General features: G+C 40.2%; 2 protein-coding genes and 2 pseudogenes across 2 annotated transcripts; all 4 read left to right on the top strand.

Moving 5' to 3' along the window:
• The first annotated feature begins 8,732 nt into the window (after nucleotides 1-8,732).
• On the top strand, nucleotides 8,733-17,760 carry LOC129558833 (olfactory receptor 7E178-like; annotated as a pseudogene).
• A 3,739-nt stretch (nucleotides 17,761-21,499) lies between these two features.
• LOC129559053 (olfactory receptor 7E178-like) lies at nucleotides 21,500-22,456 on the top strand. The gene has a single exon (XM_055430496.2). It carries the CDS (start codon nucleotides 21,626-21,628, stop codon nucleotides 22,454-22,456), a length of 831 nt encoding a protein of 276 aa, XP_055286471.1. The 5' UTR covers nucleotides 21,500-21,625.
• An 11,487-nt stretch (nucleotides 22,457-33,943) lies between these two features.
• Nucleotides 33,944-37,087, top strand: LOC129558832 (olfactory receptor 7E178-like; annotated as a pseudogene).
• A 6,371-nt stretch (nucleotides 37,088-43,458) lies between these two features.
• On the top strand, nucleotides 43,459-52,449 carry LOC129558644 (olfactory receptor 7E178-like). The gene is made up of 2 exons (XM_055429976.2): nucleotides 43,459-43,548; nucleotides 51,508-52,449. The coding sequence occupies exons 1-2, from the start codon at nucleotides 43,459-43,461 to the stop codon at nucleotides 52,447-52,449; spliced, it is 1,032 nt and encodes a 343-aa protein (XP_055285951.2).
• Nucleotides 52,450-72,089: the final 19,640 nt, after the last annotated feature.

The following is a 72,089-nucleotide window of genomic DNA, read 5'->3' on the forward strand; positions in this document are numbered from 1 at the left end:
AAGAACTAAACAGACATTTCTCCAGAGAAGACATACAGATGGCTAACAAACACATGAAAAGATGTTCAACATCACTCATAATCAGAGAAATGCAAATCAAAGCCACAATGTGGTACAATTTCAAGCCAGTCAGAATGGCTGCTATCCAAAAGTCTACAAGAAATAAATGCTGGAGAGGGTGTGGGGAAAAGGGCCCCCTCTTACACTGTTGGTGGGAATGGAAACCAGTACAGCCACTATGGAGAACAGTGTGAAGATTCCTTAAAAAACTGGAAATAGAACTGCCATACGACCCAGAAATCCCACTGCTGGGCATCCACACCAAGGAAACCGGATTTGAAAAAGACATATGTACTCTTATGTTCATCACAACATTGTTTATAATAGCCAGGACATGGAAGCAACCTAGATGTCTATCTGCAGACGAATGGATAAGAAAGCTGTGGGACATATACACAATGGAGTATTACTCAGCAATTAAAAAGAATACATTTGAATCAGTTCTAATGAGGTGGTTGAAACTGGAGCCTATTATACAGAGTGAAGTAAGCCAGAAAGAAAAACACCAATACAGTATACTAATGCATTTATATGGAATTTAGAAAGATGATAACGATAACCCTGTATACGAGACAGCAAAAGAGACACAGATGTATAGAACAGCCTTTTTTTGGACTCTGTGGGAGAGGATGAGGGTGGGATGATTTGGGAGAATGGCATTGAAACATGTATATTATCATATGTGAAACAAATCGCCAGTCCAGGTTCGATGCATGATACAGGATGCTCGGGGTTGGTGCACTGGGATGACCCAGAGGGATGATATGGGGAGGGAGGTGGGAGGGGTGTTCAAGATGGGGAACATATGCACACCCGAGGCAGATTCATGTCAATGTATGGCAAAACCAATACAATAATGTAATTAGCCTCCAATTAAAATAAAAATAAAAGGATCACTCTAGAAGAAGGTAATTTAGGACATTAGTCCACCATCTTCTCGGATCCCTGGCTTGCTGAATAAAGTTTCTATTCCTTGCCAAAAAAATAAAAGAAACAACCAGATCTCACATACAAAATCTTTCAAAGTATGTACAATTTTCAGTCCAGCATTTCCACTTGTAGAAGCACATCTTAATGACCTAATTGTATGACTGGACAGTGTAAAAATGTTACAAGAATGGTGACTACGTTGCTATTTTTAACAGAAAAACAGAGAACTGTCTAAATGCCCATTAAAGGGGGAAATGGTTGAATAAAATGTGGGACATCCATACAGTGGGACATTCAACAGCTGTTACAATAATGAATCGATATTTATTGACAAGGAATGGTCTTCTGGTTGTATTATAAAGCAAATAAATGGTAATGAAACTTAAAAAAAAAATCTCAACATTCAGAAAACTAAGATCATGGCATCTGATTCCATCACTTCATGGCAAAAAGATGGGGAAACTATGGAAACAGTGAGAGATTTATTTTCTTGGGCTCCAAAATCACTGTGGATGGTGCCTGCAGTTATGAAATTAAAAGAGGCTTGCTCCTTGGACGAAAAGCTGTAACCAACCTAGACAGTATTTATTTTTTTAATTTTTTATTAGAAAACTGAAATTTACAATGTGTTTATATCACTCATTGAGTAAATGGCATTTAAAAACAACATCATCGCCCTCCCCATCCCATCCCTCTGGTTCATCCCAGTACACCAGCCCCGAGCATCTCGTATCATGCATTGAACCTGGACTGGAGATTCATTTCACATATGATAATATACATGTTTCAATGCCATTCTCCCAAATCATCCCACCCTCGTCCTCCCCCACAGAGTCCAAAAGACTGTTCTGTACATCTGTGTCTCTTTTGCTGTCTCATATACCGGGTTATCGTTATCATCTTTATAAATTCCATATATATGCTTTAGTATACTGTATTGGTGTTTTTCTTTCTGGCTTAAACCAATACAATAATGTAAAGTAATTAGCCTCCAATTAAAATAAATAAATTTTAAAAAGAAAAAAATACAAAAAATAAATAAAAACATCATTACAGAAAGATAACAAAAATACAAAGTCTTAAAACCTATGGGATATGGAAAACATTATCCACTGAGGCCTTAAATGTAGTAGACTTTACATGTAAAGGAAAAGCAATGAGTCTACAAGTATACAGCCAGTTTAATAAGTTAGCAAGATAAACAGAAGCAGAAACATTACTTTGCCAACAAAAGTCCATCTAGTCAAATCTATGGTTTTTCCAGTAGTCATGTGTGGATGTAAGAGTTGGACTATAAAGAAAGCTGAGCACTGAAGAATAGATGCTTCTGAACTGTAGTGTTGGAGAAGACTCTTGAGAATCCCTTGGATTGCAAGGAGATCCAATCAGTCCATCCTAAAGGAGATTAGTCCTGAGTGTTCATTGGAAAGACTGATGCTGAGCTGAAACTCCATTACTTTGGCCACCTGATGTGAAGAACTGACTCATTGGAAAAGACTCTGATGCTGGGAAAGATTGAGGGCAGGAGGAAAAGGGGACGACAGAGGATGAGATGGTTGGATGGCATCACTGACTCAATGGACATGTGTTTGAGTAAGCTCTGGGAGTTGGTGCTGGGTAGGGAGGCTTGGAGTGCTCTAGTCCACAGGGTCACAAACAGTTGGATAAGACTGAGTGACTGAACTGAACTGAATATATATATATATATGTATACACACACACATAATGGAATATTACTTAGCCATAAAATGGAACAAAATTAGGTCATTTGTAGAGATGTGGATGGACCTAGAGATTGTTATATCAGTGAAATAAATGAAAGAGATAAAAACTATCCTATATAATGAATATAGGTGGAATATAGAAAAATGATATAAATGATTTTATTTGCAAAGCAGAAATAGACACAGATGTAGAGAACAAATGAACGAATACCAGTGGGAAAGGGAAAGGGTGGGAGGAACTGGGAGATTGAGATTGGCACATATAAACTATGTTTTAAACAACTTTATTGAGGCATAATTAAAATAACATGAAATTCACTTATTATAAGTGTACAATTCAGTATTTTTGATGAATTTACTGAGTTAATGCAAAGAAATAGAGGAAAACAACAGAATAGGAAAAACAAGAGACCTCTTCAAGAAAATTAGAGATTCCAAGGGAACTTTTCATGCAAAGATGGGCTCGATAAAGGACAGAAATGGTATGGACCTAACAGAAGCAGAAGATATTAAGAAGAGGTGGCAGGAATACACAGAAGAACTGTACAAAAAAGATCTTCACGACCAAGATAGTCACGATAATGTGATCACTGACCTAGAGCCAGACATCTTGGAATGTGAAGTCAAGTGGGCCTTAGAAAGCATCACTACGAACAAAGCTAGTGGAGGTGATGGAATTCCAGTTGAGCTATTTCAAGTCTTGAAAGATGATGCTGTGAAAGTGCTGCACTCAATATGCCAGCAGATTTGGAAAACTCAGCAGTGGCCACAGGACTGGAAGAGGTCAGTCTTCATTCCAATCCCAAAGAAAGGCAATGCCAAAGAATGCTCAAACTACCGCACAATTGCACTCATCTCACACGCTAGTAAAGTCATGCTCAAAATTCTCCAAGCCAGGCTTCAGCAGTATGTAAACCGTGAACTCCCAGATGTTCAAGCAGGTTTTAGAAAAGGCAGAGGCACCAGAGATCAAATTGCCAACATCCGCTGGATCATGGAGAAAGCAAGAGAGTTTCAGAAAAACATCTATTTCTGCTTCATTGACTATGCCAAAGCCTTTGACTGTGTGGATCACAATAAACTGTGGAACATTCTGAAAGAGATGGGAATCCCAGACCACCTGACCTGCCTCTTGAGAAACCTGTATGCAGGTCAGGAAGCAACAGTTAGAACCGGTCATGGAACAACAGACTGGTTCCAAATAGGAAAAGGTGTACGTCAAGGTTGTATATTGTCACCTTGCTTATTTAACTTATATGCAGAGTACATCATGAGGAACGCTGGGCTGGAAGAAGCACAAGCTGGAATCAAGATTGCTGGGAGAAATATCAATAACCTCAGATATGCAGATGACACCACCCTTATGGCAGAAAGTGAAGAGGAACTCAAAAGCCTCTTGATGAAAGTGAAAGAGGAGAGTGAAAAGGTTGGCTTGAAGCTCAACATTCAGAAAACAAAGATCATGGCATCTGGTCCCATCACTTCATGGGAAATAGACGGAAAAACAGTGGAAACAGTGTCAGACTTTGTTTTTTTGGGCTCCAAAATCACTGCAGATGCTGATTGCAGCCATGAAATTAAAAGACGCTTGCTCCTTGGAAGGAAAGTTATGACCAACCTTGATAGTATATTAAAAAGCAGAGACATTACTTTGCCAACCAAGGTCCGTCTAGTCAAGGCAATGGTTTTTCCCGTGGTCATGTATGGATGTGAGAGTTGGACTGTGAAGAAAGCTGATCGCCGAAGAATCGATGCTTTTGAACTGTGGTGTTGGAGAAGACTCTTGAGAGTCCCTTATACTGCAAGGAGATCCAACCAGTCCATTCTAAATGAGATCAATCCTGGATGTTCATTGGAGGGACTGATGCTGAAGCTGAAACTCCAATACTTTGGCCACCTCATGAGACGAGTTGACTCACTGGAAAAGACTCTGATGCTGGGAAAGGTTGGGGGCGGGAGGAGAAGGGGACGACGGAGAATGAGATGGCTGGATGGCATCACTGACTCTGTGGACATGAGTTTGAGTGTGCTCCGGGAGTTGGTGATGGACAGGGAGGCCTGGCGTGCTGTGATTCATGGGGTCGCGGAGAGTCGGACGCGACTGAGCGACTGAACTGAACTGAACTGAACAAACATCATCATAATCTAGTTTTAGAATGTTATTCATCACCCCAATAAGATCCCTTGTGTCTATCCACAATAAATCCTTACCCCAACCTCAATCACTAATCTACTTTTTTTCTCTGTATGTTTGTCTTTTGGAACATTTCCTATAATCAGAATCCTACAGTTAGACACATATACACTATGATACTATGTATAAGATAGATAAATGTATAAAATTGTTAATGAGACCATACTGTATAGCACAGGGAACTCTACTCCATGCTCTGTGGGGACCTAAATGGGAAGTAAATTTAAAAAAAAGGGGGGGCCAGGTTCGATGCATGAGACAGGATGCTCGGGGCTGGTGCACTGGGATGACCCAGAGGGATGGGATGGGGAGGGAGGTGGGAAGGGGGTTCAAGATGGGGAACACATGTACACCCAGGGCGGATTCATGTCAATGTGTGGCAAAACCAACCAATATAATATTGTAAAGTAACTAGCCTTCAATTAAAAAAAAAAGAGAGGGAAAAAAAGAGGGGATATATGTTTCTGTATAGCTGATTCACTTTGCTGTGCAGTAGAAACTAACACAACATTGTAAAACAACTATACTCCAATAAAAATTACAAAAAAAAAGAATGCATGAGAGTTCCCACTCAAACACTCAACCATCACCTCTGTCTTTGAACAGCATGGCTTGTAGGATTTTGGTTACCAGACCAGTGATCTAAACCATGTGCTCTGCATTGGAAATGTGGAGACTTAATTTCTGGAACATCTTTTTAAAAAAATTCTGTTTTTTTTTATTTTAAAATTTTGTTCACAAAGCTAATAACTTCAAGGAGCTAATGCTTAGTATAAAATTTACTACTTGGAAAGCACATTAGTTGAAACACTACGCTGACCTATTAACATGGTGTGTATGATCAGTTCAGTTCAGTTCAGTCGCTCAGTCATGTCTGAGTCTTTGTGGCCCCATGAACTGTAGCACACCAGGCCTCCCTGTCCACCACCAACTCCCAGAGTCCACCCAAACCCATGTCCCTTGAGTCGGTGATGCCATCCAACCATCTTATCCTCTGTCATCCCCTTCTCCTCCTGCCCTCAATCTTTCCCAGCATCAGGGTCTTTTCAAATGAGTCAACTCTTCGCATCAGGTGATCAAAGTATTGGAGTTTCAGCTTCAACATCAGTCCTTCCAATGAACACCCAGGACTGATCTCCTTTAGGATGGACTGGTTGGATCTCCTTGCAGTCCAAGGGACTCTCAAGAGTCTTCTCCAACACCACAGTTCAAAAGCATCAATTCTTTGGTGCTCAGCTTTCTTTATAGTTTAACTCTCACATCCATACATGACCACTGGAAAAACTATAGCCTTGACTAGACAAACTTTTGTTGACAAAGTAATGTCTCTGCTTTTTAATATGCTGTCTAGGTTGGTCATAACTTTCCTTCCAAGGAGTAAGCATCTTTTAATTTCATGGCTGCAATCACCATCTGCAGTGATTTTGGAGCAAAATAAAATTAGCCACTGTTTCCACTCTTACGACATCCATTTGCCATGAAGTGATGGGAACGGATGCCATGATCTTAGTTTACTGAATGTTGAGTTTTAAGCCAACTTTTTCACTCTCCTCTCTCACTTTCATCAAGAGGCTCTTTAGCTTTTCTTCACTTTCTGCCATAAGGGTGGTGTCATCTGCATATCTGAGGTTATTGATATTTCTCCTGGCAGTCTTGATTCCAGCTTGTGCTTCATCCAGCCCAGCGTTTCTCATGATGTACTCTGCATAGAAGTTAAATATGCAGGGTGATAATATACAGCCTTGACATACTCCTTTTCCTATTTGGAAGCAGTCTGTTGTTCCATGTCCGGTTCTAACTGTTACTTCCTGACCTGCATACTCAAGAGGCAGGTCAGGTGGTTTGGTATTCCCATCTCTTTCAGAATTTTCCACAGTTTATTGTGATGGGAAGGCTAAATACAAGTTTGCAGGCAATATACAAGTCTGCAACAAAGGGAGCTGGCAGTCTGAATATCAAAGATCATACAGCAAATTAAGGAAGTTAGCATTCTGTGTATGGAAATATGCAAGCCTCCAAGATCAGCAAATTCATTCCTTTCATACGCACCTCAGATCTCTGGGACCAAATCTTGTTTCTTTGTTCACCTCAAGGAGTGGCAATGTGAAAGAAGGCTGCTTCTTGCATTCCCCTGCCCTCCCACTCCAGTATTCCTGCCTGTGAAATCCCATGGACAGAGAAGCCTGGCAGGTTACAGTCCTTGGGGTTGCAAAAAGTTGGACAAGACTGAGCGACTAAACACAGCACAGAACCCCTCCCAGCTCCTCAGCAATCACTGTGGGGTGTTGGTGGTGGTGTATTGCAGTTTTGGGAGCCCTCATCCACATTTGGGGGCCAGAAATCACTGATGTCTGTGCCATTTATGGTTTATTGATATGTCAAGAGATATTTTCATTTCAGAGGGAGAAGTCTATTTCTTATTCAATATATTTCATTAAGAATGCTTGTGCTTAGTCACTTAGTTGCATCTGACTCTGTGACTCCATGAACTGTTAGGGGAAGCACACTGACTGAAACTGTCTACCCTGGTCAGACACCATAGTAACCATTTGCATGAGTTGTTTTACAACAGGAGGTCCTGGTAAGAAACATGGAACTAATAAGCCACCACCAACTGGAAGAGTTTGGGAAAGGTCAAAAGGTGACACCACGTGTCCAATCACCTCCCAGAATACTTCTCACTGGCATCCATCTTGGCTGAGCAATGTGTGTGCCACCAGGAAGGGTTCAGAATGAATGACCAAAGACAACCTGGAAACTTATCCATTCACCAGAAAACCTGAGACTTCAAGCCATGTGGCACAGAAGTTCTCCTGGGTTCCCTTACCCTACTGCTCTCTGCCCGGGTGCCCCTTCCCAATAAAATCTCTTGCTTTGTCAGTAAATGTGTCTCCTCAGATAATTCATTTCTGAGTGTTAGACAAGAGCCCGCTTTCGGGCCCTGGAAGGGGTCCCCCTTCCTGCAACGGACTGCAGCCCATCAGGTTCATCTGTTTCTGAGGATTCTCCAGGCAAGAATACTGGAGTAGGTTGTCATGTTCTTCTCCAGGGGGTCTTCCTGATCCAGGAATTGAACCTGGGTCTCCTACATTGCAGGTGGATTTTTTACCATCTGAGCCACCAGAGAAGTTTATTTCTGTGATCATAGATTGTTATCAAAACGTTCCTTGCTTTCCTAACATTTTTCAGGCTAGTGTAATGAAAAAAGTGCCAATGTATGGCAAAACCACTACAATACACCCGTGGCGGATTCATGTCAATGTATGGCAAAACCAACCAATATAATATTGTAAAATAATTAGCCTCCAATAAAAAAAGGAAATAAATAAATTTATATTTGAAAAATAGAAATAAAAAATGAAGTAAGAATTAAAAAAAGAAAAAAGTGACTAACATAGAAACCAGTGAAAAAACAGTTCCAAGGGAAAAACAAAAACAAAACTGGATTTGAGACACTTAGAAATATTGCTGAAGTACCATTACCTCAATACTCAGTTATAAAATGAAACATATTTGGGTCAGTTCTATTGACATTGATGAGCCCAGAGCCTATTATACAGAGTGAAAGAAAGAGAAAGACAAATACTGTATATTAATGAATATATATGGAATTTAGAAAGATGGTACTGATGCTTCTACGTGAAGGGCAACAAAGGAGACACAGACATAAAGAACAGACTTTTAAACCAAGTGTGAATATTTTGTGTGTGAATATTTTGTTTGTTAATTGCTTGAATCCAAAATGTGGACATAGTGCTGCATGCCCATTTACTTGTTTCCTTTCTTTAAATTTTCTCTTCTTTTTCAAAAGGTGTCAACACTATATGGAACCACAGAATCTAACAAACAACTCAGAATTCATTTTTATGGAACTCTCAGATGATCCAGATCTGCAGCCTTTGCTCTTTATCCTGTTCCTGTCCACATACCTGGTCACCATGCTGGGGAATCTACTCATCATCCTGGCTGTCACCTCTGACCCCCACCTCCACATTTCCATGTACTTCTTCTTCTCTAACCCATCCTTGGCTGACATCGGTTTCACCTCCACCACAACCCTGAAAATGATCTGGATATTCAGACTCACAGCAGGGTCATCTCCTATGCAGGCTGATTGATACAGATGTCCTTTTTTATGCTTTTGGGTGTTTGGATAGTCTTTTTCTGACTGTGATGGCCTATGACCAGTTTGTAGCCATCTGTCACCCTCTGTGTTACTTGGACATTATGAACCCATGTCTCTGTGGCTCACTGGTTTTGGTGTCACTTTTCATCAGTCTCTTGGTTTCCCAGATGCACCATTCCATGGTGATAAAATTCACCTACTTCAAAGATGTGGAAATTTCTCATTTCTTCTGTGACCCTTCTCAACTCCTCAACCTTGCCTGTTCTGACCCTTTCACCAATAACATAGTCATGTACTTTTGTTGGTGCCATCTCTCATTTTCTCCCTATCTTGGGGATCTTTTTCTCTTATAAAATAGTTTCCTCTATTCTAAGGGTCCCCTCATCAGGTGGGAGGTATAAAGCTTTCTTGACCTGTGGCTCTCACCTGGCATTTGTTTACTTATTTTATGGAACAGGCCTTGGTGTGTACCTCAGCTCATCCATCCAACAATCTCCCAGGAAGGATTGTGGCCTCGGTGGTGTACACTGTGGTCACCCCCATGCTGAACCCGTTCATCTACAGCCTGATGAACTGAGATAGCAAAAGGGCCATGTGGAGGTTCCTCAGCAAAACAAAAAATCATAGAAGAAATAAAAAAGAAATAAAAATATGCATAGACATGAATGAAAATGAAAACACAACAACCCAAAACTTGTGGGACACGGTAAAAGCAGTGCTAAAGGGAAGGTTCATAGCAATACAGGCATACCTCAAGAAACAAGAAAAAAGTCAACTAAATAACCTAACTCTACACCTAAAGCAACTAGAAAAGGAAGAAATGAAGAACCCCAGGGTTAGTAGAAGGAAAGAAATTGTAAAAATTAGGGCAGAAATAAATGCAAAAGAAACAAAAGAGACCATAGCAAAAATCAACAATGCCAAAAGCTGCTTCTTTGAGAGGGTAAATAAAATTGACAAACCACTATCCAGATTCATCAAGAACAAAGGGAGAAAAACCAAATCAATAAAATTAGAAATGCAAATGGAGAAATCACAACAGACAACACAGAAATAGCAAGGATCGTAAGGGACTACTATCAGCAATTATATGCCAATAAAATGGACAACTTGAAAGGAATAGACAAATCATTAGAAAAGTACAACTTTCCAAAACTTTCCAAAACTGAACCAGAAAGAAATAGAAAATCTTAACAGACCTGTCACAAGCATGGAAATTGAAACTGTAATCAGAAATCTTCCAGCAAACAAAAGCCCAGGTCCAGATGGCTTCACAGCTGAATTCTACCAAAAATTTAGAGAAGAGCTATCACCTATCCTACTCAAACTGTTCCAGAAAATTGCAGAGGAAGGTAAACTTCCAAATTCATTCTATGAGACCACCATCACCCTAATACCAAAACCTGACAAAGATGTCACAAAAAAAGAAAACTACAGGCCAATATCACTGACGAACATAGATGCAAAAATCCTTAACAAAATTCTAGCAAACAGAATCCAAGAACACATTGAAAAGATCCTACATCATGACCAAGTGGGCTTTATCCCAGGGATGCAAGGATTCTTCAATATCTGCAAATCAATCAGTGTAATACACCACATTAACAAATTGAAAAATATAACAGCAGATGAAGCAACTGACAAAGAGTTCATCTCAAAAATATACAAGTAACTCCTGCAGCTCAATTCCAGAAAAACAAACGACCCAATCAAAAACTGGGCCAAAGAATTAAACAGACATTTCTCCGAAGAAGACATACAGATGGCTAACAAACACATGAAAAGATGCTCAACATCACTCATAATCAGAGAAATGCAAATCAAAACCACAATGAGGTACCATTTCACACCAGTCAGAATGGCTACTATCCAAATGTCTACAAGCAATAAAGGCTAGAGAGGGCGTGGAGAAAAGGGAACCCTCTTACACTGTTGGTGGGAATGCAAACTAGTACAGCCACTATGGAGAACAGTGTGGAGATTCCTTAAAAAACTGGAAATAGAACTGCCATATGACCCAGAAATCTCACTCCTGGGCATACACAGCGAGGAAACCAGAACTGAAAGAGACACATGTACTCCAATGTTCATTGCAGCACTGCTTATAATAGCCAGGACCTGGAAGCAACCTAGATGTCCATATGCAGACGAATAGATAAGAAAGCTGTGGTACATATACACAATGGAGTATTACTCAGCAATTAAAAAAATACATTTGAATCAGCTCTAATGAGGTGGGTGAAACTGGAGCCTATTATACAGAGTGAAGTAAGCCAGAAAGAAAAACATCAATACAGTATACTAATGCATATATATGGAATTTAGAAAGATGGTAACGATAACCCTGTATACGAGACAGCAAAAGAGACACAGATGTATAGAAAAGTCTTTTGGACTCTGTGGGAGAGGGCGAGGGTGGGATGATTTGGGAGAATGGTATTGAAACCTGTATGTTATCATATGTGAAATGAATCACCAGTCCAGGTTTGATGCATGATACTGGGTGCTTGGGGCTGGTGCACTGGGATGACCCAGAGGGATAATATGGGGGGGGGGAGGTGGGATGGGGGTTCAAGAGGGGGAACACATGTACACCCGTTGTGGATTCATGTCAATGTATGGCAAAACCAATACAATATTGTAAAGTAATTAGCCTTCAATTAAAATTGAAAAAATTAAAAATAGAACCAAAAAAACCCCAAGACAATATTGTAAAGTAAAAAAACCCAAAAAACAATAAAACACATTTTGTGTCCTAAAAAAAAAAATCTGTTAAAAAATTTTTTTTTAATTCTCATTGATTCTAATTTTTGTTTGTTAACCACATGGAGCTTAAAGCCCTCTTAGATTTTTGTAAGTTAATTGTTATTGGAGTATATTTGCTTTACAATATTGTGTTAGCTTCTGCTGTACAGCAAAGTGAATCAGCTATATGTTTTTATATACCCCTTCTTTTTTGGATATCCTTCCCATTTAGGTTTCCACAGAACATTGAGTAGAGTTCCCTGTGCTATTCAGTAGGTTTTCATTAGGTTGGGGATAGAAACTGAAATTTGTCTATTTGTACTCTAGTGTAGCACAGCAAGGGCAGAGATTAGGCACAGCTCTACTTTGTCCAACATTGAATAAATTACCCACTACCTCATAAGAAAGAGTAAAGTCAATTTAACAATTATACATCCAGTATTTTTCTTCTGTCTTGAAACTTCTACAGACATCTCTAAGAAGACTTGCAAAAGAGAGAAAACAATTACGGTTTGCGTTAAAATAGTAAAAATATGGTTTGCATTTATTATCAGGACATTCAACAGAATCTATTTTCTCTAATGGTAACTGCAAGATTAAGACTCATAGAACAAAGAGTGGGGTTTGACTATTTCTGCACATAGTAAAGGGATAAAAAGTGAGGACAGAAATTTTTCAATGACACATCGAACACTGAATGTGAGAAGATTCTTGTTTTCTTTACAGATAGTCATCATGTAAGGAAAACCAAGGCAAGTACAAAGCAAATCTCTAATGTACTACAGAAAGACCAATATCTATCTTTTATATACACCGTGTCTTCTACACTCATCCTTAGCACTGACTCTAATGTCTGATTCCCACTCCCCACAATGCTGTTACTTCAGTTTAACACTATTACCACTACCCACATATTTTAAAGAGCCCCAATACTTCCCTCATCTCTCTATAATCAACTCTACTCAATCGCCATTTGGGCTTCCCTTGTGGCTCAGCTGGTAAAGAATCTGCCTGCAATGCAGGAGACCTGGATTAGATCCTGGGTTGGGAAGATCCCCTGGAGAAGGGAAAGGCTACCCACTCCAGTATTCTGGCCTGGAGAATTCCTCATGGGGTCGCAAAGAGTCAGACATGACTGAGTGAATTTTACTTCACTTCACTTCAAGGATACTCAGGTTTTCCCAGGTAGCTCAGCTGGTAAAGAATCTACCTGCAATGAAGGACACTTGGGTTCAGTCCCTGGGTTGGGAAGATCCCCAGGAGGAGAGCATGGCAACCCACTCCGGGACTCTTGCCTGGGAATCTCATGGACAGAGGAGCCTAGTGGGCTACAGTTCAAAGGGTCGGAAAGAGTCAGACAACTGAAGTGACTTAGCTAAAATGCATAGTTCATGTGCATAGTAATACATTTTGCTGTGGATTAATTATTTTTGATGTCCCAACACCCAGTGTCTTCTTCTCATAGACAGTGAGGTTTCTGTGTGGTGGGCACTATCTGAGATCCTGTCACAGATCCAAACTCCTGGTTTTCCTACCATGTGTGTTTCCCTGCCACTGAGTGTGAGATGTACATAGAGACCCACTTCCATCAACAAGAATGAGGAAGAAATGTTGGGAAGTAATAGGGAATGGAGTATGATAATCTGACTATTTTCCTGGTGCCTCTCTCTGGTATTCTTGATGGCTCACATTGCTAAAACCCAGCTGCCCCACCAGGAGGCCATGTGTCAAGGAACTGAAGGAATTCTCTGGATAATATTGTGTGAACAGGTGAATCTTACCAACAACCTCATGAATGTGCTTGAAAGTGGACACTTGCTGATCCAGCCTTGAGATGCCTGCAGCCCTGGCTGACACGTTGATTGTGACCATCTGGGAGATCCACTGAAATATTTAATTAAAGTATCAGTTATTAAATTGTAAGTAAAGATCAATAGTTTTCTAATATGCCAATGTCAATAAAGAAAAAACCTTAGAACTCAAGATTCATTGGTTTGGTGGTGGTTTACTTGCTAAATTGTGTCTAACTCTTGTAACCCCATGTGAAGTTTCATTAAAATTGGCCAAAAAAAGAGAAGGTATCCTTAGAGACTGTGAAAATGGAAAGTATGTCACATCCATAGTATAGACCTAATGCTTTGTAGATTTCATGATTGATACTATCAATTTATAGATATCAAAGTAACACATTGCATGGCTAAATTGAGGGAAAAAGTCTGAATTTTGTGTTAGTTCAGTTGCTCAGCCGTGTCCAACTCTTTGCTACCCCATGAATCACAGCATGCCAGGTCTCCCTGTCCATCACCAACTCCCGGAGTTCACTCAAACTCATGTCCATCGAGTCGGTGATGCCATCCAGCCATCTCATTCTCTGTCGTTCCCTTCTCCTCCTGCCCCCAATCCCTCCCAGCATCAGAGTCTTTTCCAATGAGTCAACTCGTTGCATGAGGTGGCCAAAGTATTGGAGTTTCAGCTTCAGCATCAGTCCTTCCAAAGAACACCCCGGATTGATCTCCTTTAGAATGGACTGGTTGGATCTCCTTGCAGTCCAAGGGACTCTCAAGAAGTGAGAAGTAATAAACAAGAATATAGGAAAATTTTCTTCTGAGGAGAAAAGGGACCCAGATGCTTCCCAGGACATTCACTTTTCTGCTTTTCATGTTCCATTAATATTAACAAGTCTCCAGAGATTGGGACAACATGGACCAACTGGCTCATGATGAGCTTCAGGCACTGAATGTTAAGGTCACATCATTGTAAATAATTGGCCAGTGCCTCTAGTTCATTAGTTTGCCAGTTCTAATATTGTGGCTCCACACCTGCCTTGATGCTGATGGAGGGGCTCTCCTGTGTATCACAGACCAGGGGTTTACTTGAAACTGCATGACCTGAGCTGTACAGTGGGGTCTGCAGTACCCAGTAGAGAGGAAAGTCTACCCACTTCTAGTTTGTTTCCAGGGAATTTTTGTTGAGATCATGTTGGTGCAGTGAATCTGGGTACATATTACAAAGCAGATGAGCAGGACCTGAGCCTTGAATGGCTTGGAGCACATGATCTTTATAGAGGATGAGGCATGTGTGGTGGGCAGGATATGAGATGCTCTCACTGATTTCAACTCCTGGTTTTCATCCCATTGTGTATTTCCTCCCATCGAGTGTGAGCTAAAGTAAGGAAATGAAAACAAGTTATCCTTAGAAACAATTATTAACTCTGGAAATGGAAAGCGTACACATCCTTGGCATGGACTTCATGCTGCATAGATTTCATGATTGATACATGGATTTTCAGCTCGCAAAACCACACACTGAGTGCCAAAATGAGAAAAAATCTTACTTCCTGTGACTTGGAAGTAAGGAGCAAGAGTACAGGGAATTTCCTCCTGAGGAGAAGAGGGACCCAGACTCATCTTAGGACATTCACTTTTCTCCTTTTCCTGTTCTGTTAATATTAACAAGTCCCCAGAGATTGGAATAATATAGACTAACTGGCTAATGATGAGCTTTATGCATTGAGCCCTAAGGTCATATCATTGTAAATAATTGGCCAGTGCCTCCAGCTCTTTAGTTTGCCTGCTCTCACGTTGTGATCTACGTTTCTGTCTCCATCCTTTGTAGGAACGTACATCAGAATGTCCAGCCTGAGTCTGTCTTCCTGTCTGTCCTGAGGAGGGACCCTGAGACTTCATCACACACCAGGCAGGAGAGAGGCAGTGAGTCTGTGCTCTTTGGTCATGTTCCAGCAGAGATGCAGCCCAACCCAGTAAGTGCTGGGGGAGATAATGATGATGAAGGGAGTTTGGGAGCAATCTACATGGGTTTGGAATTGTTTTATATTTATTGCTTGAGTACATCTGCATAATTTCTCCCCAATTATATGTACACACATTACTATTATTTTTATAAGAAGAGAGAAGTGAAATATTTTATGCAACATGTACCAGTTCAAGGGGCTTTCCTGGTGGCTTAGTGGTAAAGAACCTGCCTGACAATGCAGGAGACGTGGGATTGAATCATGGGTCAAGAAGATTCCCTGGAGAAGGAAATGGCAACCCACTCCAGTATTCTTGCCTGGGAAATCACATGGACAGAGGAGACTGGCAGGCTACAATTCATGGGGTCTCAAAGAGTCAGATGCAAATTAAGGAATAAACAACAGCAACCAGATCATGAGTTAAGACAGTGTTAAAACCAAGTTTGAAGCCAGTGATTTTAGACAGACTGACTGCAGATGCAAGGTAGGGAAGTCCCCCTGCCACCCCAAACCATCGTGCCACTTCCCTGTCAATCCTGTCAGATTCCCTGCTCACTCTGCCCCTCCCATTGGAGTTTTCTGGAGGTAGCTCTTGCTGTGTCAGCTTTAGGAAGAACATATGAGATCACAGGCACAGAGCAGAGAAATGATTGCCACTTGATACTCCAGGGTAGATCTCTCTGTTGACATTGTTTCTGGATTTCACTTCATCTGTCCACTTTCTCCTCTGTACTGATGATCAGCTGACTCAATCATGAAAGCAGACACAAAATCAGAGTCTTGTGGTCCATTCCTACTCAGGTAAATTAAAACAGTTTAAGATAATATACTCCAGATGTGTATGTTGCTATATCTCTGTACTTTTGCTGAAAACTTTCAGAAAGTCTGAAAACAGTGAAATTTGGGGTATGAGACTCAGAGAAGAAAAACTTTATTTTGAATCTTTTATGCTCCACTAATTCTTAGTGTGTTATGGGGAAATTTCTTAGAATCTGTGAGACTTAGGATTGTCAACAGACTTGATTCCTCATTGGTACAAATCCACTGAATTAGGACTAAACAAATAATGGTAGCTCTCTGTGCAATAATTATATGATGGATGAAGAGAGGGCAAAATATATTTTTTATATTTTGTTACTAATAATGATAAGGCTAATTCCCCTGTCATCAGATTTAATTATCTCTTCACCTGATGCTGTGGTTTCCTCACATCCCTGACAGGAGATTTTTGCTTATTTTATTGTTTAGTTTATTGTGATTTTTGTTTATACAAGTACATTCTTCATAATGAAGAGAAATGACTGAGGTTTATTTCCAATTCCTCAGAGCCTATATCTTGGTACCACAGTGGAGGTGACAAGGATGAAAAACCCATTTTAGTGTTGAATAAACCCTTCTATTTTTCACAGAAACTATGTGTGGGCAATATAGCTTCCATACAGTGGACCATTCAAGCTAGTGTTTTCATCCTTTTCAGAATGTCCCATAGGACCAGAGACAAGTTAAAATACTGCTCGTTTTTTCCTATATTATGGGACTTTGGGATCTATCACTTTCTATTCAATAGCCTCTACAGCATTCAATCACTGAGAAATCACTGAAGACATTTTCATGAATATGGGGGAAAAAAGAGTCAGAAAAGAAGAGGACATGCACATCTTAATACATGGGCCAAGACATATTTTAGGATTTCATGTTTTCTATGCTCCAGCTCTGAGACAGGAAAGGCTTTGATCTCTTTGCCTTATAACCCATGAAAGGTCATTAAACTGGGGGGAGTTTATTTTATTAATGAGTATGATATCCCAATAATGATTGAAATTCTTTATACAAGTGATTGATTATTTATTAGGTTCCAAACTTCCCTTTAGGTGTGATATACATTGTAGGGCAAATATTGGACTGAATTTCCAGGAAGGAACAGAAACACAGAGACGTGGAGAGATTGCACATACTCCACTTACAGGGGGTGAAAGACCCAGGACTCAAACCCTGATCTGCTCATACTTACCCAAGTTCTCAGTTCTCCCCTGTACCTAGTAAGTTCTCCACTGTACCTAGTAAGAGTTTCTTTTCAAATCTACTTGGGTCTCAGAAGTGACAGGGAAGATAAATTGTTTCATCTTCTTTTGGTTCAGGGGGTGTATCTGTGAATTATGAAAGTGATACAGCAGTTTACAGAGGCCATAATGACCCTAACATGGAGGATTATAGGGTTTTCAATGATTAGCCATGCATTTTGCTGTCCAGTTTTGAAATCTAAGGTTGAGAAGATTTTCTATATAAGATGAAAATGTGCAGCTAATGTGAAATTATCACAAGACTGACTTCAATGATCTTTTCAAAAGATACCTTATTAAAAGATAGTGCAGTTGTCAAAAATGATTTTTTCATTGAAACAAATACTGTGGCTCAGAGGTTAAAGCATCTGCCTCCAATGCGGGAGACCCGGGTTTGATCCCTGGGTCGGGAAGATCCCCTGGAGAAGGAAACGGTAACCTACTTCAGTATTCTTGCCTGGAGAATCCCATGGATGGAGAAGCCTGGTAGGCTACAGTCCGCGGGGTCACAAAGAGTCGGACACGACTGAGTGACGGAACGGACGGACGGACGGACGAATATTAATTAGTAAAACTGATTATGAATCAATTGTTAGAACTTGAACGACTAACTACCACTCACGTACTACATACAAATCTTCATTTGTTTGATATATAGAGAGGTACAAGAATTTTCATAGGATTGTTGTAAGCAGAAACTGATATGAATAAAAATATAATACATATAAATTAAATATTCATTTAATGTATAAACTATATTAAAGTATGTATTATTGCCTTTAATATATATGTCAAAGATATATTTTAAATTTGTTAAATTTATATTGCTTTCTATAAATGTACATTTATGAACTGATGAAATGTCTTTCCTTATGCAACAATGTGTGTCAGGAAAACGAAGTAGTTGTATGTACTTCACAGAGAGATGGAACCAAAATGTCGTGTAAAGAAGTGCATTTCAGGGGCAATATGGATAGCATTCTGTTTAGAGAAGATTTTATTAAAGCTGGTTTTGGATACATAAGTGAATACCGACATTATGGAAACATTTAGAAGGAAACAAGCCCATCGACTTCACAACACTGGCTGCTTTTGGGGATGTGCATGGAGAAGAATGGGATTGAAGTGAGATGCCACAAAAATTTCAATGTTTTAAATTTTTGTAAAATATGACATCTGAAGCAAATATAATTAATGTCCATATTTTCAAAGTAGGTGAAGTATTCATGATAGTATTAATAGATATAATAATCATGGACCTTCTTAGTGTTGTGCAGTATTCTAAAGTGGTGTTTATTAAGCCCAACTTCACAGAAGGGAGACCAAGAAATTCACATGTAGAGATCCTGGAACCGGTTCTAGACTGAGGCTGGGGTAACTGAGTATTTTTAAAATATGCATATATAAATAATAGATCAATTGGACCTGAAAACCACTGTTCTAAGCAACATTAATGATTTTTCTTTAAAATTTCTTGCAATAGTCCTATTCAGTTCAGTTCAGTCGCTCAGTCATGTCCGACTCTCCGTGACCCCATGAATCACAGCACGCCAGGCCTCCCTGTCCATCACCAACTCCCGGAGTTCACTCAAACTCATGTCCATCGAATCGGTGATGCCATCCAGCCATCTCATTCTCTGTCGTCCCCTTCTCCTCCCGCCCCCAACCTTTCCCAGCATCAGAGTCTTTTCCAGTGAGTCAACACGTCGCATGAGGTGGCCAAAGTATTGCAGTTTCAGCATAGGTAGGTTCAATTACTATAATAATTTCATGGATAAGGAAACTGCCCGGATGTGTTTTCATTATTCTGTTTTGATCTTTTACACAATTAAGTTATAGCTTGAATGCCAAAATAATGAACCAGAATTACCTTTTAAAGGCAGAAGTGTAAGAATTGCAATCCCTGTATCAGGAAGGATTGACATGGAAATTTGTTACATCGTGATAAGAAGGTTGAGTTCTGACCTGACTGTGAAACCTCCCCTGAAACTCCTCAACTATAAATAAGAGTGTTTATGATCAGGAGAACAAGATCACCAGGTAAAAGGCACTCAACATCAGTTAATATGAAGACATGCAAGTTCAAATGTAAATTAAATATCATCTTGTATATGTTAGGATGGCTATTATATATAAAAAAAAAAGCAACAAATGTTGGTGAGGATACGGAGGTAAGTGAATCTTTGTACTTGGTTGGTGGGAATGAATATTTATAGACACTAGAAAAAACAGAATGAAGGTGCCCTGAAAAAGAAAAAACTGCAATGAACTGAAATAGAACTACCACAGGACCCAACAACTTCACTTTAGAGTACATGCTAACAAAATGAACTCAAAACCTTTAAGAGATATGTGCGTTCCCTTGTCCTTGTGATATTATTTTAAATAGTGAACTATGGATACGTGTCTGTTGACAGATGAATAAATAAAGAAAATGCACTGTGTATATATAAATGATGGGCTATTATTCACTCATAAAAACAAGGAAATCTTGCCATTTGTGACAACATGGATGGACCTGAAGAATATAATGCATATTAAAATATATACACCAGACATAGACAATCAAATACTGTATGATCTCACTTATGTGTGGAAGTGAAGAATATCAAGCTCTTAGAACCATAGTTTAAACTGTAGTTGTGAGGACTGGTGGTGGAGAAAGTGGGGAGATGTTGGTCAAAGGGTACAAACTTTCAGTTATAAAATGAGTAAGTTCTGTGGATCTAATGTACAGCCTAGTGATTATAGCTAATAATTCTGCACTGTGTTGTTGAGATTTGCTAAGAGAGTTTGGCTTACCTGTTAATACACACACACACACACACACACACACACACGCAAAGAAACTATGTGAGGTGATGGATATGTTAATTAACTTGACTGTGGTAATCATTCCCCATGTATATATGTATTTAAATCGTCCTTTTGTATATATTTAAAAAGCTTCATCTCGCACAACCCAAATATATGCCATTTTGTCGATCACTTCAATAAAATGAAAAAAAGAAAAACAATGAAGTAGTATTATCATGTCAGTACAGAACAGAGTCCAAGCAATGTGAAGTAGTCTCATACTTCAGACATTTCACTGAGATGGTTTGAAACAAATAATCCTGTGTAAGGTAAAAAATTTCAAGAGGGTTAGTTAAATTTCATTATCATTTAATCATTGACAATACTGTGCACTTGAACACTATCTTTGTAGTCACCAACACATTAGACCTTGTGCTCTTAATTAAACAAAGTTGATTAAAATTTGAAGTCCACCAAAGTCAAATATATGGAATATATACTAAATGACTTATAAAAGACAGCTCTGATATTTGAGTAATCTCTATTTCATGAAGGAAGGAAGACAGAAAAACAAAGGATGAATAAAACTCTGAAGATCAAACAAAATGTTTCCGATTATGAACATTCATCTTTGATTTAGAATCCAGGTGACATAGTCTTGAATTTCATAGAGATTTGTAAAAAGAAAAGTGGGAGAACTATCTAGAATTGTATTTGAGAAAATAGGATTTATGTAAATGACTGAAATTTTTAATATTTGATTTATTATATATTTTCTTAGATGGGGAAGGGAATCTCTTATTCTATAAGGGAATCTTTATCATCTCTAAAGAAGTATGCTGTATTTAACTGAGGTCATGGATATATTATCTCTAGCATTCTTATTTCTTTCACTTTTCAGTGAAGTTTTATAAAGTAAAAATGCATAGACAGATGTGAATAACACAGAAACCAATGAAGAAAGAATTCTAAGCAGATAGTCACACTGAGAAATATTGCTGAAGGAACTGGGGTGTATGATCTTAGAAATGAATTGCTTGAATCCAAAATATGGACACAGTACTGCATGTCGTTTACTTGTTTTCTTTCTTCCAAATCTCATTTCTTTTTCAAAGGTGTCCAAGGTACATAGAACCACAAAATCTAACACAGAATTTAACAAGTGTTTCAGAATTCTTCCTGCTGGGCCTCTCAGATGATCCAGAACTGCAGCCTTTGCTCTGTGTCCTGTTTCTGTCCATGTACCTGGTCACCGTGCTGGGAAACCTGCTCATCATCCTGGCCATAATCACTGACCCCCACCTCCACACCCCCATGTACTTCTTCCTCTCCAACCTGTCCTTGGCTGACATTGGTTTCGTCTCCACCACAGTCCCCAAGATGATTGTGAACATCCTAACTCAGAGCAGAGTCATCTCCTATGGGGGCTGCCTGACACAGATGTCTTCTTTTATCCTTTTTGGATGTATGGATGGTATGCTTCTGTCTATGATGTCCTATGACAGGTTTGTGGCCATCTGTCACCCACTGCACTACCTGGTCATCATGAACCCACACCTCTGTTTCTCTTTAGTTTTGGTGTCTTTTTTGGGTAGCCTTATGGACTCCCAGGTACACAATTTGATTGTGCTACAACTTACCTGCTTCAAAGACGTAGAAATTTCTAATTACTTCTGTGACCCTTCTCTTCTCCTTAAACTTGCCTGTTCTGACACTTTCACCAATAATATAATCCTGTATTTCACTGGTGCCATTTTTGCTTTTGTCCTTTTCTCGGGGATCTTTTTGTCTTATTACAAAATTCTTTCCTCCATTTTGAGAGTCCCATCATCAGGTGGGAGGTATAAAGCATTCTCCACCTGTGGCTCTCACCTGACAGTTGTTTGCTTATATTATGGAACAGGCCTTGGTGTGTACCTCAGCTCAGCCATCTCACAATCTCCCAGGAAGGATTTACTGGCCTCAGTTATGTACACTGTGGTCACACCCATGCTGAACCCCTTCATCTACAGCCTGAGAAACCGAGACATCAAAAGAGCCTTGTGGAGGTTCCTTAGCAAAGCAATCTAACCTCCATTTGGAGTGTGGGTTGGAAAATGTAGCAAAATTAGCATCTGGATCTGAAAAGTCTACCTCTCTTGTGACATCATTTGTAGCCCTTAGAGCCTTCTTACCTCTCCTTGTTTTACACCCGAATATTGTTTCTTTATATATGTTTTTAAGGAGATCAATCCTGGATGTTCATTGGAGGGACTGATGCTAAAGCTGAAACTGCAATACTTTGGCCACCTCATGCGACGACTTGACTCACTGGAAAAGACTCTGATGCTGGGAAAGGTTGAGGGCGGGAGGAGAAGGGGACGACGGAGAATGAGATGGCTGGATGGCATCACCGACTCTGTGGACATGAGTTTGAGTGTACTCCGGGAGTTGGTGATGGACAGGGAGGCCTGGCGTGCTGTGATTCATGGGGTCGCGGAGAGTCGGACACGACTGAGCGACTGATCTGATCTGATCTGATCTCTGATATATGTTTTTGATGGGGCTGGGAGGGTCTTCTGGGATTCTGTAGATATCAAAAATACTGTGTGACTGAATCTTATTGTATTTAAGGAGGAGTCTCTCATGTATTGTGGTGACCCACATACTAGAAAGACGAACAACTCCATTTTTACATATTTAGATAGTATATTTTTTGGGAAGCTGTTGTTTATTTTCCAGCTGATTACTGTGCTTTAAATCTGTGTATGCAGTCTATGTGGAGAAGGCAATGGCAACCCACTCCAGTATTCTTGCCTGGAAAATCCCATGGACAGGGGAGCCTGGTGGGTTGCAGTCCACGGGATCGCAAAGAGTCGGACACAACAGAGCGACTTCACTTCCCTCACTTCACTCACTTCATACTGTATCACTGGAGAAGGAAATGGCAACCCACTCCAGTATTCTTGCCTGGAGAATCCCATGGATGGAGGAGCCTGGCGGGCCATGGTCCATGAGGGCGCAGAGTTGGACGTGACTGAAGTGACTGAGCACACACGCACGCATGCAGTCTATGTGTGAGGATAAATGTCACTGCCTCGCAGCCTTGATTTTTCTCAAAATCATCTGGGAAGCTTAAAAATACTCACTGTTTTGCAATATCGTGAATCTACTACAATAAAATAAACTAAAAAATAAACTGACAAATGAGTCTCACTGCCAAAGAGTCTATTTATTTTATTCTTATTTATTTATTTTTAAATTTACTTATTTAATTTTTTTATTTTTAAAATTTATTTATTTTAATTGGAGGGTGGGATTATTTGGGAGAATGGCATTGAAACATGTAAATTTACTTGTTTTAAAGGAGGATAATTCCTTCACAATGTTAGAGTTAGGGTGTCCTGAACTGAAGATTTTAAAATAGTACTTATTTTTATTTTTGGTCATACCATGCAGCATGTGGGGTCTTACGTCCCAGACCAGGGATTGAACTCATGCCTCCTGCATTGAAAGGGGGAATCTAATCCACTGGACCAGCAGGGACGTCCCAGCATGAGGATTTTTAAACACACTGAGGCTGGTTCTAGCATGTGGCCAAGGTTGGAACTTCTTTTATTTTTTAAATATTTATTTATTTATTTTTATTGGAGGCTAATTACTTTACAATAGTATATTGGTTGGTTTTGCCATACATTGACATGAATCTGCCCCGGGTGTACATGTGTTCCCCTTCTTGAACCCTCTCCCACCTCCCTCCTCCCACCTCCCCATATCCATCCCCATGCACCAGCCCCGAGCATCCTGTATCATGCATCAAACCTGGACTCGTGATTCATTTCACGTATGATAATATACATGCTTCAATGCCATTCTCCCAAATCATCCCACCTTCACCCTGTCCCACAGAGTCCCAAAGCCTGTTCTATACACCTATGTCTCTTTTGCTGTCTCGTATGACCTAAATCAAATCCCTTATGATTATACAGTGGAAGTAAGAAATAGATTTAAGGGACTAGATCTGATCGATAGAGTGCCTGATGAACTCTGGACGGAAGTTCGTGACATTGTACAGGAGACAGGGACCAAGACCATCCCCATGGAAAAGAAATGCAAAAAAGCAAAATGGCTGTCTGAGGAGGCCTTACAAATAGCTGTGAAAAGAAGAGAGGTGAAAAGCAAAGGAGAAAAGGAAAGATATAAGCATCTGAATGCAGAGTTCCAAAGAAAGGCAAGGAGAGATAAGAAAGCCTTCCTCAGCGATCAATGCAAAGAAATAGAGGAAAACAACAGAATAGGAAAAACAAGAGATCTTTTCAAGAAAATCAGAGATATCAAGGGACTATTTCATGCAAAGATGGGCTCAATAAAGGACAGAAATGGTATGGACCTAACAGAAGCAGAAGATATTAAGAAGAGGTGGCAAGAATACACAGAAGAACTGTACAAAAAAGATCTTCACGACCAAGATATTCACGATGGTGTGATCACTGACCTAGAGCCAGACATCTTGGAATGTGAAGTCAAGTGGGCTTAGAGAGCATCACTACGAACAAAGCTAGTGGAGGCGATGGAATTCCAATTGAGCTATTTCAAATCCTGAAAGATGATGCTGTGAAAGTGCTGTACTCAATATGCCAGCAAATTTGGAAAACTCAGCCTTGGCCACAGGACTGGAAAGGGTCAGTCTTCATTCCAAACCCAAAGAAAGGGAATGCCAAAGAATGCTCAAACTACCGCACAGTTGCACTCATCTCACACGCTAGTAAAGTCATGCTCAAAATTCTCCAAGCCAGGCTTCAGCAATATGTGAACCATGAACTTCCAGATGTTCAAGCAGGCTTTAGAGAAGGCAGAGGCACCAGAGATCAAATTGCCAACATCCACTGGATCATGGAGAAAGCAAGAGAGTTCCAGAAAAACATCTATTTCTGCTTCTTTGACTATGCCAAAGCCTTTGACTGTGTGGATCACAATAAAGTGTGGAAAATTCTGAAAGAGATGGGAATCCCAGACCACCTGACCTGCCTCTTGAGAAACCTGTATGCAGGTCAGGAAGCAACAGTCAGAACTGAACATGGAACAACAGACTGGTTCCAAATAAGAAAAGGAGTATGTCAAGGTTGTATATTGTCACCCTGCTTATTTAACTTATATGCAGAGTACATCATGAGGAACGCTGGGCTGGAAGAAGCACAAACTGGAATCAAGATTGCTGGGAGAAATATCAATAACCTCAGATATGCAGATGACACCACCCTTATGACAGAAAGTGAAGAGGAACTCAAAAGCCTCTTGATGAAAGTGAAAGAGGAGAGTGAAAAGGTTGGCTTGAAGCTCAACATTCAGAAAACGAAGATCATGGCATCTGGTCCCATCACTTCATGGGAAATAGATGGGGAAACAGTGGAAACAGTGTCAGACTTTATTTTTGGGGGCTCTGAAATCACTGCAGATGCTTATTGCAGCCATGAAATTAAAAGACGCTTACTCCTTGGAAGGAAAGTTATGACCAACCTAGATAGCATATTAAAAAGCAGAGACATTACTTTGCCAACCAAGGTCCGTCTAGTCAAGGCTATGGTTTTTCCCGTGGTCATGTATGGATGTGAGAGTTGGACTGTGAAGAAAGCTGATAGCCGAAGAATTGATGCTTTTGAACTGTGGTGTTGGAGAAGACTCTTGAGAGTCCCTTGGACTGCAAGGAGATCCAACCAGTCCATTCTAAAGGAGATCAATCCTGGGTGTTCATTGGAAGGACTGATGCTAAAGCTGAAACTGCAATTCTTTGGCCACCTCATGCGACGAGTTGACTCACTGGAAAAGACTCTGATGCTGGGAGGGATTGGAGGTGGGAGGAGAAGGGGACGACAGAGAATGAGATGGCTGGATGGCATCACCGACTTGATGGACATGAGTTTGAGTGAACTCTGGGAGTTGGTGATGGACATGAAGGCCTGGCGTGCTGTGATTCATGGGGTCAGAAAGAGTTGGACACGACTGAGTGACTGAACTGAACTGAACTGAACTGATATAGGGTTAAGGTTCCCATCTTTCTAAATTCCACATATATGCATTAGTATACTGTATTGATGTTTTTCTTTCTGGCTTACTTCACTCTGTATAATAGGCTCCAATTTCATCCACCTCATTAGTACTGATTCAAATGCATTCTTTTTGATGGCTGAAAAATACTCCATTGTGTATATGTACCAAAGCTTTCTTATCCATTCGTCTGCAGATGGACATCTAGGTTGATTCCATGTCCTGGCTATTATAAACAGTGCTTCGATGAACATTGGAGTACATGTGTCTCTTTCAATTCTGGTTTCCTCGGTGTGTATGCCCAGGAGTGCGATTGCTGGATCATATGGCAGTTCTATTTCCAGTACAGCCACTATGGAGCCAGTGTGGAGATTCCTCAAAAAACTGAAACTTCTGATCTAAGTCAGATCTTTCAGTCAAATGTAACTTTTATATCATGTGTCCTAACTGCTCATGGAAAAATGTCCCAGATCCTAAAGAGATCTGAGCTCATGGGGAAAATACGAAGAGCCTGCTGTAGTAACAGACAATGTGCCTGCATGTATACTCAGTCAGTAAGTTGCATCTGACTCTAGCGACCCCATGGACCGTAGTCTGCCAGGCTCCTCTGTCCATGATATTTTCTAGGCAAAAATACTGGAGCTCCATTTCCTTCTCCAGGGGGTCTTCCTGACCCAAGGATAGAAACCACATTTCTTGAATTGGAAGGCAGTTTCTTTACTACTGAGAAGCCCAACAGGCAGTGTGTTTTCCCCATTATTGCTGATAATGATTTTTCACATATAGCCTCTTTACACCATAGAATGTGGTCTCTATAGCCTATGTGCTGTTTATAAAACTATTGTCTCTACTCTAAACTCACACTTATATACATTTCCTTGGGGTGTGGCTCTTGAAATGATTGCTCTGGTTTTTATCTTACATACATTCAGTTCAGTTCAGTTCAGAGGCTCAGTTGTGTCCAACTCTTTGCGACCCCATGAATCACAGCACGCCTGTCCATCACCAACTCCTGGAGTTCACTCAAACTCATGTCCATCGAGTCGGTGATGCCATCCAGCCATCTCATCCTCTGTCGTCCCCTTCTCCTCCCACCTCCAATCCCTCCCAGCATCAGAGTCTTTTCCAGTGAGTCAACTCTTCGCATGAGGTGGCCAAAGTATTGGAGTTTCAGCTTCAGCATCAGTCCTTCCAATGAACACCCAGGACTGATCTCCTTTAGAATGGGCTGGTTGGATCTCCTTGCAGTCCAAGGGACTCTCAAGAGTCTTCTCCAGCACCACAGTTCAAAAGCATCAATTCTTCGGCTATCAGCTTTCTTCACAGTCCAACTCTCACATCCATACATGACCATGGGAAAAACCATAGCTTTGACTAGACGGACCTTGTTGGCAAAGTCATGTCTCTACTTTTTTAATATGCTATCTAAGTTGGTCATAACTTTCCTTCCAAGGAGTAAACGTCTTTTAATTTCATGGCTGCAATCAGCATCCGCAGTGATTTTGGAGCCCAAAAAATAAAGTCTGACACTGTTTTCACTGTTTCCCCATCTATTTCCCATGAAGTGATGGGACCAGATGCCATGATCTTCGTTTTCTGAATGTTGAGCTTCAAGCCAACCTTTTCACTCTCCTCTTTCAATTTCATCAAGAGGCTTTTTAGTTCCCCTTCACTTTCTGCCATAAGGGTGGAGTCATCTGCATATCTGAGGTTATTGATATTTCTCCTGGCAATCTTGATTCCAGCTTGTGCTTCTTCCAGCTCAGCGTTCCTCATGATTACTCTGCATATAAATTAAATAAGCAGGGTGACAATATACAACCTTGACATACTCCTTTTCCTATTTGGAACCAGTCTGTTGTTCCATGTCCAGTTCTAACTGTTGCTTCCTGACCTGCATACAGGTTTCTCAAGAGGCAGGTCAGGTGGTCTGGGATTCCCATCTCTTTCAGAATTTTCCACAGTTTGTTGTGAATCACACAGTCAAAGGCTTTGGCATAGTCCATAAAGCAGAAATAGATGTTTTTCTGGAACTCTTTGCTTTTTCCATGATCCAGTGGATGTTGGCAATTTGATCTCTGGTGCCTCTGCCTTTTCTAAAATCAACTTGAACATCTGGAAGTTCATGGTTCACGTATTGCTGAAACGTGGCTTGGAGAATTTTGAGCATGTCTTTACTAGCGTGTGAGATGAGTGCAATAGTGCAATAGTTTGAGCATTCTTTGGCATTGCCTTTCTTTGTGATTGGAATGAAAACTGACCTTTTCCAGTCCTGTGGCCACTGATGAGTTTTCCAAATTTGTTGGCATATTGAGTACAGCACTTTCACAGCATCATCTTTCAGGATTTGAAATAGCTCTACTGGAATTCCATCACCTCCTCTAGCTTTGTTCGTACAGATGCTTTCACATCCCACGATGTCTGGCTCTAGGTGATTGATCACACTATCGTGATTATCTTGGTCGTGAAGATCTTTTTTGTACCGTTCTTCTGTGTATTCTTGCCACCTCTTCTTAATATCTTCTGCTTCTGTTAGGTCCATACCATTTCTGTCCTTTATCGAGCCCATCTTTTCATGAAATGTTCCCTTGGTATCTCTAATTTTCTTGAAAAGATCTCTTGTCTTTCCTGTTCTGTTTTTTACCTCTATTTCTTTGCATTGATCACTGAGGAAGGCTTTCTTATCTCTTCTTGCTATTCTTTGGAACTCTGCATTCAGATGCTTATATCTTTCCTTTTCTCCTTTGCCTTTCACTTCTCTTCTTTTCACAGCTATTTGTAAGGCCTCCTCAGACAGCCATTTTGCTTTTTTGCGTTTCTTTTCCATGGAGATGGTCTTGGTCCCTGTCTCCTGTACAATGTCACGAACCTCCGTCCATAGTTCATCAGGCAGTCTATTTATCAGATCTAGTCCCTTAAATCTATTTCTCACTTCTACTGTGTAATCATAAGGGATTTGATTTAGATCATATCTGAATGATCTAGTGGTTTTCCCTACTTTCTTCAATTTAAGTCTGAATTTGGCAATAAGGAGTTCATGGTCTGAGCTACAGTCAGCTCCCAGTCTTGTTTTTGCTGACTGTATAGAGCTTCTCCATCTTTGGCTGCAAAGAATATAATCAGTCTGATTTCGGTGTTGACCATCAGTAAATTCTCTTTGCCCTAAATGCTCAGCTGTTCATTTTATACTCCTCAAGCCCTTGGTGGAATAACATCTTTCTTTGCCCTTGAATGCTATGCTACTGCTTTGTTATTTTTTGCCTGTTAGCCTTTCAATATCTTTTAAACCAACTCCCAGTTTCAGTTTAGTTCAGTTCAGTTGCTCAGTTGTGTCTGACTCTTTGCAATGCCTTGGACTACAGCAAGGCAGTCTTCCCTGTCCATCACCAACTCCCAGAGCTTGCTCAAACTTAATGTTTATTGAGCCAGTGATGCCATCCAACCATCTCATCCTCTGTTGTCCGCTTCTCCTCCTGCCTTCATTCTTTCCCAGCCTCAGAGTTTTTTCAGTGAGTCAGTTTTTCATATCAGGTGGCCAAAGTATTGGAGCTTCAGCTTCAGCATTAGTCCTTCCAAAGAATATTCAGGACTGATTTCCTTTAGCATTGAGAGGTTTGATATCCTTGCTGTCCAAGTGACTCTCAAGAGTCTCCTCCAACACCACAGTTCCAAAGCATCAATTCTTCAGTGCTCAGCTTTCTTTATAGTCCAACTTTCACATCCACACATGACTGTTGGAAAAACCGTAGCTTTGAATAGATAGACCTTTGTCAGCAAAGTATGTCTCTACTTCTTAATATGCTGTCTAGGTTTGTCACAGCTCTTCTTCCAAAGAGCAAGCATTCTAATTTCATGACTGCAGTCACCATCTGCAGTGATTTTGTAGCCCAAGAAAATAAAGTGTCTCACTATTTCTATTGTTTCCCCATCTATTTGCCATGAAGTGATGGGACTGGAAGCCATGATCTTAGTTTTTTGAATGTTGAGTTTAAGCCAGCTTTTTCACTCTCCTCTTTCACTTTCATCAAGAGGCTGTTTAGTTCCCCTTTACTTTCTGCCATAAGACGGTGTCATCTGCATATCTGAGGTTATTGATACTCCTCCCTGCAATCTTGATTCCAGCTTGTGCTTTATCCAGCCTGGCATTTCATATGGTATACTCTGCATATAAGTTAAATAAGCAGGGTGACAATATATAGCTTTGATGTGCTCCTTTCCCAATTTGGAACCAGTCCTTTGTTCCATGTCCAGTTCTGTTACTTCTTGACCTGCATACAGATTTCTCAGGAGGAAGGTAAGGTGGTCTGGTATTCCCATCTGAGAGGGTAACAGGCAGGAAGGCCAGGGGTCTCCAAGCGGGGGAAATAGCCTGCAAGTGTCAGACATTTTTATCTCTCTTAATCGGTAGGAGGAAACTAGCGATTTTTTTTCCTTCTCTATACAAATTTAAAAGGAAGTTTCTCTTAAAATACTGTGTTGCCATAATGACACCTGGTTTCACCTGAAGTTAACTATTCTCAAATCTTGAGTTAACCAATGTATTTTTTCTTATGGAAATGTTGGTCTTAAGCTATGTTAATGTACTGCGCATTTACCCCAGACTATCTTCAAGTCAGTTCAGCCAAATGGCTCAGAACCTACTTGACAAACCTCTATGTTATACTCAGATATTGTTCCCTTAATCTATGTAAAACGAAATTATTTGTACGGCAATCTGCCCTTCTATAAGATTTAAGTTAATCATTTTATGGCCTGGAATGAATCGTCCGTGTCAACATTATCCCAAAATGCATCTTATGGGTGAGGGGCCTGGTGCCATTCTGAGCCTTAAGACATTCCTTTCTTTCATTAACAGACTGCTAGTGAATTCTGAGATCAAAAGGGCCAGTGGACATGGCGACCACACTTTGCATCAGTGCCCTCTTGAAATGCTGACTTGTCAGTTCCTAAAGAAGTACTTTTTCTTCTGGATTTGAAAAGAGCAAAGGAGAGCATCAAGCTGAGTTACCCTAAAAGTTCTTGTGTTTGGGATACTTTTATTGAAGGATTGAAAGGTAATAATCAGATTGCCTTACTAAAGATAAAAATTTGTGTAGAGGTCAATAGCATGTTGACATTTTAAAGTTTAAAGAAGAATATTTAAGTAGAAAATCATCTCTGATCCGGTCAACCATCCATTTAGTTTTCTACTCAATTTAAATTTGTTTTCTGTTGAGATTGTTCCCTTTTTTAAGAAATGTATCTACAACTTAATTTAATTTTTAATAGTTCTTGCAGCTATTATAAGAAATTGGTTTTATTTTTCTCTCAGTCATTGAGAAAATGATATAGCAGTGTTGGAGAAGTTGGATTTAAGCAAAATTTCATAAATGCTGATATGTGAAAACCAGAAAATCCCTAACGTAACTTACTGGTAGATCGTATGTCTTGTTTATTAAATACTTACATGTGTTAGTTATTAATGCTATACCCTTTTCTGGCATCGTTTCTGTTAGGGTCCAGAGTCACCCTTCCCTCAACGGAACAGAGGACACTCACGATAATGCAAGACACAGAGCGAGGTTTATTTCCAGCTAGCTGGGGTCCAAGTGTCTGCCCAACGCAGCGGGTTTCAACAAGGACCCCGAGCACTCAGAGCCAAGGGGTTATATAGCATTTTCAAATCATGATATTTCTAAATTACCTAACTCACAGGAATTTTTCACACACACACACACACACACACACACACACACACACAGCTGTGCATATCTCTATCCTGGTGTCTTAACGAGATAAACTTATCAGACCTGTTTACCTAATTTTCAGTGTCGCAGCCGCCCACATTCTTGGTACTTAAGATTAACTTGTCTTCCAGGTTTTATCTAGTTCTTCTTCCCTCAAGGCACATACTCAGTAAAAATGGTTTTTCCGGCCTCTAAGATGGCCGTTCTTATGCTAACCCATTCTTACAGTTTCATTTTCCTCCTTCCGACACTTGGAGTGGATGGTGGCATTCTCTTTAGTAGGTGAGGAAAGTAAGGCACAGAGAGATCATAATAACTGAGTAGGCTCAAGTGCTATGATACTTCATAGTAATGCAGATAGAATAGTTGATTTCTTGCTAATATATCCACCCAGGACAGACGTTCCAAAAGATGGATTAGGGATACCAGTTCTAGAAAAAAAATTAAGGAATTTGGCATTAATGGTACAAAAATCCCATGGATGGAGGAGCCTGGTAGGCTGCAGTCCGTGGGGTCACTATCTGTCGGACACGACTGAACTACTTCACTTTCACTTTTCACTTTCACACATTGGAGAAGGAAATGGCAACCCACTCCAGTGTTCTTGCCTGGAGAATTCCAGGGACGGGGGAGCCTGGTGGGCTTTCGTCTATGGGGTCACACAGAGTCGGACACGACTGAAGTGACTTAGCAGCAGCAGCAGCAGTGACTATATAACATCCAGCTGAAGACTAGCAGGGGGGTACTCTTTCTGCCCCCTTCTGATGTCTATGACTATGTCAGAAGCTTTCTCTATCTCCTTTATACTTTAATAAAACTTTATTACACAAAAGCTCTGAACGATCAAGCCTCGTCTCTGGCCCCGGATTGAATTCTTCTCCTCCGGAGGCCAAGATCCCGGTGTCTTTGTGTCATTCCGCAACAACCTTTCACATCTCTCTAATAATATCCCACAGTTTGTTGTGATCCACACAGTCAATGACTCTAGCATACTCAATGAAGAAGAAGTAGATAGTTTTCTGGAATTCCCTTGGTTTTTCTATGACTATTTAATCTCTGGTTCCTCTGCTGTTTCTAAGTCCAGCTTGTCCATCTGGAAATTCTTGGTTCACGTACTGTTGAAGTTTAGCTTGAAGGATTTTGAGCATTACCTTCCTAGTGTATGAAGTGAGCACAGTTGTGCAGTGGTTTGGACAATCTTTAACATTGCCCTTCTTTGCAGTTGGAATGAAAACTGACCTTTTCCAGTCCTGTGAAGAATGGAAAACTCTGAAAATGGATAATGTATCACATCATTGGTATACACCTTATGCTGCAAGGATTTTGTGATTGATACAATAGATTTCAACATATCAAAATCACACATTGAGTGGTAAATTGAGAAAAAAACCTCTGATGTTATGTTAAGATCCTGCAACTTGGAAGTAAGAAGCAAGAGTATGTGGAATTTTCTGCTGAGATGAAAAGGGACCCAGACCCTTCCCAGGACATTCACTCTTCTCCTTTTCTTGTTCTTTTAATATTAAGAAGTCCCCAGAAATGAGGACAACATGGACCAAGTGGCTAATGATGAGCTGTGGGCATTGAGCTCTAAGTTCATACCATTGTAAATAATTGCCCAGTGCCTCCAAGCTCATTATTTTGCCTGTTCTAATATTGTGAATGCACACCTATGTCTCCATCCTTTGTGGGAACCTGCATTAGAATGTCCAGGCTGAGTCTATCTTCCTGACCATCCTAAGGAGGGACCCTGAGACTTCATCACATACCAGGCAGGAGAGAGGTAGTGAGTCTGTGCTCCTTGGTCATGCTCCAGCAGAGATACAGCCAATCCAGTAAGTGCTAGGGAGACAGGGATGGTGAAGGGGTGTTGGGAGCAATCTACATGGGTTTGGAATAGTGTGTTTTGAAGTTCCTATTCTTAGTTTTGGTTGAGATGTGAGAACTCTTATTCAGAGTTCTGGTTTCACCTTACTGGCCTGGCTCTGGCTGGCATCCCTCCCACTAGAGAAGCAAATGTGCCTCTGTAAACTTTTCCTTTGTTCAGTTGTGGTTCAGTCACTCAGTCATGTCCAACTCTTTCCAACCCTATGGACTGCAGTACACCAGGCTTCCCTGTCCTTCACCATCTCCTGGAGTTTGCTCAAACTCATAATCCATTGAGTCGATGCCATCTAAGCATCTCATCCTCTGTCCCCCTTCCTTCTAACACTTCAGTTCATTATGGGATCAGTGATGAGGATGAGAATGCGCATGATGAGGATGACATGAACCATACCATCTTGTCCTGTTATTGAAGGCCTCCTAAGTGTTGGGCTCTGAAGTATACATTTTGTATTTCCTGCTTGATTACATGTGCATAATTTCTCCCCAATTATATGTACATAACATAACTATTATTTTAATAAGAGGAGATAAGTGAAACATTTTATGTGACATGTGCTAGTTCTTGGGGCTTCCCTGGTGGCTCAAGTGGTGAAGGATCTGCCTGCCAATGCAGGAGACTCAAGTTCTATCCCTGGGTCATAAAGATCCCCTGCAGAAGGAAATGGCAACCCACCCCAGTGTTCTTGCCTGGGAAGTCCCATGGACAGAGGAGCCTGGCGGGCTACAGTCCTTGGTGTCACAAAGAGTCAGACACAACTTAGGGACTAAACAACAGCAACCAGATCATGAATTAAAGAATGATAAAATCATGTTTGGAGTCAGTTATTTTGGACAGACTGATTCCAGATGCAAGGTATGTGGGCAATGCCTCTGCCACCCCAAACCATCATGTCACTTCCCTGTCAGTCCTGGCAGAGACTCCCTGATCCCTGCTCACTGTTATGGGAACACTTGGAGTTTGTTGGTTGGAATGAATATTGGTACAGCCATTACAGAAAACAGAATGGAGGTTCCTTAAAAAAATTAAAAGCTGCAACTAATTGAAATAGAGCTACCATAGGATCTAGCAACCCACTTTGGGGTAGGTGCCAAAGAACTGAAATCAGAACCTCTAAGAGATATTTGCATTCCCTTGTCATTATCATATTATTTTAAATAGTGAAAATGTTTTTATTGACTGTTGAATAGGTAAAAAATGTTGTGTGTTTACATAAATAATGGAATATTACTCAGCCATAAAAACAAGGAAATCCTGCCATTTGTGACAACATGGAATGATCTGGAGAATATTATGCCTATTTTAAAAATATTAATTTATTTTAATTGGAGGATGATTACAGTGTTGGGATGGTTTTTGCCATACACCACCATGAATCAAAATTTCAAGAGAATTTCTTAAATTTTATTACCATTTAATCATTAACATTGTTCGGTACAGTAATACCACATTTGTAGTCATCAATGCATTGTGATCCTGCATTTAATTAAAGTATACTGATCAAAATTTGAATTCCACTAAAGTCAAAGATATGAAGAATATACTAAAAACTTTTAAAAGACCACTCTGATGTTGGATTAATGACTTATTTCATGAAGAAGGGAAAACAGAAAACAACGAATGATAAAATTCTGTGTTCTCATTATGAATATTCATTTTTAATTAAGAATCAAGAGAACCTAGTTCTTCATTTCATAGATTTGTCAATATTGAAAATGAGGAAAATATCTAGAATTGTTTTTGATTGAATTAAGATTTGTATAAGTATGTATGTCTTAATTTCTTTAAATCAAATTTTATATTTTATTAAAGGGGAAGGGAACTTCTCCTTCTACATTATGTCTAAAGAAGTTGGCTATATTTAGCTTAGATCATGGATGTTTCAACTCTAATGTTCTTGTTCCCTTTCACTTTTCTATGAAGTTTTATAAAGTAAGAGTTTATAGGCAGATGTGAATAACATAGAAACCAAGGATAAAACATTTCTAAGCAGGTAGAATTTGTCAAACTGAGAAATATTGCTGAAGATTGAATTGCTTGAATCCAAAATATGGGCACAGTGCTCAATGCCCATTTACTGATTTCCTTTGTTTCCAGCCCTCTTTTCTTTCTCCAGAGTGTCCAAGCTACATAGAACTGGAAATCTAACAAGTATCTCAGAATTCTTCTTCCTGGGCCTCTCAGATAATCCAGAACTGCAGCCTTTGCTCTGTGTCCTGTTTCTGTCCATGTACCTGGTCACTGTGCTGCGGAATCTACTCATCATCCTGGCCGTCACCTCTGACCCCCACCTCCACACCCCCAGGTACTTCTTCCTCACCAACCTCTCTTTGGCTGACATCAGTTTCATCTCCACCACTGTTCCCAAGATGATTGTGGACACCCAAACTCACAACAGAGTCATCTCCTATGAAGGCTGCCTGACACAGATGTCTATTTTTATCCTTTTTGGGTGTATGGATAGTATGCTTCTGTCTGTGATGGCTTATGACAGGTTTGTGGCCATCTGTCACCCACTGCACTATACAATCATCATGAACCCACGGACCTGCTGGATCTTCATTTTGGTGTCTTTTTTTTGTTAGCCTTTTGGACTCCCAGATGCATAATGTGACTGTGTTACAACTTACCTGCTTCAAGGACGTAGAAATTTCTAGTTTCTTCTGTGACCCTTCTCAGCTGCTCAACCTTGGCTGTTCTGATACTTTCATGAATAATATAGTCAGCTGTATTATCGTTGCTGTCTCTGGTTTTCTCCCTACCTCAGGAATCTTTTTCTCTTACTATAAAATTCTTGTCTACATTCTGAGAGTTCCCTCATCAAGTGGGATGTATAAAGCCTTTGCCACCAGTGGTTCTCACCTGGCGGTGGTTTGCTTGTTTTATGGAACAGCCCTGGGGGTGTATCTCAGCTCAGCCATCTCCCTTTCTCCAAGGAAGGTTGTAGCAGCCTCAGTGGTTTACACTGTGGTCACCCCCATGCTAAACCCCTTCATCTATTGTCTGAGGAACAAAGACATCAAAAAGGCCATGTGGAGGTTCCTCAGCTGAACAATCTCAGCCTAGGACCTCGCCACGCATTTGAGTATAGGCTAGAAAATGTAGCAAAACAAAACCTGGAGATTTAAAATTCTACCATTCTTATGTCATAAGTTTTGCAACTCTTATAACCTTCATGTCTTTCTTTGCTTTCCACCTGAATATTGTTTCTGTTTCTTGTTTAACATGACAGTGGGAGATCGAGGATCCTTTGTGTGCCATAATCACTTCTTACCTGAATTTCTTTATATATATGGAGATTCTATAATTTATCTTTGGTGGCACAAGCATCCTCAAAGAATGAATACTTCCCTTTCAATATATTGAAAATGTATGAGTTTTGCACAGCTGTTATCTCATTTCCATAGTAAATTCTGTATCTATGTTTTCAATCTGTACACGTAGTTATGGGTGAGGAGGTATGTCACTGCTTCTCAACCTAGGCTTTAATCGAAAATATCTGGGAAGATTAAAAATACTGACCTTGTGTTTCACCACCAGACACTCTAACTGTACTTGGTTGTGGCCTAAATATGAGTATTTTTTAAAGCACTCAGTTTGTTCTAGTGTGTGGCCAAGATTGAGAACTACTGATATAAGTCAGAATTTTCCTTCAAAAGTGACCTTTATATTTTGGGTCCTAATTGCTCATGGACAAATCCTGAAGATCCAGAAGAGATCAGAGGTCAAAAGGTGGAAGGAATGAAGACTCTGCTGTAGTAACAAGCAATTCATTTCCCCCATTATTTTCAATAATCTTCACACTGTGTATCTACATCATATGCATGGACTTTGCTCTGGGGTGGGATGCTCAGAATCACTGTTCTATGTTGCATCTTGTGTTGATCTTACATACTTTCAACATGATCTGTAAACATCTCTTTGCCCTAAATGCTCAGGTGATCCCTTTAAACCCCTCAAGCCCTTGGTGGAGTAGCTTCTTCCTTCACTTATGATGGCTATGTTACTTCTTTTTCTTTCTTTTTTCTTTTAACCTTTCAGCCCTTCAATAATTATTTAACCAACTCTCTGAGTTAAAGCTTTTCACTAAAATGATTAACTACATTATTCCTGACTGCCACTCAGCCATAAAAAATAATGAAATAATGACATTTGTAGTAACCTGAATGGACCTAGAGATTGTCATACTGCATGAGGCATGTCAGAGAAAAATAAATATCATATGATATCACTTATATGTGGGATCTATAAAAGGGTACAAATGAACTTATCTACAAAACATAAATAGTGTTACAGGTGTAGAAAACAAATTTATGATTATCAGTGAGTAAGATTCACGGGGTCACAGAGAGTCGGACACGACTGAGCGACTGAACTGAACTGAACTGAACTGAAGGGGAAGTAAGGGATAAATTAGAAGACTGGAATTGACATATAAACATAACTATATCCAGATAGATAGCTGTTAATAACCTACTGTATAGCAAAAGGAACTCTACTCAATACACTGTGATGAACTATATAGAAAACATTCTGAAAAAGAATGGATATATGTTTAACTAATTCACTGTAGTGTGTGCCTGAAACTAACACAACATTGTAAATCAACTCTACTCCAATAAAAAAAGTTTTTGAAAAAACACTAATTGGTTTTTCTTTACTTGACTGACTCTTGACTGATACTATAGCACTGGGTGTAAAGGTTTGCTGTTATGTATCTTCCTGCAATTGGAAGATGCAAAATGTGCCCAGGAAAGACAGATGGAAGTCAAGGGTATGTCTTAGCTTTGGGTATGCAGCTGGAGAATAGGTGGTATCATATTCCAGTTGCTGTGTGACTCCAATGATGCCTGACGTACATTGAGTCACCCAAGTCTTCACAATAAGTTTACCTTCTTTCAAGGGAGGACTTTCCCTTTTACTAGAAACAGCCTGGTTAGAGCTTCACTTGATTACCATGCCTTCCTGTTCTCTGTCTCAATAATTACTTCTTAGGTCTCCTATTGAGTTCTGCAAGACAAGTCAGTTCAGTTCAGTCACTCAATCGTGTCTGACTCTTTGTGACCCCATGGACTGCAGCACGCCAGGCCTCCCTGTCCATCACCAACTCCCAGAGCTTGCTCAAACTCATGTCATTTGAGTTGGTGATGCCATCCAATCATCTCATCCTCTGTCATCCCCATTCCTGCTGGCTTCAGTCTTTCCCAGCCTCAGGATCTTTTCCAATGAGTCAGTTCTTCGCATCAGGTGGCCAAAGTATTGGAACTTCAGCTTTAGCATCAGTCCTTCCAATGAATATTCAGGACTGATTTCCTTTAGGGTGGACTGGTTTGATCTCCTAGCATTCCAAAGGACTCTCAAGAGTCATCTCCAACACCATAATTCGAAAGCATCAATTCTTCAGTCCTCAGCTTTCTTTATGGTTCAACTCTCACATCTGTACATGACTATTGGAAAAAGCATAACTTTGACTCTACGGACCTTTGTTGGCAAAATAATGTCTCTGTTTTTTAATATGAGGTCTAGGTTTGTCACAGCTTTTCTTCCAAAGAACAAGTGTCTTTTAATTTCATGACTTCAGTCACCATCTGCAGTGATTTTGGAGCCCAGGAAAATAAAGTCTGTCACTGTTTCCATTGTTTCCCCATCTATTTGCCATGAAGTGATGAGACCAGATGCCGTGATCTTAATTTTCTGAACGTTGACCTTTAAAGCCAGTTTTTTCACTCTCCTCTTTCATTTTAATCAAGAGGCTCTTTAGTTTCTCTTTGATTTCTGCCAAAAGATTGGTGTCATCTGCATATCTGAGGTTATTGATATTTCTCCTGGCAATCTTGATTTCCGCTTGTGATTCATCCAGCCTGGCATTTCGCATAATATACTCTGCATATAAGTGAAATAAGCAGGGTGACAATATACAACCTTGACGTCCTCCTTTCCCACTTGATTACCATGCCTCTGTCAAGATATTTACATCTTAGGGCTCCTATTGCATTCTGCAAGATCAGTATCCATCACAAATTAAGATGTCACATATTGTTTTTGTGGTAGTAATCTTGGCTGACTGAAAGTTGTGCAGAACTATTTTAGTTACTTTCCATTTTACCACTTAAGAAAATTACCAACCAACTCTACTGATGAGAGATTTTGATATTAAAAGAAAGAATATACTTGAAAAAAGATACATTCTTACTAGTTTAGGGAAAGAGATATCACCCCAAAAAAGTTACTAAAATCAGTAAAATACTATATCTGCCTATCTATTTAAACTAACCTAAGTGACAGTCAAAGAATCTTGAAAGAGCCAAAGCAATGCTACTTTGTGTGTGTGTGTGAGTGTGTGTATGTGGTTCTGTGGTTTAATTTTCTGTTTATGTTCTTTTAAACTTCTATCACTTGGTTTCTTATTAGATCATGTTAAATTCTCATAGCAAATGAATATAAGGCATTTTAAATCCATAAGTATTACAAGAGAAAGTATACACTTGAATAGTAAACCTAGGTGTTCTACAATATTCATGGAATGATTTTCTGCAATGTTCACAATTGGTAATATGTCAGAAAATACATTCTGCTTGTATGAGTTTAACATATATTCCACAGAGAAGAGAAATCTTGTATTCCATGTCTTTCACTGTCTGACTTATTTCACTTAGCATAATGACCTAACAGAAACAGAAGAGATTAAGAAGAGGTGGCAAGGATACATAGAAGAATTGTATAAAAAAAGATCTTAATGACCTGGATAACCACGATGGTGTGGTCACTCACCTAGAGCCAGACATCCTGGAGTGTGAAGTCAAGTGGGCCTGAGGAAGCATTATGACTAACAAAGTTAGAGGAACTGATGGAATTCCAGCTGAGCTATTTCAAATCCTAAAAGATGACACTGTTAAAATGCTACACTCTATGTGCCAACAAATTTGGAAAACTCAGCAATGGCCACAGGACTGGAAAATGTCAGTTTTCATTCCAATTGCAAAGAAGGGCAATGCCAAAGGATGTTCAAACCACTGCACAATTGTACTCATTTCACTTGCTAGTAAGGTAATACTCAAAATCCTTCAAGCTAGGCTTCAACAGTACATGAACTGAGAACTTCCAGATGGACAAGCTGGATTTAGAAAATGCAGAGGAACCAGAGATCAAGTAGTCAATACCCATTGGATTATAGAAAAAGCAAAGGAATTCCAGAAAACTATCTACTTCTGCTTCATTGACTACACTAAAGTCTTTGACTCAGTGGATCACAACAAACTGTTAAAAATTCTTAAAGTGAGGAGAATGCCAGACCACCTTACCCATCTCTTGAGAAACCTGAATGCAGGACAAGAAGCAATAGTTAGAACTGGACATGGAACAATGGACAGTTTCAAAATTGGGAAAGGAGTATATCAAGGTTGTATATTGTCATCCTGCTTATTTAACTTATATGCACTGTGAACGTCATGTGAAATGCCATGCTGGTTGACTCACAAGCTGGAAACAAGATTGCCTGGGGAAATATTAGCAACCTCAGATATGACACCACCCTAAATGCAGAAAGCAAAGAGCCTCCTGATGAAGGTGAAAGAAGAGGAAAGTGAAAAAGTTGGCTTAAAAGAAAACGTGAAAAAACTAAGATCATGGCATCTGGTCCCATCACTTCATGGCAAATAAATGGGGAAATAATGGGAACAGTGACAGATTTTATTTTCTTGGGCTCTAAAAATCACTCCCTACAGTGACTGCAGTCATGAGATTAAAATACGCTTGTTTCTTGAAAGGAAAGCTATGACAAACTGAGATAGCATATTGAAAAGCAGAGACATCACTTTGCCAACAAACGTCCATATAGTCAAAGCTATGGTTTTTCTAGTAGTCATATATGGATGTGAAAGTTGGACTGTAAAGAAGGCTGAGCACTGAAAAATTGATGCTTTTGAACTGTGGTATTGGAGAAGACTCTTGAGAGTCCCTTGGACAGCAAGGATATCAAATCAGTCAATCTTAAAGGAAATCAACACTGAATATTCATTGGAAGGACTTATGCTGGAGTCAAAGCATCAATACTTTGGCCACTTGCTGTGAAGAGCTGACTCATTAGAAAGTACCTTGATGCTGGGAAAGATTGAAGGCAGCAGAAGGGGATGACAGAGGATAAGATGGTTGGATGGCATCATCAACTCAATGGACATGAGTTTGAGCAAGCTCCAGGAGATGGTAAAGCACAGGGAAGTCTGGTGTGCTGCAATTCACGGGGTCGCAAAGAGTTGAACACTACTGGGCGGCTGAACAACATCACCACCTGGGAAGACCCTAATCAAATCTACTGAGTTGTTATTTGATCATCATGATGAGGGCATTGAGAACTGGGAAAAGAACATGACATATGTCACATTTTATGGTACAAACATAACTACCTTGGTTTCCTTGTCTCATGTCGTATAAATTCATCTTTGTGTTTGACCCTAGAATCTTATTCCTAGATCTCAGTATGAAAGCATTTCAGTTTAGTGATACATTTTTGCCATGAACTAAATATTTAAATGCTACAGTACCCAGGGACTTCCTCTCATATCCACCTGTGCATATCTGCTATGCAATTTCCCTTAAAAATATCCTCTGTCACTTATTTATACACCACTGCATAACATTCTTTCCTCCATATCCAATCTGATATGGTTTAAGTTAAAGTTTTCTTCATGTCACTTAAGGACAAACCAACCCCTGCATTCCTCAGGAGAGCACTCTTTGTCAGGAAGACTGAATGGACAGGATTGAGAAGGTTACATCCCAACACTCTCCACATGCATTCCACTTTATCCAATAGCAAAAATGGGCAAGCCAAATCCATAGTTTATTAAAGTCCTCAAGGGCTGAGACCACAAAGAAACCAAGAGAAAATATATCCAGGTTTGAGTGGATTCCATTTGAATCACCAGAAATCAGAAACATGTGGAACATAACATGTGGAAATTTGTTACATCTCTTCATGGAACAGCTGCAGGTTGTCTGGACGTTGATGGAGGGGCTCTCCTAGTGTATCAGAAACCAGGGGTCTACTTGAGACTGCATGACCTGAAGTTGTAGAAGTACCCAGGGGAGAGGAAGGTCTACCCATTTCTATTTTGTTTCCAGGGAATTTTTGTTGAGATCATGTTGATGCAGTGAATCTGGGAATATACTGAAAAGCAGATGGGCAAGATTTGATCTTGGAAGGGTTTGGTGCACAAAGTCCTTATAGAGGATGAGGCCTGTGTGGTGGGCAGGATCTGAGATGCTCTCACTTATCCTACCTCTTGGTTTTCATTCCATTGTATGTTTCCTCCCATCAACTGTGAACTAAAGTAAAGAGATGAAAGCATGTTATCTTTACAGACAATTAACTCTGAAAATGGAAAGTGCATCACATCATTGGCTAGACCTCTTGCTACATAGATTTCATAATTGATACAATGGATTTCGACATATCAAAACCACACATTGAATGGGTAAAATTGAGAAAAAAAAAGTCTGACATTATGTTAAGATCCCGCAAGTTGGAGGTAAGAAGCAAGAGTACATGGAGTTTCCTTCTGAGATGAAGGACCCAGACCCTTCCCAGGACATTCACTTTTCTCCTTTTCCTGTTTTGTTAATATTAACAAGCCTCCAGAGAGTGGGACAACATGGACCAACTGGCTAATGATGAGCTTTGGGCATTGAGTCCTAAGGTCATACCTTTGTCAATAATTGGTCAGTGTCTCTAGCTCGTTATGTTGCCAGTTCTAATATTGTGAGTCCACACCCATTTCTCCATCCTTTGTAGGAACCTGCATTAGAAGGTCCAACCTGAGTGTATCTTCCTTCTCATCCTGCGGAGGGACCCTGAGACTTCATCACACACCAGGCAGGAGAGGGGCAGTGAGTCTGTGCTCCTTGGTCATGTTCCAGCAGGGATGCAACCAAGCCCAGTAAGTCCTGAGGGAGACAGTGATTGATGAATGAAAGGAGTTTGTGGAGCATGATTTTATGCACAGCATGGCAAACGTGACAGTTGGGATAGACAGATGGGAGGTCACCAGTATACAAATTTCAGATTAAAGCCCTATGACACTTATGTTCTTGTGTGTGAGAACTCTGATTCAGAGTTCTGCTTTCACCATCACTGGTATGGCTCTGCCTGGTATGATTCCCACTAGAGCAGTTGATAGGTCTCTGTAAACTTTCCTGCTTACCTTCCCTGGTAGCTCAGAGGTTAAAGTATCTGCCCGCAATGTGGGAAACCCAAGTTCGACCCCTGGGTCAGGAAGATCCCCTGGAGAATGAAATGGCAATCCAGGACTCTTGCCTGGAAAATCCCTTGGACAAAGAAGCCTGGTAGGCTACAGTCCATGGGGTTGAAAAGAGTTGGACATGACCGAGTGACTTCACTTTCACTTTCAAACTTCCCCATGAGCACATCAAATAATTCTGCAAGTGCTGATGAAGATGGTGAGGAGGATGACATTGACCATAATATCAGGTACTGTTACTTAAGACTTCGTAAGTGTCGGGCTCTGAGGTATATGTTTTATGTTTCATTTTTTATTGCATCTGCACCAAATTATGGTCTTCCCAGGTGGTGCTAGAGGTAAAGAACCTGCCTGCTAATGCAGGAGACATGAGAGACTTGTTCAATCACTGGCTAAGAAAGATCTCCTGAAGGAGGTCATGGCAACCCACTCCAGTATGTTAGCCTGGAGAATTTCATGGACAGAGGATCCTGGCCGGCTACAATCCATGGGGTCACAAAGAGTCGGATTCAACTGAAGTGACTTAGCACACAGGCATGCACAAAATTATAACTGCCTACATTATTATTGGAGAAGGAAATGGCAACCCACTCCAGTGTTCTTGAGAATCCCAGGGATGGGGGGGCCTGGTGGGCTGCTGTCTATGGGGTCGCACAGAGTCGGACACGACTGAAGCAACTGAGCAGCAGAGCAGCAACATTATTATTAATAAAAGAAGCACAACATTTTATGTCATATGTATCAGGTCATGAGTTAGAAAGTGTTAAAACCAAGTTGAAGCCAGTCATTCTGGAGAGAATGACTCAAGACACAGGAAACCTGAGCAATCTTCCTCTTGCCACCTAGTCAGTTAGTCACTTCCCTGTGAGTCTAGGCAGAAACTCCCTGCTCACTGTGCCCTTCCCCTTGGAGTTTTCTGGAGGACACACTGGAGGTTACTAGGTAGCACTTGCTGCATCAACTATAGGAAGGATGTCTGAAATCACAGATAAAAGTCATAGAAATATTTGGCACCTGATACTTCAGGGTGGGCTTCCCTGGTGGCTCAGACAGTAAAGAATCACCCTGCAGTGAGGGAGACCTGAATTTGATTCCTGGGCAGGGGAGATCCCCTGGTAGAGGACATGGTAATCCACTCCAATATCCTTGCCTGGAGAATCCACATGACAGAGGAGCCTGGTGGACTACAGTCTATGGGGTTGCAAAGAGGCAGAGATGACTGAGTGACTAAGCACAACACAGCACGTCAGCATAGATCTCTGTTGACTCTGTTCCTGGGTTTCAGTTCACCTGTTCACTTTCTCCTCTGTACTTAAAATCAGTTTCCCCAGTCACGAAAGGAGACACAGAATCAGAGTCTTGTGGTCCGTTCCCATTCAGAAAAATGAAAACAGTTCAAAATAATGTATCCCAGAGGTATGTGTTGTTAAACCTCTGTACTTCTGCCAAACATTTTCAGGAAGTCTGAAAAGAGAAGTTTAGAGTATGGGACTTGGAGAAGAAAAACTTAATTTTGAATCCTCTATGCTGCACTCATTCTCAGTGTGTTATGGGAAATTTTTAGAATCTGTGAGATTTAGCGGTATCAACTGAGCTGATTGCTCACAGACAGAAATCCACTGAAGTTGGACTAAAATAATAATAGTGCTTTGTGTAATAATTGTATGATGGGCATATAAGAAGGGCAAAATACGTTTTTGATTTTTTTTTTTACTAATAATGGCTATGCTAATTTTCATGTTATCAAATTTAAATATCTGTTGATCTGATACCCTGATCTCTGACATGACTTTTTATTTTTGTCTACACAAGTACATTCTTCATAGATGAAGAGAAATGACTGAGACTCATTAATTTCTGATTCCCCAGAGACTCTATCTTGTTGACACAGAGGCAGCAACAAGAATAAAATAAATCCAGTTAAATTTTGTTTAAACCCTTCCATTTTTCATAGAAACAAAGTGTGCACACAAGTTCATGACACTGGTTGCTATTAGGGAGGTGTATGCAGAGAAATGGATTTGAGCTGAGACATCAAGAGAAGTTAAATTTTATTGTTAATGTTTCAAATCTGTATGAAATATGAACTCTGAAGCAAATATTAGAAAATGTTTCTGTTTTTAAAATAGTGTGAATTCATGATTGTATAAATAGATGATGGTCATTGAGCTTTTTCTAAGTGTTAGACTATATTCTAAAGCAGTGTTTATCAAGCCCAGCTTCAAAGAAGGGAGACCAAGAAACTCACATGTAGAGATCCTGAAATTGAGTTGAGGCTGAGGGTGGGGTAAGTATTTTTAAAATAAGCACATGTAAATAATCGATCAACTGGAACTGAAAACCACTTGTTTAAGCAATATTAATGATTTTTTAAGAACTGTCTTGCAATAGTCCTATTTGGTAGGTTCAATTACTACCATAATTTCATAGATAAGGAAACTGCCCAGATGTGCTTGTGTTATTCTATTTTAATCTTTTTTTCACAAATTAAGTCATAGTTTGAACACAAAAATAAAGAACTAATATTGCCTAAAAAAGCATAATTAGAAAAATTACAGCCCCTCTATCAAGACTGATTGACAGGAAAAATATGTTACCTTGACATAAGAAGGCTGAGTCCTGACCTGGGAGTGGGACCTTCCCTAGTGTTAACCTCCTCGACAGTAAATAAGTGGGTTTGTGATCAGGAGGGCAAGACCACTGGATAAAAGGCACTCAACATCAGGTATTCTTGCCTGGAGAATCCCATGGACAGAGGAGCCTGCTAGGTTCCCAGTCCATGGGATCGCAAGAGTTGGACACGACTTAAAAACTAGACCACCAACATCAGGTAACATTAGGACATGCAAGACCAAATGTAAATCAAATATCACCTCACATCTGTTAGGATGGCTATTATATACAAAAAGACAACAAATATTGGGTATGATCTGGAGTTTAAGGGAACACTTGTACTTGGTTGGTGGGAATGAATACTTGTACAGCTATTACAGAAAATAGATCTCAATAGATGCAGAGAAAGTCTTTGACAAAATACAATATCCATTTATGATAAAAACCCTCCAGAAGGCAGGAATAGAAGGAACATTCCTCAACATAATAAAAGCTATATATGACAAACCCACAGCAAATATTATCCTCAATGGTGAAAAATTGAAAGCGTTTCCCCTAAAGTCAGGAACAAGACAAGGGTGCCCACTCTCACCACTGCTATTCAACATAGTTTTGGAAATTTTGGCCACAGCAATCAGAACAGAAAAAGACATAAAAGGAATCCAAATTGGAAAAGAAGAAGTAAAACTCTCACTGTTTGCAGATGACATGATCCTCTACACAGGAAACCCTAAAGACTCTACCAGAAAATTACTAGAGCTAATCAATGAATATAGTACAGTTGCAGGATATAAAATCAACACACAGAAATCCCTCCCATTCCTATGCACTAATAATGAGAAAGAAGAAAGAGAAATTAAGGAAACAATTCCATTCACCACTGCAACGAAATGAATAAACTACTTAGGAATATATCTACCTAAAGAAACCAAAGACCTATATATAGAAAACTATAAAACATTGGTGAAAGAAATCAGAGAGGACACTAATAGATGGAGAAATATACCGTGTTCATGGATTGGAAGAATAAATATTGTGAAAATGAATATATTGCCCAAAGTAATTTATTAAGTTCAATGCAATGCCTATCAAGATACCAACGGTGTTTTTCACAGGGCTAGAACAAATAATTTCACAATTTGTATGGAAATACAAAAAACCTCGAATAGCCAAAGCTATCTTGAGAAAGAAGAATGGAACTGGGGGAATCAACCTGCCTGACTTCAGGCTCTACTACAAAGTCACAGTCTTCAAGACAGTATGGTACTAGCATAAAGACAGAAATATAGATCAATGGAACAAAATAGAAAGCCCAGAGATAAATCCATGCACCTATGGACACCTTATCTTTGACAAGGGAGGAAAGAATATTCAATGGAGAAAAGACAATCTCTTTAACAAGTGGTGCTGGAAAAACTGGTCAACCACTTGTAAAAGAATGAAACTAGAACACTCCCTAACACCATACACAAAAAGAAACTCAAAATGGATTAAAGATGTAAATGTAAGACCAGAAACTATACAACTCCTAGAGGAGAACATAGGCAAAACACTCTCTGACATTAATCACAGCAGGATCCTCCATGACCCACCTTCCAGAATATTGGAAATAACAGCAAAAATAAACAAATGGGACCTAATTAAAATTAAAAGCTCTGCACAGCAAAGGAAACTTTAAGCAAGGTGAAAAGCCAGCCTTCAGAATGGGAGAAAATAATAGCAAATGGAGCAACTGACAAAGAATTCATCTCCACAATATACAAGCAGCTCCTGCAGCTCAATTCCAGAAAAATAAACAACCCAATCAAAAAATGGGCCAAAGAATTAAACAGACATTTCTCCAGAGAAGACATACAGATGGCTAACAAACACATGAAAAGATGCTCAACATCACTCATAATCAGAGAAATGCAAATCAAAATCACAATGAGGTACCATTTCACGCCAGTCAGAATGGCTGCTATCCAAAAGTCTACAAGCAATAAAGGCTGGAGAGGGTGTGGAGAAAAGGGAACCCTCTTACACCTCCCACCAAGAGGTGGGAATGCAAACTAGTACAACCACTATGGAGAACAGTGTAGAGATTCCTTAAAGAACTGGAAATAGAACTGCCATATGACCCAGCATTCGCACTCCTGGGCATACACACTGAAGAAACCAGAATTGAAAGAGACACATGTACTTGAATGTTCATTGCAGCACTGTTTATAATAGCCAAAACCTGGAAGCAACCTAGATGTCCATCTGCAGATGAATGGATAGGAAAGCTGTGGTACATTTACACAATGGAGTATTACTCAGCCATAAAAAAGAATACATTTGAATCATTTCTAATGAGGTGGATGAAACTGGAGCCTATTATACAGAGTGAAGTAAGCCAGAAAGAAAAACACCAATACAGTCTACTAATGCATATATATGGAATTAATACAGATGGTAACGATAACCCTGTATACGAGACAGCACAAGAGACACAGACTTATAGAACAGTCTTTTGGACTCTGTGGGAGAGGGTGAGGGTGGGATGATTTGGGAGAATGGTATTGAAACATGTATATTATCATATGTGAAATGAATCTCCAGTCCAGGTTCGATGCATGATACAGGATGCTCGGGGCTGGTGTACTGGTATAACCCAGAGGGATGATATGGGGAGGGTGGTGGGAGTGGCGTTCAAGATGGGGAACACATGTACACCGGGGTGGATTCATGTCAATGCAAAACCAATACAACATGGAAGCTAAGTAATTAGCCTCCAATTAAAATTTAAAAAAAAATAGAATAGAACGGAGGTTGCCTTAGAAATTAAAAACTTCAACAAATTTAAGTAGAACTAACTTAGGATCCAACAACCCCACTTCAGGATAGATGTCAAAGGAATGAAATCAGAACCTTAAAGAGATTCCTATGTCATGGCAACATTATTTTAAATAGTGAAAATATGGGTACGTATCTGTTGACAGATGAATAAATAAAGCACGCTTTGTATATGTAAACGATTAGACGTTACTCAGCCATAAAAAAAAGGAAATCCTGCCATTTGTGACAACAGGGATGTACCTGGAATATAATATGCTTATTAAAAAACATATACCAGATGTAGAGAGTAAGATCTCATTTATGTGTGGAAGCTAAGAAAATCAAAATCTTAGGACTGTGGATTATAACTATAGTTGTGAGAACTAGTAGTGGAGTAACTGGGGAGATGTTAGTAAAAGGATGCAAACTTTCAGTTATGAAATTAGTAAGTTCTGGGGATCTAAATACAGCCTGTTGATTATAGTTAATAATACTATATTATATTATTGAAATTTGCTAAGAAAGATCTGCTTAACTATTACTACACACACACACACACACACACACACACATGAATAGAAATTCTGTGAGGTGACAGACATGCTAATTAGCTTGATTGTGGTACTTGTTCACAATGTTGATGTATATTAAATCGTCATTTTGGACATCTTTTAAAAAGCTTCAATGTACAACCTAAATATATGCAATTTTGTCAATCAAACTTCAAAAAACTGAAAAAAAGAAAAGCAGTGAAGTAGTATTATCCCACCAGTACAGAATAGAGTCCAAAAATGTAAGTGGTCTCACATATCAGACATTTTACTGAGACAGAATTGAAACAAATAACCCCGTATAAAAGGAAAGATTTCAAGAGACTTTCTTAAATTTAATTGTCATTTAATCATTGGCAATCCCCTGTAAACTAACACCATCTTGTAGTCACCAATGTATTATGATTATGTGCACTTAATTAAACCATATTAATTGAAATTTGAAGTCCATTAAAAGGGCTTCCCTGGTGGCTCAGCTGGTAAAGAATCCTCTTCAATGCAGGAGACCTGGGTTTGATCCCTGGGTTGGGAAGATCCCCTGGAGAAGGGAAAGGCTACTCACTTCAGTATTCTAGCCTGGAGAATTCCATGGACTGTAGAGTCCATCAAAGGTATGAAGTATATACTAAATGACCTTCAAAAGAAAACCTTGACATTTGAATAATCACTTATTTCATGAAGGAGGGAAGACAGAAAAATAAAGAATGATGAAACACTGCATATCATATAAAATATGTTCTGATTATGAACATTCATTTTTAATTTAAAATCCAGATGAGATAGTCCTGTATTCCATAGAGATCTGCAGATATTCTAAATGAAGGAAATATCTAGAATTGTATTTGAATAAAACAAGATTTTTATATATGGCTTCATTTCTTTAAATTGGAATTTAATTTTTCTTAAAGGAGGAAGAGAATTTCTCATTCAGTCTAATAGAGAGAGTAGCATGGAAACATATACACTAACATATGTAAAAAAGAAGGCTGTATTTTACTGAGATCCTGGAGGTATTACCTCTAATGTCCTTCCTCCCTTTCACTTTTCAGTGAAGTTTTTATAAAGTATGGGTGTATTGACAGAGGTGAATAACACATAAACCAAAAAAGAAACAGTTCTAAACAGAATTTGTCACTGAGAAACATTGCTGAAGGTACTGGGGTATATGGTCTTAGAAATGAATTGCTTGAATCCAAAATATGGACACAGTACTCAGTGCCCATTTACTTATTTTTTATTTTTCAAACCCTCTTTTCTTCTTCCAAAGGTGTCCAAGCAGCCCAGAGCTGGAAATCTAACAAGAGTCTCAGAATTCTTCCTCCTGGGCCTCTCAGATGATCCAGAACTGCAACCTTTGCTCTGTGTCCTGTTTCTGTCCACGTACCTGGTCACTGTGCTTGGGAACCTGCTCATCATTCTGTCCGTTACATCTGACCCCCACCTCCACACACCCATGTACTTCTTCCTCTCCAACCTGTCCTTGGCAGACATTGGTTTCATCTCCAGCACTGTCCCTAATATGATTGTGAACATCCAAACTCACAGCAGAGTCATTTCCTATGTGGGCTGCCTGACACAGATGTCTACTTTTACCCTTTTTGGTTGTTTGGATGATATGCTTCTGCTTGTGATGGCCTATGACAGGTTTGTGGCCATCTGTCAGCCACTGCGCTACACCGTCATCATGAACCCATGCCTGTGCTGCTCCTTAGTTGTGGTGTCCTCTTTTGTTGGCCTTTTGGAGTCCCAGGTGCACAACTGGATTGTGTTACAAGTCGTCTGCTTCAAGGATGTGGAAATTTCTAATTTCTTCTGTGACCCTTCTCTACTCCTCAATCTTGCCTGTTCTGACACTGTCACCAGTAACATAGTCATGTATTTTGCTGGTACCATATTTGGATTTCTCCCTATCTCAGGTATCTTTTTCTCTTACTATAAAATTTTTTCCTCCATTCTGAGAGTCCCCTCATTAAGTGGGAAGTATAAAGCCTTCTCCACCTGTGGCTCTCACATGACAGTTGTTTGCTTATTTTATGGAACAGGGCTTGGTGTGTACCTCAGCTCAGCCATCTCACAGTATCCCAGGAGGGATGCATTGGCCTCGGTGGTATACACTGTGGTCACCCCCATGCTGAACCCCTTCATCTACAGTCTCAGAAATAGAGACATCAAAAGGGCCATGTTCAGGTTCCTCGGCAAAACAATCTAATCTCAGTACTTGTGTCATTCACTTAGAATGTAGGTTAGAAAATGCAACAAAACTATGCATGTGGACCTCAAATTCTACCTCTGTCATAACCTCACTTTTGTAGTTCTTCTGGTCTTCAACACTTCTCCTTGCTTAACACCTGAGTGTTGCTGAGTTTGATGTCTTTAATGAGACTGTGGGAGTATTCTGGAATCCTTTGTATAGCTTAATAAATTCAGGATTGAATATTATTTTACTGTGGTGATGCATTATTTTATTGTTAGTGGCCCAAGCATCCTGGTAAGATGAACAACATTTTTTTACATATTTACAATTTACTTCTTTCCCATAGTTCTTGTATATTTTCTATGTGTGTGCCCAGTTGCTCAGTTGTGTCTGACTCTTTATGACCTCATGGATAGTAGCCTGCCAGGCCCCACTGTCCGTGGAATTTTCCAGGTAAGAATACTAAAGTGGGTTGCCATTTCCTCCTCCAGGGTATTTTCCCAACCCAGGGATCGAACCTGTGTCTCTTATGTCGTCTATATTTGCACATGAATTCTTTACCACTAGCACCACCTAGAAGCCCAGAAGCAATAGACAGGGAGCCCAGTGGATTACTGTCTAAAGGGTTTCAAAGAGTTGGACACGACTGAGCCACTAAGCCCTTCCACTTCCATGAAAGAACAGAGGAGTTCTCATTGTTCTACATCCTCACCATTGCATTGATATTTTCCATATTTGCTTCTATTTATCAATTCTGTATATGGAGTTTATGTGGGAGGACACATATAACCTCTTTTCAGTACTGGTTTTTATGAAAATCATCCAGGAAACAAAAATACTGACAACTGGGTCTCAACAACAGAGATTCTGATTTAACTGGTCTTGGTGGTGCCATGAGGTTGAGGATTATTAAAAGCTCTCAATGGTCCTGCTGAGAACTACTGATATGAATCAATACTTTCATTCAAAGGTGCCCTTTATGCCTTGGGTCCTAACTGCTCATGGACGAAGATGCTAAAGTGAGCTCAGTAGGGGACAATATGAAAAACCAACTGGCAGTTTATTTCCCCTATTATTACTGAAAATGACTTGCACATATGGTCTCTCTTCACACCATACAATTGGGTCTGTGTGCTGGTTGTGAAGCTATCATCTTTGCTCTAAACTCACATTTATATACTTTGTTTTGGGGTGGAGCTCTAAAATCCCTGCTCTATTTCCCTTCTTGTGGTCATCTTATATACATTCAATTGTGGTCAGAAAATCCTCTTTACCCTAAATCCTCAACTGTTCCCTTTATATCTCTCAAGGCCTTGGAGTTGTAGCTTCCTTCACTTTTTTTCCCCTCTTGACTCATTCATCAACTGTTTATTTTTCTCAATTGGTTTTTACAAAAACAACATCCACTCATTGTGACAAGCCAGCGATAGAGTTATAAAGAAAATCATCCTTCTCCTCCTTTCTCCAACCTCACTTGCTGGATTAATTGAGGATTGCACCCAGGATTTCTTTCATCCACTATTCTATATGCAGATGGGCAAAAGCAAATGAAAGGAGTTTTCTTAATTTTTTATTTTTTTGCCATTTTTTCAACATCATTTCTTTTTAAAAATTAATTTATTTTAATTGGAGGCTAATTACTTTACAATATTGTATTGGTTTTGCCATACATTGACATGAATCTGCCCCGGGTGTACATGTGTTCCCCATCTTGAACACCCCTCCCACTTCCCTCCCCATCCCATCCCTCTGGGTCATCCCAGTGCACCAGCCCCGAGCATCCTGTATCATGCATCGAACCTGGACTGGCGATTCATTTCACATATAATATACATGTTTCAATGCCATTCTCCCAAATCATCCCACCCTCGCCCTCTCCCACAAGTCCAAAAGGCTGTTCTATACATCTGTGTCTCCTTTGCTGTCTCGTATACAGGGTTATCATCTTTCTAAATTCCATATAAATGCATTAGTATACTGTATTGGTGTTTTTCTTTCTGGCTTACTTCATTCTGTATAATAGGCTCCAGTTTCATCCACCTCATTAGAACTGATTCGAATGTGTTCTTTTAATTGCTGAGTAATACTCCATTGTGTATATGTCCCACAGTTTTCTTATCCATTCGTCTGCAGATGGACATCTAGGTTGCTTCCATGTCCTGGCTATTACAAACAGTGATGCGATGAACATTGGAGTACACTTGTCTCTTTCAATTCTGGTTTCCTTGGTGTGTATACCCAGGATTGCAATTGCTGGGTTGTATGGCAGTTCTATTTCCAGTTCTTTAAGGAATCTCCACACTGTTCTCCATAGTGGTTGTACTAGTTTGCATTCCCACCAACAGTGTAAGAGGGTACCCTTTTCTCCACATCCTTCCAGCATTTATTGCTTGTAGACTTTTGGATAGCAGCCATTCTGACTGGCGTGAAATGGTACCTCATTGTGATTTTGATTTGCATTTCTCTGATTATGAGTGATGTTGAGCATCTTTTCATGTGTTTGTTAGCCATCTGTATGTCTTCTCTGGAGAAATGTCTGTTTAATTCTTTGGCCCATTTTTTGATTGGGTTGTTTATTTTTCTGGAATTGAGCTGCAGGAGCTGCTTGTATATTGTGGAGATGAATTCTTTGTCAGTTGCTCCATTTGCTATTATTTTCTCCCATTCTGAAGGCTGGCTTTTCACCTTGCTTAAAGTTTCCTTTGCTGTGCAGAGCTTTTAATTTTAGTTAGGTTCCATTTGTTTATTTTTGCTGTTATTTCCAATATTCTGGGAGGTGGGTCATGGAGAATCCTGCTGTGATTTATGTCAGAGAGTGTTTTGCCTATGTTCTCCTCTAGGAGTTGTATAGTTTCTGGTCTTACATTTAGATCTTTAATCCATTTTGAGTTTCTTTTAGTGTATGGTGTTAGGGAGTGCTCTAGTTTCATTCTTTTACAAGTGGTTGACCAGTTTTACCAGCATCACTTGTTAAAGAGATTGTCTTTTCTCCATTGAATATTCTTTCCTCCCTTGTCAAAGATAAGGTGTCCATAGGTGCATGGATTTATCTCTGGGCTTTCTATTTTGTTCCATTGATCTATATTTCTGTCTTGATGCCAGTACCATACTGTCTTGATGACTGTGGCTTTGTAGTAGAGCCTGAAGTCAGGCAGGTTGATTCCCCCAGTTCCATTCTTCTTTCTCAAGATTGCTTTGGCTATTCGAGGTTTTTTGTATTTCCACACAAATTGTGAAATTATTTGTTCTAGCTCTGTGAAAAACACCGTTGGTAGCTTGATGGGGATTGCATTGAACTTATAAATTACTTTGGGTAATATATTCATTTTCACAATATTTATTCTTCCAATCCATGAACACGGTATATTTCTCCATCTATTAGTGTCCTCTCTGATTTCTTTCACCAGTGTTTTATAGTTTTCTATATATAGGTCTTTGGTTTCTTTAGGTAGATATATTCCTAAGTAGTTTATTCATTTCGTTGCAGTGGTGAATGGAATTGTTTCCTTAATTTCTCTATTTTCTCATTATTAGTGCATAGGAATGGGAGGGATTTCTGTGTGCTGATTTTATATCCTGCAACCGTACTATATTCATTGATTAGCTCTAGTAATTTTCTGGTAGAGTCTTTAGGGTTTCCTGTGTAGAGGATCATGTCATCTGCAAACAGTGAGAGTTTTACTTCTTCTTTTCCAATTTGGATTCCTTTTATGTCTTTTTCTGTTCTGATTGCTGTGGCCAAAACTTCCAAAACTATGTTGAATAGCAGTGGTGAGAGTGGGCACCCTTGTCTTGTTCCTGACTTTAGGGGAAACGCTTTCAGTTTTTCACTATTGAGGATAATGTTTGCTGTGGGTTTATCATATATAGCTTTTATTATGTTGAGGAATGTCCCTTCTATTCCCGCCTTCTGGAGGGCTTCTATCATAAATGGATATTGTATTTTGTCAAAGGCTTTCTCTGCATCTATTGAGATAATCATATGGTTTTTATTTTTCAATTTATTAATGTAGTGTATTACATTGATTGATTTGTGGATATTGAAGAATCCTTGCATCCCTGGGATAAAGCCCACTTGGTCATGATGTAAGGTATTTTTAATGTGTTGTTGGATTCTGATTGCTAGAATTTTGTTACAGATTTTTGCATCTATGTTCATCAGTCATATTGGCCTGTAGTTCTCTTTTTTTGTGGCATCTTTGTCAGGTTTTGGTATTAGGGTGATGGTGGCCTCATAGAATGAGTTTGGAAGCTTCCCTTCCTCAACAATTGTCTGGAACAGTTTGAGTAGAATAGGTGTTAGCTCTTCTCTAAATTTTTGGTAGAATTCAGCTGTGAAGCCGTCTGGACCTGCGCTTTTGTCTGCTGGAAGATTTCTGATTACAGCCTCTTGTTTCGTGCTTGTGATGGGTCTATTAAGATTTTCTATTTCTTCCTGGTTCAGTTTTGGAAAGTTGTATTTTTCTAAGAATTTGTCCATTTCTTCCAATTTGTCCATTTTATTGGTATATAGTTGCTGATAGTAGTCTCTTATCATCCTTTGTAGTTCTGTGTTGTCGGTTGTGATCTCTCCCTTTTCATTTCTAATTTGATTGATTTGGTTTTTCTCCTTTTGTTTCTTGATGAGTCTGGCTAGTGGCTTGTCAATTTTATTTACCTTCTCAAAGAACCAGCTTTTGGCTTTGTTGATTTTTGCTATGGTCTCTTTTGTTTCTTTCACATTTATTTCTGCGCTAATTTTTAAGATTTCTTTCCTTCTACTAACCCTGGGTTCTTCATTTCTTCCTTTTCTAGTTGCTTTATATGTGGAGTTAGGTTATTTAGTTGGCTTTTCTCTTGTTTCTTGAGGTATGCCTGTATTGCTATGAACCTTCCCCTTAGCACTGCTTTTACAGTGTCCCACAGGTTTTGGGTTGTTGTGTTTTCATTTTCATTCATTTCTATGCATATTTTGATTTCTTTTTTGATTTCTTCAATGATTTGTTCGTTATTCAGCAAGTGTTGTTCAGCCTCCATATGTTGGAGTTTTTAATAGTTTTTCTCCTGTAATTGAGATCTATTCTTACTGAATTGTGGTCAGAAAAGATGCTTGGAATGATTTCAGTTTTTTTGAATTTACCAAGGCTCGATTTATGGCCCAGGATGTGATCTATCCTGGAAAAGGTTCCGTGTGCACTTGAGAAAAAGATGAAATTCATTGTTTTGGGGTGAAATGTCCTATAGAGATCTATTAGGTCTAAGTGGTCTATTGTATCATTTAAAGTTTGTGTTTCCTTGTTAATTTTCTATTTAGTTGATCTATCCATAGGTGTGAGTGGGGTATTAAAGTCTCCCACCATTATTGTGTTTTTATTAATTTCCCCTATTTTCTTACATATTGCGGTGTTCCTATGTTGGGTGCATATATATTTATAATTGTTATATCTTCTTCTTGGATTGAGTCTTTGATCATTATGTAGTGTCCTTTCTGTCTTTTCACAGCCTTTGTCTTAAAGTCTATTTTATCTAATATGAGTATTGCTACTCCTGCTTTCTTTTGGTCTCTAGTTGCATGGAATATCTTTCTCCAGCCCTTCACTTTCAGTCTGTGTGTGTTCCTCGTTTTGAGTTGGGTCTCTTGTAGATAACGTATATAGGGGTCTTGTTTTTGTATCCATTCATTCAGTCTTTGTCTTTTGGTTGGGGCATTCAACCCATTTACATTTAAGGTAATTATTGATAAGTATGATCCTGTTGCCATTTACTTTTTTGTTTTGGGTTCGAGTTTATACACCCTTTGTGTGTTTCCTGTCTAGAGAAGATCCTTTAGCATTTGTTGGAGAGCTGGTTTGGTGATGCTGAATTCTCTCAGCTTTTGCTTGTCTGTAAAGCTTTTGATTTCTCCTTCATATTTGAATGAGATCCTTGCTGGGTACAGTAGTCTGGGCTGTAGGTTATTCTTTTTTTTTAATCACTTTAAATATGCCCTGCCATTCCCTCTTGGCCTGAAGAGTTTCTATTGAACGATCGGCTGTTATCCTTATGGGGATCCCCTTGTGTGTTATTTGTTGTTTTTCCTTTGCTGCTTTTAATATTTGTTCTTTGTGTTTGATCTTTGTTAATTTGATTAATATGTGTCTTGGGGTATTTCGCTTTGGGTTTATCCTGTTTGGGACTCTCTGGTATTCTTGGACTTGGGTGATTATTTCTGTAAATTTGGACCCTGGTGGCCTTCTTGGCTCCCCCTTCCCAGTGGCTATCTTGTCTCCTTCTTCCCTTCTCCATCCCCTGCCGGAAGGAAAAAGTCCCGCCAAAACGCTGAGGAATCTCTGACATAATAACCCTCTGCTGAGATCTACCCCACTTCCTGACCTCCAGAGTGACCAACCCGGTCTCACCTCCTCGACAAGCTGACCATTCGCAATCTCGAATTCCTGAGCTTTACTTTATTTTAGGCCTGTCCAGGTTATATGATACCATTTCCTGCCCCGAAGGCATAAAAATCGCACCCTGCCTTTGTTCGGGGCAGAACTCCTCATGGCCATTCTGCGGTCAGTGGGTTCTGCCCGGGAGCGCACTGCCAATAAGCCTGTTACTTTCCCTTGGTGTCTGGGTTATTTCCTTACAGCTTGAGATGCCCGTTTCCGCAACATTACAATTTCCTCCCACATTTTAGGGAAATTTTCAACTATTATCTCCTCAAGTATTTTCTCATTGTCTTTCTTCTTGTCTTCTTCTTCTGGGACTCCTATGTTTCGGATGTTGGGGCATTTGACATTGTCCCAGTGGTCTCTGAGATTGTCTTCATTTCTTTTAATTCGTTTTTCTTTTTTCCTCTCTGCTTCGTTTATTTCTACCATTCTATCTTCTAACTCACTTATTCTATCTTCTGCCTCTGTTATTCTGCTGTTGGTTCCCTCCAGAGTGTTTTTGATCTCATCTATTGTATTAATCATTGTATATTGACTCTTTTTTATTTCTTCTAGACCCTTGCTGGATATTTCTTGCATCTTCTCAATCCTTGTCTCCAGGTTATTCATCTGTAACTCCAACTTATTTTCAAGATTTTGGATCAATTTCACTATCATTATTTGGAATTCTTTATCAGGTAGTTTCCCTACCTCTTCCTCTTTTGTTTGGGTTGGTAAGCATTTATCCTGTTCCTTTATTTGCTGGGTATTTCTCTGCCTCTTCATCTTGCTTATATTGCTGTGTTTGGGGTGGCCTTTCTGTCTTCTGGCAGTTTGTGGAGTTCTCTTTATTCTGGAGTTTCCTCACTCTGGGTGAGGTTGGAAGGACGGCTTGTCAAGGTTCCCTGGTTAGGGAAGCTTGTGTCGGTGTTCTGGTGGGTGGAGCTGGATTTCTTCTCTCTGGAGTGCAATGGAGTGTCCAGTAATGAGTTATGAGATGTCAATGGGTTTGGCGTGACTTTGGGCAGCCTGTATATTAAAGCTCAGGGCTGTGTCCTGTGTTGCTGGAGAATTTGCATGGTATGTCTTGCTCTGGAACTTGTTGACCCTTGGGTGGTGCTTGGTTTCAGTGTAGGTATGGAGGCGTTTGATGAGCTCCTATCGATTAATGTTCCCTGGAGTCAGGAGTTCTCTGGTGTTCTCAGGATTTGGACTTAAGCCTCTTGCCTCTGGTTTTCAGTCTTTTTCTTGCAGTAGTCTCTAGACTTCTCTATCGGTCATTTCCAAGGTGGTTCCCTCCTGTTTTAGCTTCTGTTTGCTGGTCTCTTCAGTGTCTAATGCCTCCTTCCCTGGTGGCTCAGAGATTAAAGCGTCTGCCTGCAATGAGGGAGACCTGGGTTCGATCCCTGGGTTAGGAAGATCCCCTGGAGGAGGAAATGGCAACCCATTCCAGTATTCTTGCCTGGAGAATCCCATGGATGGAGGAGCCTGGTGGGCTACAGCCCATGGGGTCGAAAAGAATCGGAAACGACTGAGAGACTTCTCACTCACTTTTGTGTCTAATTTCCACCCTGACACTAGGGGGCGGTGGTGGACACTTCTTAAGGTCACTTGTTCAGTCCTGTTCTGGGAAGAGAGGAACACTGCAGACAAATATCTGGCGTCTGTGGGGACTGCTTGCAGTTTCTCGGCCACACTGGGTTTGCCCTTGCTAACGGCGTATGTGCTGTCCCAGTCTACACTGCATAGGCTCTAGGTTGCTCTGCTGAGAACTGTCTGAGGCTGGCGCTGGGTTGCATGCACATCCCAAGTCTAAGCCACTCAGGTTCAGGTACTCGGGTACTCCACAAAGGCACAGACTTGGTTGGGCCTGAGTTTTGTGTCCGTCCTCGGTCTGAGCAGCTCAGGTGACCAGGTGTTTGGTGAGTGCAGTCGCTGCAACTTATCACCTCCCCTGGTCCCTCCCGCTCGGTTTTCTGGGTGTACAGCCGGCGCACCTTCTCAGGTGGATGTTGACAGGCCAGAAATGCAAGAAGTCTTGGTCAGCAACGAAGCCTGCCTGCAGTTTAGTATCGGATGACTTTCTGCGGCAGCGATTGCCCCCTTCCGGCTCTGGCTGCCCTCCCCTGCCTGTCTCGGCAGGGCATTGGCCGTCTGCAGCTGGTTAGCTCTGCTCAGTCCTTCCATCTGTGAGTGAGGCTGGCGGAGTCTTAGGTTAGGGCCTTTCACCTTTTCGCAGAGTAGGTATCCCACAGTCTGCTTTGCTATCCCCAGTTAGTTCTCTCAGATTGTCCTTGCGGCATTCAGGCCCAGTCCTTTCTCTAAGCAGTTCAGCGGGCTCCTCCCTGCCCAGCCCCTGCTTGCTAATGGCGGATGCGAGTGTCTGCGCTGCTTCTCTGCTGGGAGTTACTGTTTGGTGCATAATCTGTGGGTTTTAATTATTTCTTTCTTTTTCCTCCCGGTTATGTGGCCCTTTGAGGTTCCAAGGCTCACCACAGACTCGCCAGTGAAAATGTCTCCTGGTGTTTGGAAACCTCTTTTTTTTTTAAGCCTCCCTTCCCGGGACAGAGCTCCATCCCTACCTCTTTTGTCTCTCTTTTTATCTTTTATGTTTTTTCCTACCTCCGTTTGAAGACAATGGGCTGCTTTTCTGGGTGCCTGATGTACTCTGCCGGCATTCAGAAGTTGTTTTGTGGAATTTACTGAGCGTTCAAATGTTCTTTTGATGAATTTGTGGGGGAGAAAGTGGTCTCGTCGTCCTATTGCTCTGCCATTTTGTTCCTCCTCCTTTTTTTTTTTTTTAACCTTTTACGAAGAATAGGAGTGTTCCATACATATCACTCTGAAATTACAATCAATATGCATGGATAATTTTTGGTTTTTAATTTTTATGTTGTCTTATAATTGGAAGAAAATTGATTTACAATGTTGTGTTGGTATCTGCCATACAACACGAATCAGGCATACTTATACATATATCACCTTCCTCTTGAGCCTCCCTCCTCTCCCCTGATCCCACCCGTCTAGGTCATCAAAGAGCACCAGACTGGGCTCCCTGTGTTCGAAAGCAACTTCTCACCAGGTATCCATTTTACACATGATAGTGTATATATGTCGATGCTACATTCTCCTTTCATCCCACTCTCTCCTTCATTCACTGTGTCCACAAATCCGTTCTCTACATCAGGTGCTCCATTTCTGCCCTGCAAATAGGTTCATCAATACCATTCTTCAAGATTACATATATATGTATATACATATATATGCATTAATGTATGATATTTGCTTTCTTTTTCTGACATGTCACTCTGTATGACAAACTCTAGGTTCATTCACCTCACTACAATGGACTCAGTTTCATTTCTTTTATGGCTGAGTAGCATTCCATTGTATATATGTACCACATCTTCTTTATCCATTCATCTGTTGCTTCCATGTCTCGGCCATTGCAACTAGTGCGCTGATGAATGTTGGGATACATATGTCTTTTTGAATTATGGTTTTCTCAGGGAATATGCCCAGTAGTAGAATTTCTGGGTCATATGGCAGTTGTATCCTAGTTTCTGAGGGCACTTCCATGCTGTTCTCCATAGTTGTAGAAAGAATCTAAAAAATTACATCATATCACTATCCACAAACATCCCACTTTATCCACTATTAAAAAACAGGTGAGGAAGGAACAAGACGGCGGAGGAATAGGACGGCGAGACCACTCTCTCCCCCACAAATTCATCAAAAGAACATTTGAACGTGGAGTAAAGTCCACAAAACAACTTCTGAATGCTGGCAGAGGACATCAGGCACCCAGAAAAGCAGCCTATTGTCTTTGAAAGGAGGTAGGAAAAAACATAAAAGATAAAAAGAGAGACAAAAGAATTAAGGACAGAGCTCCATCCCAGGAAGGGAGGCTTTAAAAAGAGAGGTTTCCAAACACCAGGAAACACTCTCACTGGCCAATCTGTGGCGAGCCTTGGAAGCTCAGAGGGCCACATAACCGGGAGGAAAAAGAAAGAAATAATTAAAACCCACAGATTACCCGCCAAACGGTAACTCCCAGCAGAGAAGCAGCGCAGATGCCTGCATACGCCATTAGCAAGTGGGGGCTGGGCAGGGAGGAGGCGGCTGAACTGCTTAGAGAGAGGACTGGGCTTGAATGCCGCGAGGGCAATCTGAGAGAACTGGGAATAGCAAAGCAGACTGAGATAGTGTCCCCACGAAAAGATGGAAAGCTCTAACCTAAGACTCCGCCAGCCCCGCTCACAGAACAAAGGACTGAGCAGAGCAAGCCTGCTGCGGTCGGCCCATCCCCCATCCCCTGCCTAGAGAGGCAGGGAGGGCAGCCAGAGCTGGAGGGGGCAACCGCGGCCCCAGAAAGGCATCCAATATAAACTGCAGGCAGGCTTGTTGCTAATCAAGACTTCTTGGGCTCGGGCCGGTCAATATCCGCCTGAGAAGGTGCGCCGGTTGTACACCCAGAAAACCGAGTGGCAGGGACTGGGGAGGCGATAAGTCGCAGTGACCACGCTCGCCAAACACCTGGTCACCTGAGCTGCTTGGACCGAGGAAGGCACAAAAAGCAGGCCCAACCAAGTCTGTGCCTTTGTGGAGTACCCTAGAACCTGAACTTGAGCCCCTCAGACCTGGGAAGTGTATACAACCCAGCGCTGGCCTCGGACAGTTCCTGGCAGAGCAACCTAGAGCCTGTGCAGTGTAGACTGGGACAGCACACGTGCTGTGAGTGGGGGCAAACCCAGTGTGGCAGAGACGCTGTGAGCACTCCCCACAGACGCCAGAGATATTTCTCTGCAGTGTTCCTCCCTTCCCAGAACAGGACTGAACAACTGAGCCTTAAAAAGTGTCCACCCGCACCCTAGTGTCAGGGCGGAAATTACACACTGACGAGACCAGCAAACAGAAGCTAAAAGAGAGGGAACCACCTTGGAAATGACGGATAGAGTAGTCTAGAGGCTACTCCAAGAATAAGACCAAAAACCAGAAGCAAGAGGCTTAAGCCTGAATCGTGAGAACACCAGAGAACTCTTGACTCCAGGGAACATTAATCGATAGGAGCTCATCAAATGCCTCCATACCTACACTAAAACCAAGCACCACCCAAGGGTCAACAAGTTCCAGAGCAAGACATACCACACAAATTCTCCATCAACACAGGAAAATAGCCCTGAACTTCAATATACAGGCTGCCCAAAGTCACTCCAAACCCACTGACATCTCATAACACATTACTGGACACTTCATTGCACTCCAGAGAGAAATCCAGCTCCACCCACCAGAACACCGACACAAGCTTCCCTAACCAGGGAACCTTGACAAGTCACCCGTCCAACCCCACACACAGCGAGGAAACTCCAGAATAAAGAGAACTCCACAAACTGCCAGAAGAGGGAAAGGTCACCCCAAGCAAAGCAATATAAGCAAGATGAAGAGGCAGAGAAATACCCAGCAAGTAAAGGAACAAGATAAATGCCCACCAACACAAACAAAAGAGGAAGATATAGGGAATTTACCTGATAAAGAATTTAGAATTTTAATTGTGAAAATGATTCAAAATCTTGAAAGCAAAATGGAGTTACAGATAAATAACCTGGAGAAAAGGATTGAGAAGATGGAAGAAAGGTTTAATAAGGACTTAGAGGAAATAAAAAAGAGTCAATATACAATGAATAATGCAATAGATGAGATCAGAAACACTCTGGAGGGAACAAACAGTAGAATAACAGAGGCAGAAGACAGGATAAGCGAACTAGAAGATAGAATTGTAGAAAAAAATGAAACAGAAAGGAAAAAAGAAAAAAGAATTAAAAGAAATGAGGACAATATTAGAGACCTCTGGGACAATGTTAAACGCTGCAACATTCGAATCATAGGAGTCCCAGAAGAAGAAGACCAAAAGAAAGACCATGAGAGAATACTTGAGGAGATAATAGTTGAAAACTTCCCTAAAATGGGGAAAGAAATAATCACCCAAGTCCAAGAAACCCAAAGAGTCCCCAACAGGATAAACCCAAGGCAAAATACTCCAAGACACATATTAATCAAATTAACAAAGGTCAAACACAAAGAACAAATATTAAAAGCAGCAAGGGAAAAGCAGCAAATAACACACAAGGGGATTCCCATAAGGATAACAGCTGATCTTTCAACAGAAACTCTTCAGGCCAGGAGGGAATGGAAAGACATACTTAAAGTGATGAAAGAAAATAACCTACAGCCCAGACTACTGTACCCAGCAAGGATCTCATTCAAATATGAAGGAGAAATCAAAAGCTTTACAGACAAGCAAAAGCTGAGAGAATTCAGCATCACCAAACCAGCTCTCCAACAAATGCTAAAGGATCTTCTCTAGACAAGAAACGCAGAAAGGGTGTATAAACTCGAACCCAAAGCAATAAAGAAAATGGCTACGGGATCATACTTATCAATAATTACCTTAAACGTAAATGGGTTAAATGCCCCAACCGAAAGACAAAGGCTGGGTGAATGGATACAAAAACAAGACCCGTATATATGTTGTCTACAACATATATATTTTGAGACCCACTTCAAAATGAGGGACACATACAGACTGAAAGTGAAGGGCTGGAAAAAGATATTCCATGCAAATAGAGACCAAAAGAAAGCAGGAGTAGCAATACTCATATCAGATAAAATAGATTTTAAAACAAAGGCTGTGAAAAGAGACAAAGAAGGAAACTACATAATGATCAAAGGCTCAATCCAAGAAGAAGATATAACAATTATAAATATTTATTCACCCAACATAGGAGCACCACAATATGTAAGACAATTACTAACAAGTATGAAAGGGGAAATTAAAAACAATGCAATAATAGTAGGAGATTTTAATACCCACTTACATCTATGGATAGATCAACTAAACAGAAAATTAACAAGGAAACACAAACTTTAAATGATACAATAGACCAGTTAGACCTAATAGATCTCTATAGGACATTTCACCCCAAAACAATGAATTTCATCTTTTTCTCAAGTGCACACGGAAACTTTTCCAGGATAGATCACATCCTGGGCCATAAATCTAGCCTTCAGTTCAGTTCAGTCGCTCAGTCGTGTCCGACTCTCCGCGACCCCATGAATCACAGCACGCCAGGCCTCCCTGTCCATCACCAACTCCCGGAGTTCACTCAAACCCATGTCCACAGAGTCGGTGATGCCATCCAGCCATCTCCTTCTCCGTCGTCCCCTTCTCCTCCCGCCCCCAACCTTTCCCAGCATCAGAGTCTTTTCCAGTGAGTCAACTTGTCTCATGAGGTGGCCAAAGTATTGGAGTTTCAGCTTTAGCATCAGTCCCTCCAGTGAACATCCAGGATTGATCTCCTTTAGAATGGACTGGTTGGATCTCCTTGCAGAAGACTCTCAAGAGTCTTCTCCAACACCACAGTTCAAAAGCATCGATTCTTCGGCGATCAGCTTTCTTCACAGTCCAACTCTCACATCCATACATGACCACGGGAAAAACCATTGCCTTGACTAGACGGACCTTGGTCGGCAAAGTAATGTCTCTGCTTTTTAATATACTATCAAGGTTGGTCATAACTTTCCTTCCAAGGAGCAAGCGTCTTTTAATTTCATGGCTGCAATCAGCATCTGCAGTGATTTTGGAGCCCAAAAAAACAAAGTCTGACACTGTTTCCACTGTTTTTAAATTCAAAAAAACTGAAATCATTCCAAGCATCTTTTCTGACCACAATGCAGTAAGATTAGACCTCAATTACAGGAGAAAAACTATTAAAAATGCCATCATATGGAGGCTGAACAACACGCTGCTGAATAATGAACAAATCATAGAAGAAATCAAAAGAGAAATCAAAATATGCATAGAAATGAATGAAAATGAAAACACAACAACCCAAAACCTCTGGGACACTGTAAAAGCAGTGTTAAGGGGGAAGTTCATAGCAATACAGGCACACCTCAAGAAACAAGAAAAAAGTCAACTACATAACCTAACTCTACATCTAAAGCAACTAGAAAAAGAAGAAATGAAGAAGCCCAGGGTCAGTAGAAGGAAAGAAATCGTAAAAATTAGGGCAGAGATAAATGCAAAAGAAACAAAAGAGACCATAGGAAAAATCAACAAAGCCAAAAGCTGGTTCTTTGAGGAGGTAAATGAAATTGACAAACCACTAGCCAGACTCATCAAGAAACAAAGGGAGAAGAACCAAATCAATAAAATTAGACATGAAAATGGAGAGATCACAACTGACAACACAGAAATACAAAGGATTATTAGAGAATACTATCAGCAATTATATGGCAATAAAATGAATAACCTGGAAGAAATGGACAAATTCCTAGAAAAGTACACCTTTCCAAAACTGAACCAGGAAGAAATAGAAAATCTGAATAGACCCATCACAAGCACGGAACTAAAGGTTGTAATCAGAAATCTTCCAGCAAACAAAAGCCCATGTCCAGACGGCTTCACAGCTGAATTCTACCAAAAATTTAGAGAAGAGCTAACACCTATTCTACTCAAACTCTTCCAGAAAATTGCTGAGGAAGGGGAACTTCCAAACTCATTCTATGAGGCCACCATCACCCTAATCCCAAAACCTGGTAAAGATCCCACAGAAAAAGAAAACTACAAGCCAATATCACTGATGAACATAGATGCAAAAATCCTTAACAAAATTCTAGCAATCAGAATCCAACAACACATTAAGAAGATTATACATCATGACCAAGTGGGCTTTATCCCAGGAATGCAAGGATTCTTCAATATCCGCAAATCAATCAACCTAATACACCACATTGACAAACTGAAAAATAAAAATCATATGATTATCTCAATAGATGCAGAGAAAGCCTTCGACAAAATTCAACATCCATTTATGATAAAAACCCTCCAGAAAGTGGGAATAGAAGGGACATATCTCAACATAATAAAAGCTATATATGACAAACCCACAGCAAACATTATCCTCAATGGTGAAAAACTGAAAGCATTTCCCCTAACGTCAGGAAAAAGACAAGGGTGCCCACTCTCACCACTACTATTCAACACAGTTCTGGACGTTTTGGCTACAGCAATCAGAGCAGAAAAAGACATAAAAGGAATCCAAATTGGAAAAGAAGAAGTAAAACTTTCACTGTTCACTGATGACATGATCCTCTACACAGAAAACCCTAAAGACTCTACCAGAAAACTACTAGAGCTAATCAATCAATACAGTAAAGTTGCAGGATATAAAATCAACACACAGAAATCCCTTGCATTCCTATACACTAATAATGAGAAAATAGAAAGAGCAATTAAGGAAACTATTCCATTCACTGTTGCAACGAAAAGAATTAAATACTTAGGAATATATCTACCTAAGGAAACAAAAGACTTGTACATAGAAAACTATAAAACACTAGTGAAAGTAATCAAAGGGAACACTAATAGATGGAGAAATATACGTGTTCATGGATTGGAAGAATAAATATTGTAAAAATGAGTATACTACTCAAAGTAATTTATACATTCAATGCAATCCCTATCAAGCTACCAACGATATTTTTCACAGAACTAGAACAAATAATCTCACAATTTGTATGGAAATACAAAAAACCTCGAATAGCCAAAGCAATCTTGAGGAAGAAGAATGGAACTGGGGGAATTAACCTGCTGGACTTCAGGCTCCACTACAAAGCCACAGTCATCAAGACAGTATGGTACTGGCATAAAGACAGAAATATAGATCAATGGAACAAAATAGAAAGCCCAGAGATAAATCCATGCACCTATGGACACCTTATCTTTGACAAAGGAGGCAAGAATATAAAATGGAGAAAAGACAGTCTCTTTAACAAGTGGTACTGGGAAAACTGGTCAGCCACTTGTAAAAGAATGAAACTAGAACACTTCCTAACACCATACACAAAAAGAAACTCAAAATGGATTAGAGAGCTAAATGTAAGACCAGATTCTATAAAACTCCTAGAGGAGATAATAGGCAAAACACTCTCCGACATAAATCACAGCAGGATCCTCCAAGACCCACCTCCCAGAATATTGGAAATAAAAGCAAAAATAAACAAATGGGACCTAATTAAAATCAAAAGCTTCTGCACAGCAAAGGAAACTATAAGCAAGGTGAAAAGCCAGCCTTCAGAATGGGAGAAAATAATAGCAAATGAAGCAACTGATAAAGGATTAATCTCCAAAATATACAAGCAGCTCCTGCAGCTCAATTCCAGAAAAATAAATGACCCAATCAATAAATGGGCCAAAGAACTAAACAGACTTTTCTCCAAAGAAGACATACAGATGGCTAACAAACACATGAAAAAATGCTCAACATCCATCATAATCAGAGAAATGCAAATCAAAACCACAATGAGATACCATTTCATGCCAGTCAGAATGGCTGCTATCCAAAAGTCTGCTGCTGCTGCTGCTGCTCCTGCTAAGTCACTTCAGTCGTGTCCGACTCTGTGTGACCCCATAGACGGCAACCCACCATGCTCCCCCGTCCCTGGGATTCTCCAGGCAAGAACACTGGATTGGGTTGCCATTTCCTTCTCCAATGTGTGAAAGTGAAGTCGCTCAGTCATGTCTGACTCGTAGTGACCCCATGGACTGCAGCCTACCCAGGCTCCTCCGTCCATGGGATTTTCTAGGCAAGAGTACTGGAGTGGCTTGCCATTGCCTTCTCCGATCCAAAGTCTACATGCAATAAATGCTGGAGAGGGTGTGGAGAAAAGGGAACCCTCTTACACTGTTGGTGGGAATGCAAACTAGTATAGCCACTATGGAGAACAGTGTGGAGATTCCTCAAAAAACTGGAAATAGAACTGCCTTATGATCCAGCAATCGCACTCCTGGGCATACACACTGAGGAAACCAGAATTGAAAGAGACACACGTACTCCAATGTTCATGGCAGCACTGTTTATAATAGTCAGGACATAGAAGCAACCTAGATGTCCATCTGCAGATGAATGGATAAGAAAGCTTTGGTACATATTCACAATGGAGTATTACCCAGCCATTAAAAAGAATGCATTTGAATCAGTTCTAATGAGGTGGATGAAACTGGAGCCTATTATACAGAGTGAAGTAAGCCAGAAAGAAAAACACCAATACAGTGTACTAATGCATATATATGGAATTTAGAAAGATGCAAATGATAACCCTGTATACGAGACAGGAAAAGAGACACAGCTGTATAGAACAGTCTTTGGGACTCTGTGGGAGAGGATGAGGGTGGGATGATTTGGGAGAATGGCATTGAAACATGTATGTTGTCATATGTGAAACGAATCACCAGTTCAGGGTCGATGCATGTTACAGGATGCTCAGGCCTGGTGTGCGGGGATGAGCCAGAGGGAGGATAAAGGGAAGAAGAAGGTGGGAGGGGTGTTCAGGAAGGGGAACTCATGTACACCCAGGGCAGATTCATGTCAATGTATGGCAAAACCAACCAATATAATATTGTAAAATAATTAGCCTCCAATAAAAAAAGAGAAAAAAAAAAAAACAGGTGAGCCCAAACCACATTTTATAAAAGTCTTTAAGCACTGAGACCACAGAGAACCCTAAAAAAATATATTCTGGAGAGAGTAGATTCCAATGTAGTTAGCAGAAATTGGAAGCATATGAAACATGTATTACATTAGTCCATGAAATGGCTGTAGATTGTCCTGATGTTGATGGAGGGGCTCTCTTAGTACATCAGAAACCAGGGGTCTACTTCATACTGTATTACATGAAGCAATAGAGTGGGATCTGCAGAAGTACCCAGGGGAGAGGAAGTTCTACCCATATTCTAGCTTGTGTCCAGGAAATTTTTCTTGAGATCATGGTGGTGGGATGAATTTGGGGATATGCTGGAAAGCAGATGGACAAGCCCTGAGTCTTGAATTGTTTGGAGGGCAAAGTCTTTACAGAGAACGAGGATTGTGTGGTGGGCAGTATCTGAGATGCTCCCAATGTCTCAACTCTTGGTTTTCATTGCTTTGTGTATTTCCCTTCCCACTGAGTGTGACATGTACATAGAGACCCACTTCCAAAAATGAGAATGTGGAAGAATGTTGGGAAGTCAGTTCTGGGAAGAGAGTAAAATAATCTGGCTTTCTTCTTGCTGCATCTCTCTCTTGTTTTGTTGAAAGTTCACACTGATAAAACCCAACTACCTCACCAGGCAAGGAGGTCAAGTGTCAAGGAACTGAAGGAATTCTTTGGACCATATTGTGTGAACAGATGAATCCTGCCAACAGGTTCATGAGTGTGCTTGAAAGTGGACACCTGCTGATTCAATCTTGAGATGCCTGCAGCCCTGGCTATCACCTTGAATGCAACCTTCTGGGAGGCACACTGAAATATTTAAAGTATCAGTAATAAAATAATAAGATCAAAAGTAAAGTTTTCTACCTATTATACAGAGTGAAGTAAGCCAGAAAGAAAAATACCAATATAGTATACTAACACATATATATGGAATTTAGAAAGATGGTAACGATAACCCTGTATGCGAGACAGCAAAAGAGACACAGATGTATAGAACAGCCTTTTGGACTCTGTGGGAGAGGGCGAGGGTGGGATGATTTGAGAAAATGGCATTGAAACATGTATATTATCATATGTGAAACGAATCTCCAGTCCAGGTTCGATGCATGATACAGGAAGCTTGGGGTTGGTGCACTGGGATGACCCATAGGGATCGTATGGGGAGGGAGGTGGGAGGGGGGTTCAGGATGGGAAACACGTGTACACCCGTGGCAGATTCATGTCGATGTATGCAAAACCAATACAATGTTGTAAAGTAATTAGCCTCCAATTAAAATAAATACATTTATATTAAAAAATAATAACAAAAAAGTAAGACAAAATTGATTCACTTACTAATAGGTTCTTTGATGGATTCATCAAACATTGTATTGAATCCTCACTCTAGAACAGGTCATGCCTAAAGCAACCTAAAATGTCCATCAACAAAGGAATGGATATATTATACAATAGAATATTACTCAGCCATAAAAGGGATGAAATCGTGCCATTTGCAGAGATGTGGATGGACCTAGAGACTCATACAGAGTGAAGTAAGTCAGAAAGAGAAAAACAAATATATATTAATAATATCGCTTTTATGTGGAATCTAGAAAATGATAATGATGAACCTATTTTCAAAGCAGAAACAGACACAGATGTAGAGAACAAAGATATGGATATCAAGGGGAGAAGGGGAGGTGGGATGAATTGGGAGATTGGGATTTGACATATATCCATTACTATGTATAA

The sequence above is a fragment of the Moschus berezovskii genome, chromosome 8, assembly GCF_049115385.1.
Source record: "Moschus berezovskii isolate FMDL1 chromosome 8, NW_MosBer_1.0, whole genome shotgun sequence".
NCBI classification, from domain to species: domain Eukaryota; kingdom Metazoa; phylum Chordata; class Mammalia; order Artiodactyla; family Moschidae; genus Moschus; species Moschus berezovskii.

Excerpts from the sequence above, each read along its gene's own strand:
- LOC129559053 (XM_055430496.2), top strand. The coding sequence starts at position 21,626 with ATGTACCTGGTCACCGTGCTGGGAAACCTGCTCATCATCCTGGCCATA.
- LOC129558644 (XM_055429976.2), top strand. The coding sequence starts at position 43,459 with ATGGATTTCGACATATCAAAACCACACATTGAATGGGTAAAATTGAGA. Across the intron at positions 43,549-51,507 it reads TAAGATCCCGCAAGTTGGAG|GTGTCCAAGCAGCCCAGAGC; the intron begins GTAAGAAGCAAG and ends CTTCTTCCAAAG.